At 34.0% G+C, this 72,089-nt stretch overlaps 1 protein-coding gene across 2 annotated transcripts; it reads right to left on the reverse strand.

Annotated features, from left to right (window-relative positions):
- Positions 1-16,066: 16,066 nt before the first annotated feature.
- Positions 16,067-59,783, reverse strand: LOC110102986 (protein XAP5 CIRCADIAN TIMEKEEPER). Of its 2 annotated transcripts, none has more exons than XM_020831524.2 (12): positions 59,336-59,783; positions 38,041-38,106; positions 37,870-37,934; positions 37,673-37,785; positions 32,527-32,596; positions 32,339-32,415; positions 32,183-32,244; positions 31,909-32,040; positions 31,763-31,816; positions 24,457-24,522; positions 22,805-22,879; positions 16,067-16,393 (listed from the first exon to the last, which is right to left on the reverse strand). In XM_020831524.2, the coding sequence occupies exons 1-12, from the start codon at positions 59,504-59,506 to the stop codon at positions 16,343-16,345; spliced, it is 1,002 nt and encodes a 333-aa protein (XP_020687183.1). In that variant the 5' UTR covers positions 59,507-59,783; the 3' UTR covers positions 16,067-16,342. The 2 variants fall into 2 exon arrangements, with proteins under 2 accessions (XP_020687183.1, XP_020687176.1); XM_020831517.2 differs by having other exon boundaries at positions 32,527-32,605.
- Positions 59,784-72,089: the final 12,306 nt, after the last annotated feature.

Below are 72,089 nucleotides of genomic sequence, written 5' to 3' on the forward strand. Positions count from 1 at the left end.
ACTTACTTCCTGCATTCTGTGATTGATTGTGCGTTAGATTTACCCCTAGGTTAGGAACTTTTATTTGGTCCGGTGAACGTACGCAACTCTACGTTCGGCCGCCTGTAGAATCGCGCCACGCATTTTCAATATTTATCGTGCGCCCCGACAAACCGACCCAGAACGGACCCAAGATATCTCGGTATTGCTAGGTATTGGTCAATTTCGCTCGGCAATAACTAATACCGAGCAAATACCTAGCAATACCGAGCAAATACCAAGTTGTACTGATTTTTTTCCAGCAATACCGAGCAAATCCCTAACAATACCGAGCAAATCCCGAGCAAATATCGAGTTGTACCGAGTTGTAGAAAAACTCGGTACAACTCAGTATTTGCATGGTATTGGCCTTCACAGAGCGGTATTTCTCATTTTTGCAAAGCAATACCGAGCAAATACTGAGCAATACCAAGAAAATCGCGAACAAAGCATTCCCGGGTTCTGGTCTGGGTCAAGTCATCGGGCCGCGCGGTAAAGAAAAAGAGCACGTGGCGACATGTTATTGGCGGCCGAACGTAGCTCTACGTCCAGTCAGAGGACGTAATAATTGTTCCTAGGTTAGGGATAAATTATACTTGTTCAATCTTATGCATGTGGTCATGCTCATACAGGGCACTTTTCATTTGGATATCCAGAACCGGCGAATCAAGATGCTTGTGAGAAGACGAAAAGGTGGGTAGCGAGAAAATTCCCAAATCTCAAAGTCACTTGAGTCTTAGGATTAGAAATCCGGGTTGTTGTCAGTTAAACCTGGCCACTTTACTTTTCTGCAAATTCTGGGATGTAATATTAAGGGCACTTGACTATGAACTTTCAACTTGAATAATTAATTTATTTGATTTATTTATTTGGTTGTGCAATAAAAATATCTGCTTTTTTAGTCTTTTTATTTGCATGTCGTACTTGATTTAGCCTGGAATCCGACTATAGGCTCTTAGGGGTTTGTCAAAAATTTTCTATTGAAATTAAATTTAAAATTTTTAAGATATGATAGAAAATCTAAACGGTCTTAAGAAGTAAGCTCTAACTCGCCGAGGGTTTTTCATGCATCATATTAAACCTTCTCTACCTTGTTAGGCACCTCCCCGTCTGCGGGTTCTGGCAGACCACCTGGCCTATGAGGGTGCCGATCTGTCAAGGAGATGTTGTGCAATCTCTAGGGAAAAATCTATTTTCTAAGCCAAAAATTTTTAAACTGCTACATATTGATTCATGCATTTAATCGAGTCGACTAGCATGCATCGCATTAGTAACAAATTTAAAAAGAGTCTAATACTTAATTATATTTTTTTAGACATTAAATACCCAACATACGTTAAAAGGGGCCAATTAAGATCTGCTCTAGATGTCGGCCCTGCTCTCCTCAAACATAATCTAATCAACATCTTTAACCATTATTTCATAAAAGACCGGATACATATTTTTAAAAGAACTTAGGTGGTTTAGCTGGCTTCCCAATCCAGGCTGGGGTAAGTCCAGATTTGCACTGCATTAGCTAGGTTCGGGTCATTTTTAAGTGCCCAATTTAGACTTATGTTCCAAGGCAAGCTTGGGCTATAAGACCTCAACATCCGAGAATATAATCCAAATTTTCTAATAAAATTGACCGTTTAACTTAAAAATCTCTTTCAATCAAATTCAAGCCCGACACTTAGGATAGATTGAGGTGTTTCTAAAGTAATTCAGAATCTCAAACCTCCTCCTACTTCTCCTCATTTGACTCCAGAAATAAATGCTCAACATTGAACTAATCCCATTTGAAAATTCCTACACTTTTTCTCCTTTGATATTGATCTTTGAAAATCTTAAATGAAATTTCTACCGCTATTTTAATCAAGAGTATTCATAGGAAATTCCGATTTCCTACGATGTAATTAACTACGAGGGCTTGCGCTTGTACGAGATTTAGTAACCCAGACCAGATTTTCAAAATCAAATTTTTTAAAACCTTTAATTAATTATCTTTGGGAAATAAAAAAATGACGACCGTTATTGTCATAATTAAATAATTGATAATAGGCAATATTCTCTTTTCTCGGGAAGATATATTACTTTATTATCATTACTTTGATTATGACTTTAGTGATCTCCTATCCTGATCATTATAATCAAATACTCGACTAAATTCCATTTTGATCCTCTAGGGTCAAATGTGATTCCTTCCTGAGTTTGACTACGATAATCAGGATAAATTCAAAATTTTGTAATTTGAACCCATTAGAGAATGATACGTTCACCTCTCGAGGTGATATATTATTTATAATGACGCGTTTAATTTTAAAATTCCAGAAATTAATATTTCCCAAAGATAATTAATCCTTTTTCAAAAAAAAAAATTTAATCAAACAGTAGGGTGTATGGTGGATAGAAAAAAACTTTTGATACTTATTAATTCCTAGGGCAGTCCTTAGTCTCCTGGTCTAGTAGAAAATAAAACTCTGTTGCACTTTCCACTGCTGAAGCTAAGTACATTGCCTTAGGAAGTTATGTGGCTCAAGTCTTTTAGTTGAAGCAACAAATTCTGAATTTAGGATTACCTATAAGCTCAATTTCAATCATATATGACAACACTAGTGTCATCTGCATCTCTAAGAATCCTATCCAACATTCAAGGACCAAACATATTGACATAAGGCATCACTTTATTATGAACCATGTTATAAAAGGAGATATTGAGTTACACCACATGACAACTGAGAATTAACTAGCTGACATCTTTACTAAACCACTAGCCTTTGACACATTCAGCATCTTAAGGACAAGATTTGAAGTGATTGACATAATTACATGAATTTAATGCTTTTCTAAATTCTGAATTTATATTTTCTAAACTATTATTTGTTGTTTTCTTTTCTTTCTTTTGTTTTTGACTTTTCTTTTATGTTTAATTTTAATTATTGTTTTTATTTTTTTTTCATTTCTGTCGTTTTAGTTTTCTTATTTTTCTTTTTTCTTTTTTTCTTTCGGTCACTACTGAAATGATATTTTATGCCTTACTTTATTTTTGAAAATTTGTACTCAATGTTTCACAACCCTAAATCATTTAAAGGGAGAAACAGTGTTGATTATTTTCCTTCCTCTAACTTATTTTAGTGGTGTAATTTTCTTTTCTAAATAAAAGTTTATCTCAAATTAATAAACTAGCTTTTTACAATTCACCCCCCCTCTTGTCGTTTAGTAATTTCAAATAAAAGTTTATCTCAAATTAATAAACTAGAATATGCGATTGAGATCTTTTCTTTCTTGCTACAGTAATCTATCTTATATAAATAATATTTAAAGTCATTAAATTACTTTCAAGCTTTCGTAATCGTGTCATTCCATTTATCATATGAATTTGATTATACTTTATGGTTTACTCTTTCTAATATTAGAGAGTGAGTTTTTCTTCTCTAAAGTCTTAAACATATTCTAACAACTAAGAGTATTTAAAATTTTTGAAAGGGAGCTAGCTTGTAAAAATGATAAGACGCATAAAATGAGCCTAAAAAGAAGTAACACTAAAAAGATGTGCAATGATCCCCAAAAAAAATTGAAAGATACATAAAATGTATAAAAAATCAAAAGATACGCAAAGTGCACCAACCAATTGACAAGATGCACAAAATGAGCCAACAAGAAAGCAAGCTTTCTTCTCTTTCAAATATTTAAATCTTAGAAGAATTCATGTGTCACTTGATATTTTCAAATGCTTGATTTCAAAATTCATGATTTTGACTAATCACTTTGATATATTATTTTATAAGATATTTTTCTGGAACTAAGTTTTGAACAAATCACTTTTTCTTATCCAATTATTTTTTTGAGTTAGATCATTTTTTTCAACGGATGATTTGCATTGTAAGAAGTCTAAGCTAAAGTTAACAAGATCGGTTGTTCTACCATTTTTTTGAATTTCAATGATGTTAATTCATTTTCTTACAATTCTTTTTATTCAATCACATGAACAATTTATTATAGTCGTGCTTTGATAAATAAAAAAATTTGTTTTTCATTCTTTTTGTCATTTTTATAGTCTTTTTGTTGTTTTATTTTTTATTTTTTACTAGTCTTTCGAGTTGTATGGCCTTCTTTGATCATCTCTATCCATCCATAAAATCTTCAATTTTTTATCACATTGTCCTAGATGATATTCATATCGTCCTAGATGATATTCATATCGTCCTGGATGATATCTTCACACCACCCTTCATCTTCCATCTGACGGTTGATATGACTTTTTTTATTTAAGATCGTCCTGGACGATCCATTATCATCTTAGATGATCCATTATCATCTCAAACGATCTGATAGTATTCTGCTTTAGTTATTTGTGATCAGCCTGAACAATTTTTATCGTCCTTGACGATCTTCTAAAATTCTGCTCAATTATTGGTGATTGACCTGGACAATCCACATGTTTGTCCTTAATGATCCACGTGGCCTAAACCCTTACATGTTTTAAATTTGGCCGATTCGATCCATTATTATCGATCATCCTAGACAATTCACCTAATCGTTCTAGACGATCTACTTTTTCAACAGTCTTTCGGCATGACTCATCGGGAAGATCGCATGTGTCTAATCATCCTGAACAATGTCTGATTGGAACTGACGATATAACCGCCTTTCTCACCAATCATCCCAGACACAAAAATTTTGTCTGATCATCCTGGACGATTCTGCAATCATCTTGGACGATCTGGCCATTTCTTTATAAATATTTAGCCTTAAATGGTTTTCTCACCCTAAATTTTTTTATTCCTCTTTGCTCTCACTCATCCTCTAATATTCTTGTCAATGGCGGGTGGAAAGTGCTCCAGAATATTGGCTTGAAGTTCTTTGAGGGCCACTATTGACTATCGATTCATTGAGGCAGCTGACTAAGCCACCTATCTTCACTGCAAGACAACCAAAATCACTATGTCCAGGATTGTCAACCCTCGTACGCTCACTTACCCTATTCTTAATCATTTTTCTCACACCTCCCTCACCTTCATTCTTACACTCATCTTCCCCTTCAATTCTAAACTTCTTTTTAAATTTTGTACGAGCCTTAGGATAAACTCCTCGTACACTGCCCTTTAATCCTATGTCAACAAATGCCCTGTTGAAATTACCTATCAGGACAACCACGAACTCCTCCAATTGTCCATTACTTGAGACAAGTTTCACCTCTTGTCTCAAGATCCTGATTATGACTGGGCTCCTGCCAATGACCTTCTGAGAAACACTCTTGTCTTCTATTATAATGGGGCGTCTAGAACCTTAATAAAGGATGTTAGGAAAAATCTAACATGTACTTCGTACCTCAGTTATTCTCAAAGCTGGTAATCGTGTCCATATCACTCCTCTCTTTTTTATCACCACCTTCTATATCATGGCCCATAGGGAATTCAACGGTGTTGATATTATTTTTCGTTATATTGAGCATCTCACTAGCATTAATGAACTAGGGCACAAAAGGAAGTCTAACCTTGCCTTCGGGCACATCATAGCCTATGTCTTGGAATCCAAGTACAATCTTCAATTTCCTGACCCACCTAATTTTCAGCATGCCTTTAACACCAATAACTCCTTCCATGTTCTTTATAGTACTCATCTTCACCCGGAGCATGAGGAAGCTGAGGGAGCTGAGGAGGAAGCTGCTCCTGCACCTGCTCCGATCCCCCAGCACTCAGAGCTGGATTAGCTGGTGGAGTGATTCAACCAGTGGGAGGCCAGGTTTGACTCTTACATTGCTACACAGGAGCAGCAACATATGGAGGATATCATTAGATTTGATTTGTACGCGACTCACTAGCAACAATAGCAAACTAGGACATGGCCTGGTTTGGGGAGCAGGTCATGGCTATTTCTAGTTTCTTTTAGCCCCCATCATCTCCTTCTAATAATCAGGGCCCATCGCACTTGTAGTTTATTTTTCTTGTATCATTTTTTGTGATGTTGTTTATTTCTTTTTGTATTTTTTATTCTGGTTTCCTTCTCCTTTTTGTGATGTCAAAAGGGGGAGCAGTGATAGTGTTTGTGTTGTTTCGTTGTAAAATTTTTTTTACTTTTATTCAGTGTTTGAATCATCTGTTTAATTTTAGTAAAATTTGTATTGCTTATATTTTCCTTCATGCTATATTTCATTTAACTACTTAAGATGAATTTTCCACCAAATGTTTGCCATCATCAAAAAGGGGGAGATTGTTACGAATATGGATTCAGGGATTATAATTATGATGATAGCAAACATTTCAGACATTTTTATTTTTCTACTATTGTCCTGCCTACTAATATTTCAGGTCCACAAGGTCAATTCCAAATCATTTCTATTTTTTTACTGAGTTAGTCTGTAAGTGTACGTCAAGTGTTTTTACCTTTTCTTGAGTCAAATGTAACAATGTGGGTCATAATGCTAAGTAACCTTGCACACACACACACTCAAGGGAAAAATTAGTTCTATTTTATAGTTTTTATTTTTTGATCATATCGTCCGGGATGATCCCAAATTGTTGATCAATTAAAAATAGAATTCCTAATTAGGGCATCCATGTTAAGGCAGCCAACATTAAACAAATCATCATGGACAATATTATCATCATCCTGGATGATATGCTCAAATTAGAAAGAATCAGCTGCTAACTCTTTTAGGCATGTTATTATTTTTTGACATCGACTAGGAGATCGTCAAGGACGATGCATTATAATTATGTCTAAATTAGTCATATGATTAAGAAAAGAAATTAATGTTTGATTGATCGATCATATCGTCCTTGAGGATCGCAGGATCGTCCAGGATGATCAGTTAAATACATCTTAGTTTCTTGCTAGATGATAAGAATGATGTTCTAGATGATATCTATTGATTTGAACTAATTGTATAAGATGATCCTAAATTTTCATTGTCCAGATAGGTAAAATATGGCCAAACAGAGCGATTGTCTGGATGATATTCGATGTCTTAAACTAATTGTACAGGACGATGCCCCATCATCCTAGAAAATCAGAAAAAACAAACCTTCTAATTGTCCAGCCTCCCCGAGATCATCCTGACTGATTGAGCTGAATTTGTATTAATAGAACAGAACGATCTGTCGATCATCCTGGACGATCTTTATCGATTAATTGCAATTTAGGGCAGATTTGAAGCCCTTCTTTATAAGAATTTGTGAGGGTTTCATAAAGGTTGCTCCAAGCAAGGAATTGAGTCGTCTTCTCCATTCGTCGTCCCTAGTTCCTTAGAGGTTCTAGAGAGATCTACTTCAATAATTGATCAAGGTTATCTGCCTGCTTCAGGAGGAAGTGAAAGGAATTGGGTTCTCTACCTGCTTTAGGAGGAAGTGAAAGGAGTCGGGTTCTTTGCCTACTTCAGGAGGAAGCAAAAGGAGTTGGTTTCTCTGCCTCACCGAAGTCGGTGGAAAGGAGTTTTTGTACGGGCTTTTTTGCCTTACTGTGGGAGTAAAAGGAGAGTCACTGAGCTTAGTGCAATACCCGGAGAAGAGGCTCCAGGGAGTGGACGTAGATCAAGTTGACCGAACCACAATAAAATTTGGTGTGTTCTTTCTTATTGCATTTTTGCATTTAATTTTTGCACTTTATTTTTGTGAGTGATTGTTTGGTTTAAATCATGATTTCTGATTGAGAATTTTTAAAACACAAATCCCTTCCCCCCCCCCCCCCCCCCCCCCTTGTTTAGCTCAGGATTATGTAGATTATGATTGAGTCGGTCTGTAATTGTACATCAAGTGCTTTTACCTTTTTTCTTGAGTCAAATGTATCATAGTGGGTCATAATGTTAAGTAACCATACACACACATGCTTAGTGGAAAAAATTCTATATATTTTATAGATTTATATTTTTGATCATATCGTCCTAGAAGATCAGTTAAAAATAGAAACCCTAATTAGGGCATCCTGATTAAGCCAGCTGAAATTAAGCAAATCATCTTGGACAATATTAGCATCGTCTTAGATGATAGGCTCAAATCAGAAAGAATCAGCTGCCAACTCTTTGACATTATCCAGAACATCATCATGGATGATGCATTACAATTATGCCTAAATTAGTCTGGTGATTAAGGAAAGTATGGCAACTGATTGATCAATTAAACCTTAAAGTCCGATCGAATAGAGCAATGGTTTGGACGATATTTGATGTTTTGAGCTAATCATACATGACGATATAGAAATCATCATGGATGATCAGTTATTCTTTCATCATCTAAACAGGCAAAGTGTGGCCGAACAGAGCGATGGTATGGATGATACATAACATTTTTGAACTAATCGTACCGGATGATGTCCCATCATCCTGAACGATCAGAATAAATAAATCCTTTAATCGTCTAGCCTCCCTCAGATTGTCCAAACTGATTGAGCTAAATTTATATTGAGCGTACAGGATGATCTATCGATCATCCTAGACGATTTTTATCGATCTATTGCAATTTAGGGCAATTTTGAAGCCCTTCTATATAAGACCTCTAGTTTACTGAAGATTGGATCTTTTGTTGTTGTCCTGACTTGAGAGAGCCAAGATGAAAGGGAGAGCTTGGGAGAGAGAGGATCTTGTGAAGGGGAGTTTGTGAGGGTTTCATAAAGGTTGCTCCAAGCAAGGAATTGAGTCGTCTTCTCCATTCGTCGTCCCTAGTTCCTTAGAGGTTCTAGAGAGATCTACTTCAATAATTGATCAAGGTTATCTACCTGCTTCAGGAGGAAGTGAAAGGAATTGGGTTCTCTACCTGCTTTAGGAGGAAGTGAAAGGAGTCGGGTTCTTTGCCTACTTCAGGAGGAAGCAAAAGGAGTTGGTTTCTCTGCCTCACCGAAGTCGGTGGAAAGGAGTTTTTGTACAGGCTTTTTCGCCTTACTGTGGGAGTAAAAGGAGAGTCACTGAGCTTAGTGCAATACCCGGAGAAGAGGCTCCAGGGAGTGGACGTAGATCAAGTTGACCGAACCACAATAAAATTTGGTGTGTTCTTTCTTATTGCATTTTTGCATTTAATTTTTGCACTTTATTTTTGTGAGTGATTGTTTGGTTTAAATCATGATTTCTGATTGAGAATTTTTAAAACACAAATCCCTTCCCCCCCCCCCCCCCCACACTCTTGGTTAGCCTCGGGCTAGTTCATAAGGGCTTAACATCCCTAATAAGCTTTCACATGATTCCTTGAAGAAGATGAAATGGTAGCGAATTGAAGATTGGAATAAATACATTATTTTCCTTAACGGTTTTAATAATGTTATCTTTCATTTGATTTTTAGAAATTGTAATAAAGTAGCAGATTGTTGTGCTACTTTAGCTTTAGATATTAGTTTTATTTTTTATTGCTTTTCTGATAATTGCATTCCTTCTTCTTTATTTTATTTCTTGAAGAAGGAATGTGATTAATATCTTTAGTTGCTTGCATCTCTTTTTTTTTCTAATGCAAATTGCAATTTCCAAAAAAAAAAAGATAAAAGAATCAATATGCTTGCTCCAAATTCAATCCATATTAAGTAATAATCAATACTCTATCAGTATAACTAATAAGAAATCTATAAAACTCATATCAACAATAGTAAAACCAATATAATTAAGAAATCTAAAAGATATATATCAAACGACAAGAAAATAGATAAATAGGATAATCAATCATTGAGCATTTGCTATACTATGTTGTATTAGTATCAATACTTGTTCAATCGGTACAACTTCAATTTTATCTATCAATTAGTTTGATGTATTATCATATAAACACAATCATGAATACAATTATAAAAAGGAAGGTTGGACATTCATCTTTAATGTATTGTTTTCATCCTTCCATCCCAACCATCACCCAGTTAGTCATCTATTTTAATTTTAACTCAAAGTATCGACTAGTTGATCATCGATCATTATCTTATCATTAGTATTCATATTCTTAAGTCAATTCACAGGTGGCTTTGAATAATTATTTAAGAGTCATCACCCTCTACATGTTGGCATAATTCAATCAATTGGTTATAGGCTACATCTAAGATTACACCACAAACCTTTTATTTAATGGAAAGTCTATCGACCCACTCTCTTATGCAAGGTATTAATTTTAAGAGCTAACTCATATTAATTTTAGTGTTAACATACAACCTTCCTTTTTTACATGCAAATGCCACCTTTTTTACATCAATTATATCAGTCTCTCTCCAATGTGTGAAATGCATCATGAAATATAAGAATATATAAAATATAATAAATATATATATACTAGTCACTAGCTTTAGAAAATCATAACTTCTATTTTACCAAGTGAAATTCAAAAATGTTATAGCCAAAATGCTCACACAATCCATCTCTATAATATACAAAAAAGTTACATGGTGAAAGCTCAATAAATCAATAAAAATTATATTTTTTATCAATTTTAGGAATATTAAAACCATAGAGATCAAAACTATTGAGAACAGAAGTATGAATATACTCACTTAGCTCAATTTGAACAAAATTCGTAATAGGAATAACGGAAGAAAATGACCTAGAGTAATTTTCTCTCTTCTCTCTCCTCTCCTCTCTCCTCTCTCCTCTCTCCTCCAACGAAGCAAACTACGTAAGAGTGAGGGAGGGAGCAAATGGTTAGTGTATGATGTTGTAGTGCCCAAACTCTCAGTGTTATTGTGCTTCATGTGATTCCAAAGTTACTATAAAATAAGATGTATTGGTACCACCATGCTAAAAATCAATGCCATAAAGCTTCTCCCTATAGCGCCACTATGCTTAAAAGCATAACACCATAACACTCTAGTTCAGAATTTCTAGAATTATCTAAATTTTTATTTTAAAATTATTTTCAAAAGTTTAGATTGTTACACTCCACAACGTATCCACTTGCATAAAAGATAACAAATATGACAATACTCCTCTAACTCCTTGAAATAAGTAGCTTTCACTACCCAAAAAAAATGTGACCATCTTTTCGCATAATTAATACGAGCTACATATTGGCTCATCTAATCCATACCCAGAATAATATCAAATTCAAAATAGACAATAATATCAAACCATATATTTATTTTCTATTAAATAACTCTATAGCACGTAAATATACTTTATTAATTACCATACCATCCCCAATCAATAAAATAATAGACAAAAAAGAATGTATCAGAATGAAAGGCAAGTGTAGCAACTCAAAAATAAATGAATGATTGGCTTCAGAATTAAAAAAATATAATAGGGCATATAAAAATGTAAGCAATACCTATAAACACATTCAAAGCGTCTCTGGCCTAATGCCAAGTCAAACTTTATAAACAGTCTGAATTGGAGATGAAATAATAAAACTACCAAAAATGCCAATCATATCTATAAATACATTCAGAGCATCTCTGACCTCATGCTGAGTCAAATTGTATGCATAGATTGAATTGGAGATGGAACAATAGAGAACTACTAGCTCTCTCTAACAACTCATAGACGGTTTCCTTGCTATATAACTAGAGCCACTACCTTTGTTAGAAAATCCCTCAACAATCACATGGGGTGGCATAGTTCCTGGCCTCCCTGTCGGTCTAATAGAACTCTCAAACCTGGGCTCAAAATGTCGATTATGTCCTACCTGGGGACACTCAACTATCATGTGCCTAATCTAACCACACTAAAGCATTCATTTGTCATCCTGTAATACTGACCAAAGTGTCTCCTACCACAACTCTGGCACACAGGTGCCCTACTAACAAAACTTCCAGAACTGACAATACTACCGCACCAGGAACTAAAACTAATGGTCCACCTCTCCTAAAATCTCTAAGTCCAATCTCATTCTTCTTCCAATAAAATTCACAATAAGATTCTCACCACTAAACATTTTTCTACTTGCAACCAACTATTGTTAGGGAGCTAAAAGACCATTCTCAATCAAATGGGCCCTCTCCACTAATTCAGAGATATCATTAATGTGAAATGGAACTAATGGTTCCTTGAGACTATCTCAGAACCTTCTTAGATGCATGTAGCACTTCTCCTTGATAGTGTTAACTACGGAGCATATATGGCCAAGGTAGTGAACTTTAACGCTTACTGCATAACTATCATGCTCCTCTGAACTAACCTCAGAAATATCTCCTGCATCTGTTATCGCACAGATGGGGGTACGAATCACAATTTTAAGACATCTATAAACTTATGTCAATTGATCAGGGAATTCAGCCTTCCCTGAAATTTCTCCTTATATTAACCCAATCACTAAAACTCAGCCTCCCTATCAAATAGAAACAGAGACAGAGGTACCTTCATCTCAAGAAGACATTCCATCCCATAAAAAAATATTCTTTAATCGCCTCAACCAGCCCTCTACTACTTTGGCTAAATAAGGCCCTTAAACCCTAGAGGCTTTAACCTTAGAAATATCTATAAATGTCTGCCTGCATCATCAAATTTGTTAGAAGAATTCTGCTCTAGGCCTCGCCCATCAACTATGTTATCAGACTAGAAAACTAAGTCATTGAATCAAAACTAATAATAGGAGAAGTACTTTATATTGGTGTTGTCGGACAAACACTACCTATTTATCATGAGCGGGTCATATAGATCCATCAATTAATCACTTAAGTAACACATTATTGAATAGACATGTACATGCAAATAAACAGAAATGAATGTCCAATACTACTCAGAACTATCTCACACAACTACATATCATTTCCTATAGCTCTTTTACAATTAGTCATCCAAAACCATTCTTTGATACCAAAAAGAGTACCACAAACCAACTCAATATAACCTGCAAACAAAACAAGTCATATCATATTGAATGGTGACAGATCAAGCATTTAGATCTAAGTTTTAAATCTTTTTCAATTTCTTAAATTTAAAAGAGACCACAAAACTAACAGAACATGATTACTGATCAGATCAAAATAAGATAAAAAAAAAAAAGTTAGTCACGACTGTACAAAAATTTAGGAATACCAATGACAACTCATACATATAAGAATCTAGAACTATAACTACTCAACTAACTCTTTCCCATTTTCCTGATCTAAAATAGAATGTATAATAAGTATAAGCCAACATAGCTCATCAAATCACATTCAACGATCTAAATTTTTAATAATTAACCTATTACACATTTAATTGGGTTTTAAAATCAATTAATAACAACTCAATGTACTCAGCAAAATAATGCTTATAGATATAAAAAAATTAAATAACAACAACATCATCATCATCAAGCCTTTATCCCACTATGTGGGGTCGGCCACATGAATCATTTTCTTCATTGTGTCTCGTTAACTGTTAAATTCTCATTTAAATCTAATAAAAAAATTCATTTCTAATATTTTCTAACCAAATTTTTTAGGTCTACCTCTAACTTTTTTAATATAAGTCAAATCTAATGCATCTACTTTCCCAATCGGGCATCGAAATGCTATTATTTTATGTGACCAAACTATCTAAGACAACTCTCTCCAACCTTACCTTCCACTAGAGCTACTCCAACCTTTTCACGTATATGCTAATTTAGTATCTTGTCTCTAAGAGTAAAGTCATACATCCACCTAAGCATCCTCAACTCTACAACAATTAACTTAATATTATGCTTCTCTTTTAATAGCCAACATTCTGCACCTTAAAGCATTGCAGATCTAACCACCATCTTATAGAATTTTTCCTTAAGATTGAGGAGGACTTTCTATCACACAACAAGCCTGGTGCATTCCTCCTCTTCAACCATCCAACTTGAATTCTATTAATAATATCACAATCTATTTCACTATCACTCTAAACAATTGACTTAAGATAAAGAAAACATGTACTCTTATTAATGACTTGATCATCCAAAGTTATAATCCCCCCACTAGATATATTATTACTAAAATTGCACTCCATATATTAAGTTTTAGATCTACTCAACTGAAAGCCTTTAGACTCTAAAGTTGAACACCATAATTCAAGTTTATCTTCAACTCCCTCTCTAGTCTTATCAACAAGAAGAATATCATCAATAAAAAGCATACACCAGGGGAAAACCTCTTGCAAATGTCTAGCGAGAACACTCATGACTAAAGCAAAAAAAGATATGGGCTTAGGGCTAATCATTGATGTAATCCAACTGAAATAGGAAAATACTCGATCAAACCACCTTGTGTTTGAATATAAACATTAACTTCTTTCTTTTTTATAAATCTCCATAACAGTTCTCTTGATAGTTTAGCACATGCTTTCTCTAAATTAATAAATATCATATATAAATCCTCCTTATTCTCTATATACTTCTGCATCAAAACTCTCAATAAATGTATAGCTTCCATAGTAGGCCTACCCACCAAGAATCCAAATTGGTTTTGTAAAACATTAGTATAACATCACAACCACGCTTCATAACTCTTTCACATAGTTTTAAAATATGACACATTAACTTAATTCCTCTATAATTTACACAATTTTGTGCTCTAACTTTATTCTTAAAAATAAGAATCAAAAAATTCATTCTCCACTAATCTGACATTTTTTTGTCTTTAAAATAATATTAAAAATATTAGTAAGTTAAGAAATTTCTTCATCTCCTAAGCATTTTCACAACTCTATTAAAATATCAAGTCAAACAGTTTTTCCACACTTTTTCTTTAAAGTTTCTCTAACTTTAATTTTACTAAGATGCCGATAAAAATAAAAATAAAAATCTTTATTTTCATTTAAGGTGCTAAGGTCACTAAAGTCAATCGCATTGTCATAATCTTCATTAAAAATTTAAAAAAATATCTCATCCACTTGAATTGAATAATGAATATCCTCTTTTAATAAAAGTTTAAATAATAAAGTAGAAAAAAATAAATAATCAATATTCTATATACAAAAGCAAAAAATAAGCCAAAAGAATTTTTTTCTAATACTCTTACTCATAAGTTTTAGGAGAGATATTAGACCATAAATGCTTTACTTTAAGCTAATACTATTTTACTCATGAATCTATTTATCTAGTAGCGTTGCAACATGACCTTGATGTGACAAGCTCAGGTACGCGTCATCAGTATACTATAGGTCGACATTACTTGATAGGATTAGTTTTTTTTTTTTTCCCTTTTGTAAAAGACATTTTTAAAAAATATTAGTTCAGAAAATGGAGTTTTCTAATTGAGAAACATATATAAAAAAGAATTCAAAACTGCAGAAAAATGAAAAAAATGAAGTTGTTGAGAACGTGATTTGACGAACCAAACAGCACAAAAAAAATCCTTCGTTTCCAAACGAAAAAGAAAAAAAAACGCTCAAACAAACAAAGCCTTAATTTGAGATAGCGTTTTAAAGCAGTTTTTTAATCATTTTAAAATAATAATAATAATAATGATCTAAAACTATCTAAAACAATGCCTTAACCAGACGACTCTTGAAACATAAACATATCAGACATTCACATTCATGCAATTCAAGGGTTTAAGTATATTGAACGCTTTCTATATTTTTACCAAAAGAAAAGCAAAGTCGAAGCAACCAGATTACATAATTCACGTACATAATTTTAAAGAAAAAAAAAAACACTGTTACTACTTTTGAATGTGCATTGGATATTTGGTTGAAAATCATGTTTCAGCACATCAGCCAGAAGATGATAAGAACTTCGGATGATAAACAGTATATAATCAGTCGTCCCAACAATAAGGCCGATTTTACAGTTGTTCAGACTCTGACAAATGGCTTGTAAACTCTTTACCTTTAATAGAACAACTGGTATGTATTTTCATTGTATTTCAAAACTCAACTTCATAAATATATAAACACAATTTTTATATAACAAGACAAAAAAGAGAATCCTTGAAAGCATTTGGATGGAAAAGGAAAAAAAAATTATATATCTCAAAAACATTTAAAACTCGCCAAATATTTTTTAAAACAAAATTGAATAAAAAATCCATTTTATTATATTTTCAATTATTAATATATATATATTTATATATAAAGAAACAGTACAGTGGTTCACAAAGTAAAACAAAATAAGAAGCAACCTAAATCAAAACCAAATCTTCTACTATGATACCTAGACTACAATTTAGGACCTTGAATATGAGGGGGCTATTTAATATTAACTTTACAACAAAGAGCATGTGAAAAGTAAATCACCCATCTAGATAAGAATCTCAATCATGTTTCAAGTAATCCAATTCTATTTTGTTTGTATAATGTCAATTTACAAAATCAATACGAACATAGATCTCGTTTTCAAAACCACCTAAAAGTGAGTTCAATAAAACCTATTAAGTTAACAAAAAAGTGCAAAAATAACATAAATTTGGTTTTACATGCTATAATAAGATCACCTTCCTCGTGAGTCGAGTCGACCATTTTGTTAGTCCATAGGCCCAAAGATAACCAATAGAGCGTTCAATCTCCATGAATAGTGTACCTTTCCCATTTTTTAGTTGGATCATATATCTGATTAAAAAAAGTTAAAATATCAGCATAAAAAGTAAAGAAAAATCAACCTTCAAAGAAATTGAAGAGTTAATCTTATGGTGCGTGGAAAACAATTAATCAATAAAGTGGGTCCATTTTGGATCGTAAGACTATTGTGAAAAAAATATATGTTTTTAAAAGCTAATATGGGTATTGATAAGTCTTTTTATTTTTAAAACACTCTCATTGTCAGATCCTAAATCCAAAATGAGAAAAGCGAATGATTGCATTAAAAAGTTGATATATGAATCTTTTAATATATTGTTCTAATGCTAGGATGTTCCCTAGAAACGAAAAGTTATATGACCTGAATACAACAAGAAGTGTGCAATGGCCGCTGCACTAGCGCCCAAGTGCAGTGTTAAATTAGAGTTCCCACATCATGGATAAATGTGGGCATATAAATTGGTCTATGAAACTAGAATTAGAATAGAAACTTAAAATATATATTCTCTTATAGGAAAATTAATGAAATAAATATATATTATAATTCATAGGAAAATAAATATTCTATATATCTAGAAAACTACATGAGTTTGAGAGAAGACTATGGAGATTGATAGAATAAAATTTAAATTATGGTATTCAGGTAAGTGTCATACTAAACATGATGTAGGTGTGATTATAGATAAGAGTTTGAAAAAAAATATTATAAAAATTAATAAAATTGAAGATAAAATTATAGCTTTAAAAATTACTATTGATGCTAAGATTTTAATAATATAAGGAATTCTACTCCTCAAGTAAGTTTGAATATGTATTCAAAATTAAAATTCTGAAATGACTTGGAAGAATGAATACAAAGGGTAATTCTTGAAGAAAGAGTATTCATGAGAAGAAATTTATACGAAAATATTAGTGGAGTGGTAGAGGACTTTAAAAGCATTTATGGAGGCTACGAGTTTAGAGCGACCAATGAAGGTAGTAAAATTATATTAGATTTGTTCTAGTTTATGATTTTGTAATTGCTAATATTTTATTTAAGAAAAGAGAGAAATATCGCATTACTCATATGAATGGATATAATAAAACTCAGATTGATTATTTTCTTATAAGAAAAACATATTGTTTAGATTACAAAGATTGTAAAATTTTTCTAAGAGAAATTTATGTATCAAGCATCGCTTTTTAATTTTGGATTTTAAGATGAATGAGCGAAAAATAAAATGTTATCATAGGATTAGATTGGGATATTCAAACAAGACTACAAAAATTTAAGAATAAGATTCAAGATCTTAAAATTTTACCTGTACATAGGAAAGTTGATATTACATGAAAAAAATAGCTAGTCATATTAAAAAAGTTGCAAAGGATATGATGTAGTATCTACAAAAAAAGCTCCAAATAATAAAAATAGTTGATGGTGGAATCAAAATATGCAACAAAAGATTTAAAAAAATAAGTTTTGTTATAAAAAACTATTTTAATATAAAAGATAAAAAGATTTGGAAAGATATAAAAAGATATGTAAAGAGTTTAAGAAAGTAATATGCGATGCAAGAAATTAAACTTTTAACAATTTGCATAATTGATTAGATACAAAGGAGGGTTAAAGATATGTGGATAAGTTAGTCAAACAAAGAGAAAGGAGAACTAAAAAATTTAGTTCAAGTGAAATGCGTTAAGGATGAAGGTCAAAAAGTACTTTTATTATAAGAGAATATTCAACAAAGATAGAGAAGATATTTCGATAAGCTTTTCTTTCAATGAAAATTGTAAGAAAACAATTGACTTTAGTGACTTAGCAATCTAAATAAAAATAGAGATTTTTATTTGTATCGTCACATTAGTAAAATTGAATTAGAGACCATTTAAAGAAAATGAAGTGTAGAAAAGTTGTTGGACTTGATGATATTCTAAAAGAGGTGAAAATGCTTAGGAGATGAAGGTATTTCTTAGCTTACGAAACTTTTAAATATTATTTTGAAAACTAAAAAGATGTCAAATGATTGGTGGCAGGAATATATTAATTCTGATTTTTAAAAATAAAGGTGATGCACAAGAGTTTGTGAATTATAGAGGAATTATGTTAATGCGGTATATATTAAAACTATGGGATAGAGTTATTAAGCACATGTTACGCTGTGATACTAATGTTTCTCAAAATCAATTTAGATTCTTATAAGGTAGGTCTATTATAAAAGCTATATATTTATTGAGAGGCTTAATGGATAAGTAAAGAGAAAATAAGGATGATCTACATATAATATTTATTGATTTAGAAAAATCATATGATAAAGTTTTAAAAGAAGTGTTATGGAGAGTTCTAGAAAAGAAAGGAGTTAATAATGATTATATTCAAGTCATTAAAGATATGTATGTAGAAGTTGTTACTTGTGTTCAAACACAGAGTGGTTTGACCAAGTATTTTCCTATTTCAGTTGGATTACATCAAGGATTAACTTTAAATCCATATCTTTTTGCTTTAGTCTTAGATGTTTTTATAAGACATTTGCAGGAGTATGTACCTTGGTGTATACTTATTGTTGATGATATTCTCCTTTTTTATTAGACTAGAGAAGGCGTTGAAGGAAAACTTGAATTATGGAGGTCAACCTTAGAGTTTAAAGGTTTTAAATTAAGTAGATCTAAAACCGAATAAATAGAGTATAATTTTAATACTAATAGATCTAGTGAGGGGATTGTGACTTTGGAAAATTAAGTCATTAACAAGAGTATACATTTTAGATATCTCGAGTCTACTGTCCAAAATAATAGTGAAATAGATGTGGATATTATTAGTAGAATTCAAGTTAGGTTGTTGAAGTGGAGGAAAGCACCCGGCTTGTTGTGTGAGAAAAAAGTACCCCTCAATCTTAAGGGGAAATTCTATAAGATGGTGGTGAGACCTGTTACGCCCAATTTTGATCCCTTATATTCAATCTAGAGTGTAATAGAGAAAGAATTTGAACAATCTTATCTCTTACTAATACACATCCTAAAATACTTCTATCAGGACTAAGAGAGTAGAAAATGATCAATCCAAACTTGTTCCAAAACTTCAAATTTATCAAAATTTAAGACTATAATCAATATTTCATAATTCGAAGCATATTTAAACACATCTAGTAAATATATCAAGTAAAATACAGAGCTCTACTAAACTTTTAAATAATATTTACATACCAAAAAATGTTTGTACAACTTTTACTTTGATCTTCATGTTCACCCAAAACGTATATACCCAAAAACACGTCCTATCTAATGTCCTACTGACTCATCATTTCATGCAGTACAACCACTGCTAATGAGCTAGAACTTAATGAAATATATAATCAATGTATAAGAAATAATAAGCATGTTTGCAATCAATTGAAAACTCAAAATTTTTTATAATTAACATAAAATGCACATAACATCATTTTCTGTTATGTTCATTATTCAACCATTTTATACGTGTAATATGATAACTATAGGCTTTTACACATCTAAAGCTTTTTAATTTAAGGTTGGATCCGCATTCTCAATTCTTAAAATTGAAGTACTCCCTCATTCAAGGTTAGATCCGAATTTTCAACTTTGAGAATTTCAAGAGTGTAGCCTCACCAAATCAAGTCTTTTGTCTTTACTTGTGCAAGCATAACTCAAATATATGACATATCCCACATTTTCATAACAATTATATATTTCCCTCATATATATTATTATAATAATTCTTTGATGAATCATTAACTAATTACAGAATAAAACTGCAATTAATGTCATCAAAATCATATACAATGTGAACTTATAATTATATAATTTTTTTCAATTTTTTATATCATAGTTTGAGTATCTCACCTTGTTAGGAATCGATTCTTTTAAACTGTGTCTTCTTTTTCTTTCGTAGAACATCTCTATCAAACCTCTTCTCATTCAACCCAAATTTTCTCTCCTAAATTCAACCACATTAGAATTTAGTCAACAGTCTTTTTTCTCTCTCTCTACTTTTTACTAGCTCTATAAACAATCACCAAAAATTCTTTTCTTGTTCTTAGTTCCCTAGCTGAATTTAATGATCAATAGTTGATTTTAATAACTGAAGTAAATTTCATTAATGAATTCAGCAAACAGCAACTGCAGCAGCCCCTTACCTCTTTTCTTTTTTGAATTCAATAGTTAATTACTAAGATCCACTATTAACAATTAACTACTTAACTTTCATTGTAGCCTTTTCGATTATCTAAAAATGTAGTGGACTGATTACTAGAGAGGGCAATCAATGCTTGTGATCAACTAATAAGTATTAGTGGAATTAAGTTCATGTATTTAATATTTGGCGGAGTGAAAATCCCCTCCCGTTGTTTTATACTTGGAGTTGAGTGGCTAGTCGCAAGCATGAGAGTTGGGAAGGGCTGAAGCGAAGACAACTGTGGGCTGGGGGAATGTTAGCAAGGGATATAGTAAAGAGGTAAGGACTGAAATTAAAATTTCAAAAATTTTGTTATACGTTGAATTCAATTCAGTAATTATGAGAGGGAGAAAAGATAATATTAATTTTATTTGCTTAAATAAGAGTTAGTTGAAATTAGTTTTGATTGAAATCAGTTTGTTGTTCGCTGAATTCAAGAAAAACCAAAAAAGAGGTAAGGGGTTGTTGCAATTGTTGCTTGCTGAATTCATTAGTGAAATTTATTGCAGTTATAAAATTAACTATTGATCATTAAATCAACTAAAAAATTAAGAGTAACAAAATGATTTTTGATGACTATTGTTGGAACTAATAAAAAGTAGAGAAAAAAAAGTATGTTGGCTGAATTCTAAAATGGCTGATTGTTGAATTCAAGAGAGAAATTTATAGTTGAATGATAAGAGGCTTGGTGGAGAAGGTGTATAAAAAGAAAAGAATACAGAATTAAGGAGAACTAATTACTAACATGGTAAGATACTAAAATCATGGAATAGGAAATAGAAAAATTTTATATAATTATAAACTCACATTGTATATAATTTTGATGACATTAATTCCAGTCTCATTCTATAGTTGATTAACGATTCATCAAACAAGTATTACAATAACATATTTTTATCATGATAGTTATGAAAAGGTGAGGTAGGTCATATATGGTGGATATGCCCACACAAGTAAAGGTGAAAGACCTGACGAGGTAATCCTAATAAATGTTTGGAATCGGACCCAACCTTAAATGAGAGAAAAGATTTAATTCTAAAAATTGGGAATGCGGACCCAACCTTGAATTAGAAAGTTGTAAGTATGTAAAAGCTTATAAACATCATATAACTTCCATAAAAATATTGAACAGTGAACATAACAGAAAGTAAGGTTTTGTACATCTTATATTTATTATAGAAATTTTCTTGCGTTTTCAATTTATTACGAACATACTTAATTATTTTTTATATATTGTTTGCATATTTCAGTGAGCTCAAGCTCATTAGTAGTAATTGTACTATAAAAAAGAAGTGGGGCATTAAACAGGATGGATGACTACCCTTTTTGGGTACATACATTTTGGCTATACATAGAGTTTAAAGTAGAAGTTGTATAGAACTTTTGGGTACGTAAACATTATATGAAAGTTTAGTAAATTTCTATATTTTACTTGATGTATTTGCTAGATGTGTTTAAATATACTTTCAGTTATAAAATATTGATTATAGTCTTAACTTTTAAAAAACTATAAATTTTGGAAGAGTTTGGATTGACCATTTCCTACTTGGCCCTGATAGAAATATTTTAGGATGGGTCTTAGTAAGAGATAAGTTTGTTTAGATTCTCCCTCTCTGTTATACTCTAGATTGGCTATAGGGGGTCAAAATAAAGTGTGACAAGACCAATGCTTTAAGGTGCAAAATGTTGGACATTAAAAGAGAAACATACAAAATAAGTTAAGTGTTGCAGAGATAAGAATGCTTAGGTGGATGTATGGCTTCACTCTGAAAGACGAAATCCAAAAGAGTATATACATGAAAAAGTTGGAGTAGTCCCAACGACAGATAAGATCAGAGAGTCCCCTTAGATAGTTTTGACATATAATATGACTCGGTTGAGAGACCCGGTTGAGAGAGTTGATGTATTGGATTTGGTAGAGCAGAGGTAGACCTAAAAAGACTTGATTATAAAATATTTTAAATGGTCTTTTTTTATTAGATTTAAATGAGAATTTTACTCTTAAAAAGACACAATGCAGAATAATGATTTATGTAGCCGACTCCATGTAATGAGATAAAGGCTTGATGTAGTTGTAGCTATCACACTCTAGCATATCAATTATAAAAAATTGTTATATATTACAGAAATTTAAAAAAAAATAATTATAAATTATAACCCAATAGAATTATGGCAGCTATCTACAAAACAATATTATAAAAAAAAAAACTATCACAAAGAGGCTCTTCATGAAAATACCATACATTCTGAAGAAAATGAGACAGCATAGACGAAAATACCTCCCATCTTGAAGCAGGAAATATATGCTTGTTCTTCTCATACCAGTGTCGTTCTACAACCTTTCCAGCATGCGACTGAAAAATAAATTATGATTCAGTGAGCCAGACAGCTGTAAATGATGAGATTTGATTTGACATAACATAGCCAAAAGCTGTACAAAGTTTTAAAAAACTATCTAAGGCTTTAAAAATTCTGTAAGTGTATCAAAGCATCTGTAAAGTAGCCTTATATATCAAGAAAAATATTTTTAAAAAGCCTGTAAAGTACCTTTAATAAGCTTGAATGTTAACTTTAAAAATCCAGTAAAGTTGCTTTAAAACTTATGCAAAGTAGCTTAACAAGAAGTTGCTTTACAAAGAGTGTTAAGTACTTTTAGAAAGGCTGTAAGAGAAAATGCTAATTGCTGTAAATAGCCAGTAACAGATTTGGAATCAATGAAACAAAACAACGAAATAAAAGAAGCTAGAAATTTGGAATAAATTTGGAATATCTATAATCCTTTTATTTGCTATAATTTATTAAAAATCCACACCTGATTTTATTTAAAACCCTGCAAAATTTCTTGAGGGTGCAGATGTGATGAAAATGCCAAATAACTGGACGTTTTCAGTATAAACGCTAATTGATGGATTTTTTTATGAAAACACCCAATATCTGAGTGTTACACCCAATAATGAAAACACCTATGGCGTTTTTTATCATTCTTTATTTTTTTTAACCGTGCTCCTATCAAAAATAGGATTAACACGTGCTCTAGCTCAAATATTTGCCTCTAATTTTTAGTTTCTAAATATGAAATTCAAATTTATGATCATTACGGTTCATCTTCTTTTAACACCATAAAACTTAATGCAAATAGAATTTTTCAGTATTCTTAAGATTGTTTAATCATCCATCAAATGCATCAAAATTCTTCGGCTCAGAATGTTATACTTTAACATGTATATGCACGAAAGCTTCTTTTGGGTTAAGCTAGCTTCACACTCAAACTTCAAATATTTACTTTCAAAAAATAAAAGTTTGCTTTCATGCACATGAATATAAGATTCCTAAGACGTCTAATATAAGATCGTAGATTCATCCATCATTGGAACGAATTGAAGAATAATCACATCCAACAAAATTAATAAGCTTCATGCTAACACAAAAACAAAAAAAATCTCTTGAAAGTGCATCAAACAAAATACACTAAATTGCATAAAACTCATGTGATATACCATTAAACACAAAAGAAGTTAAATACATATTCAAACATCCATACAGCCAATTTAGCCAAACTTGATGCTCGAATGAATAATAAAAAAATATATGCATCAATTTCATTCCATTTATTCTGATTCATTAAACATCCATACAGCCAATTTCACCACACTTGATGCTCGAATGAATAATAAAAGCATATATGCATTAGTTTAATTCCATTTATTCTGATTCATAAAGCTTTACAGAAATAGTTGAGAAAAGACAAATGAAGATGATAATAATGGTTCGGTAAATGAAGGAAATAATTTGAAAAATATGAACCCAAACTTTAATCAACTCAAAATCAAATAGATTTAAAATTATTTTCATTCCATTTATTCTAACAAATAGATAGTTGTTAGTCGAGGCCATTCAAGAAAGAAAAATGGACGCTTCACTGAAATTATACCTCATCTTTCTCTATAGTGGCATCAGCAACAGTTCGCACATCCTCATGAACATCAAAGTGAAAAAGCTGCAACAGAAATCAACCAAGTAATATCATTAACAAGCTAAGTTTCCAAAACAAGGAGCACCTTTTTTTTAAAAAAAAACATGGAGCACCTAGGGAAGTTTCCAAGTGAATGAGATTGTGAAGTGCCACGAACCTGGTGAACACGACAATGGCTTTACAACTATGATTCTAAGGTTCTAGACTTGCACACTCAAGGACTTTAGGCTACACTTCAAAATAAAGCATGGCACTGTGAAAAATGCATTAATATAACGAAATGGGTAATTACATGCATATTTTGCAGTTTTCTGAAGGAAGAAAATAAAGTTCAGATCACCAAAGCGGGGGACAAAGTATAAAAGATAGCAAGCAAAACCTATTAACCCAAACTAGAAATCAATCCGCTGCCTTCTGACATTATATATATATATATATATACACACTCTAACCTTACATAGTAACAGTTCAACTGATACAGCTAGCAGTAACAGTTCAACTGCCCATGTGGGGCCCAACACCTCTTTTATCACCTATAGGAGAAGAGGCTTTGGGAGTAAGCTCTTTGGGAAAGGAGGGGACTCTTTGAGAAAGATGTAAGAGGCATTTGTTAGATGTAAGGGGCATTTATTAGGGAGGATTTGAGCTGTTTAAGGGAGAAGATTTTGATAGGTTGGGGTTTTTTTATGTTATGTTTTGAATTTTTGCAGCAGCTTTTGTGAGGATTTGGATTCCTAGTAGCTTCTAGGAATTGTGGGGAGATGATTCACCTCTCGAACAGTGAATCAACTTGTATCTTGTCTTGCTTTGCTTGGAAATTAGTAAAAACAACTCTTTGTGTTATTACTTGATCTATTTGGAGTAAGTTGCTATTTTTTTTATATTGTTGTGTTATTTTGATCATCAAGTTTTATCAAATTGGTATCAGAGCAAGATTCGGGACCTATGGTGTCAAAGAAAGGGGATGCTTTGGAAGAAAAACTAGAAGGATAAGTTGGTCAATTCAAATCTGAAGTTGAGAAAAGGATTTCATCCATGGAATGAAGGTTTTCTAACCTAGAGGACATGATGAAGAAAATATTGGAGCTTCGCACCCAACTGGCAACATCAGAGGCGAGGGGACTGGCGGGTGGCTAAGGAAGTGGGGGGAACACCAATATCAACACAATAAGGGATGATCGAGAGGTAGAATTCGTGGGCGATAGGGAAAATATATCACCTCTTGACTCGATAACCAGAGGAAAATGGGTGAAGGATATATCATGAGGAGAAATGGGGAGGAAAAATTAAGGAGGGTTGATTTTGATGAAGAGGATATCTATGAAAGGAGGAGAGGTGGGACAGATCACAAAAATCGTTATATGGGAGGAGTAGGAGGTAGAAGAGGAAGTTGGAGCGGAGGGGATTTGAGAGTGAAAAAATTGAAGATGCCCGTTTTTGAATGGCATGATGTTCATGGGTAGATCTATAGGGTGGAGAGATACTTTGCAGTGAATGGGCTGACGAAGGAAGAGAGGCTCACGATGGCAGCTTTATGCTTGGAGGAGAAGGCCTTGTCTTGGTATCTTTGGAGAGACATAAGAGAACCAATTCGATCGTGGAGGGAGTTCAGGGATAGCTTATTAGAATGTTTCCAATCCAGTCGGCAAAGAGACTTTTAGGAGTAGTTCTTATGCAGAGTCAGAGACCCATAGCTTATTTCAGCCAGGTTTTGACCGCCAGGGTCAAGCTGAAATCAATGTATGAAAGAGAGTTGATGGCAATAGTGTTGGCAATACAGAAGTGGCGACCTTATCTATTGGGAAGGCATTTCATAGTCAGGACCGACCAAAGAAGTTTGAAGTTCCTGTTAAAGCAAAGGATGGTGGCAGAGGTGCATCAACGGTGGTTTTCCAAGTTGTTGGGGTATGACTTCGAGATTCAGTATAAGTTCGGGTTAGAAAATAAAGTAGGAGATGCTCTCTCCAGGCGTAGTGAAGACCCTCAAGTTATGGCTCTATCTAATCCCATGGTGATAGATTGGGAGGCTTTGAAGCATGAGTGCGAGCAGGATGAGGAGCTGAGTAAGATCAGAGGGGACTTGTTATAGGACAAGGATAGCCATCTTGGTTATTCTTTGATGGGTCAGAAGCTGCTATGTCAAGGACGGTTTGTGCTTTCGAGAAAATCGCCACACATCCCTCATTTATTGCAGGAGTTTCATGGTACAGCTATTTGGAGGGGGGGCATTCAGGAGTTCATAAGGCATATCATAGACTGGCAGCAGAGCTATACTGGATGGGCATGGAAAGGATGTAGAGGAGTTGGTGGCCAGTTGTGATGTGTGTCAGAGACACAAATATCTAACTATGGCTCCAGGTGGTCTTCTACAACCATTAGCATTACCAGAGAAGGTGTGGTAAGAGGTGACTATGGACTTCATTGAGGGACTACCTAGATCAGACGGGTTTACTGTGATTTTAGTGGTGGTGGAAAGATTGAGCAAATATGCTCATTTCGTTCCCTTATGCCACCCTTACACAGCAGTGTCAGTGGCAGCCGAATTCATTAGAGAGGTGGTTCATTTGCATGGCATACCCAAGTCCATTGTGTCCGATCGGGATAAGATCTTTTTGAGTCACTTCTGGAAGGAGTTGTTCAAGATGCAGGGGACTATCCTGAAGAGGAGTACGGCTTACCACCCCAAGACAGATGGTCAAACGAAGGTGGTGAATCGCAGTGTGGAGACTTATCTTCGTTGCTTTGTATCAGATAGACCAATGATGTGGGCCAAATGGTTAGCCTGGGCGGAATATTGGTATAACACTTCATATCATACAGCAACCAAGACAACGCCATTTAAAATTATATATGGGAGGGGTCCACCTCATCTGATACATTATGGGCAAGGCAACACACCAGTGTCATCAGTGGAGCAATACTTGGGAGAAAGAGATCGGGATTTAGCATAATTGAAGGAACATCTATAGAGAGTACAATAAATTATGAAGAAGCAGACGGATGGACATAGGAGAGGTGCAGTTTAAGGTTGGGGGCATGGTTTATTTGAAGATCTGGTCTTACAGACAGAGGACTTTGGCTCGACGAAGGAATGAGAAGCTTCCCCCCGCTACTTTGGACCCAATGATGTAGTGGAGCGCATTGGCTCAGTAGCATATCGCCTACGTAGCCACCGACCTCAGTCATTTATCCCGTATTTCATATATCGCAACTGAGACGAGCCATTGGAAACCACACACCCTCACCCGCACTACCGGCCAGGATATGGAGGTGAAATTAGAACCATTAGAGGTGAAAGGGGTGCGCCAAGGAGATAAGGGGATCAAGGAGGTGTTGATCAAGTTGAAGGATTTACCAAAATATGAGGCAACATAGGAGCCCTATATACTATTCATAAGCGATTTCCCTTTTTTCACCTTGAGGACAAGGTGACTTTTTGAGAGGTGAGTATTGATATAGCTGGCAGCAACAATTCAGCTTCCACCTCTTCTATCACCTATAGGAGAAGAGGCTTTGGGAGGAAACTCTTTGGGAAAGAAAGTGACTCTTTGGGAAAGATGTAAGGGGCATTTATTAAGGGGGATTTGAGCTCTTTAGGGGAGGAGATTATGGTGAGTTGGGATTTTTAATGTTATGTTTTAAATTTCTGCGGCAGTTTTTGTGAGGTTTTGGGTTCCTAATAGCTGCTAGGAATTGTGGGAGAGACGATTCACCTCTCGAACAATGAATCAATTTGTATCTTATCTTGTTTTACTTTGAAATTAGTAAAAACAGCTCTCTTTGTGTTATTTCTTGATCTATTTGGAGTAAGTTAATGTTTTTTTATATTGTTGTGTGTTGTTTTGATCATCAAGTCTTATCACAAACCTAATAGTTTTGAAACCTCAGAACTCTGATTTTCAATCTGATGCCTGTAATATAGCATGTAAATAACGAAACATTAAAGTTGATGATCATTGATTAAGTCATGTTATTGACCATGCAAATTTAGAATCAGAGTTCAATCCTCTACTCAAGAATTGAAGTAAAAGCAATTCATGCAGAAGCAAAAAAAGATAATTAACCTTGTCTTACTAACATTGTTACCAAAAAAGCATCAAAATAATAGGTTTAAGAAGTTGCGTTGCCGGTTTATAAACTAATATCATGTAATCTACTGATCATGCACACATATCAAAGGAGTGCCACATTGAAATCATATAATTTTGCAGTCCTACACTAATCCACAAAATCCAATTTGGCTGGAAAAAAACTAAGCAGAAAATCCTATCTAAACCTAAATTTCTAATTGACCTAAATATGAAGATCAACCAACCAAATATAATATGGTCAATGAGTCAAATAAAAATATCAAAATGTAACTTTTGAGGAATCATCTCTTGACATTATTTTAATGATGAATGTTTAATCCGATGTTGATTTTATTTTTATGTGTGCTTTAGTGATATATAAGTTCATAGATAGAAATTCATGACGAGAGCTAAGTAGTCCTGATATTCGATGGAATTTTTAACAAGAAGACTAAAAGAAACCCAAAATATAAAACTTCCTGCCTAGTTGATTCTAAAGGTGACTAATTCATCGCAACCAATTTTAAGCCATTTGAGTTGGATTTCACACCCATATAGGTATATCATAATTATGTGGCTTGTCAAAAAAAAATAAAAATAATAATTATGTGGTTTATCTGCTTACAATTATCTTAACATTTACCTTTCTAAGAATTTGAATTAGATTATTAGTAGTATTTTGCAAAACACTTGGCATTTCAACATTTCATCACTTGCTTCATATCATTTGCATAATTTGGGTGATTTACATAAATTGCATGAGACAATTTAAAAAAAAAAATAACAAATATGAGTTAACTATGACAATTACAAACTTTATGCTAATATAAGTAGGATGCAGCAAGTGGAGTTTAACCTAGTGATAAAAGACATTGTGTTTCTAAATCCATAGCTCTCTTTAGAAACCTTTAAAATTTTGAAAGCAAGAAAGGCAATGTTTTGGCAACTAATGGCCACAATTTAGAAATTCCTAGAAATTCTAACATAAATCTTATTTTCAACTTGTTTTGATCTTATTTCATGAAAAAGATAAATATCAAAATGTTCCATCAACACTTAACAACTTAAATGATCCCACAAAATGACTAATTTAGTCTTTATTTAAATAATTATGGGATCAAATTGATACTTGTATATAATCGGGGATAATTTTGGTACTTCAAAAAAAGTTAGGGGACACCAATTTGATCTTTTTTTTTCTTTCATGAACCTATTGTCAATAGCTTATTTCTCTTTAAATATTTTTACAATGCAACACACATCCAAATGACTATATGATTGTTTTATACAACCTATTCTCAAAGCAATTCCACTCTATTAAAAGTGGATTTTAGCGACAACAAGTGCAATGGAAAGACAAATCTGTTTGTGGTAACTCATGAAATTACATTTTAGGAAGCATAATTTATGTTTAGATTTTTTTTAAGAATATCAAATATTCAATTCGTCAGAGTTAAACTTTTAGGAACTGAGCAAATTGATATAGTAGAACCCCATGAACGATGGAATTGTGATTTATTCATTCACTACTATGGTTGGCATTCTCCTTTAAATGAATAAATTTGGACTTTTCCACTCTCCTTTAGTTGAGGAATCTAGATTTATTTCTTGTGGGGTAGGTTGTTAGATTGGTTCTTTCTCCCACTTTATGTTTATACTACATTTTTTTTTTCCTGCAGGAAGATTACGATTGTGGTTTATTATGATCCTTATCTTGCGGTGTGCATGAAAGGTTTAGCAATCCTATGATGTGCATGTAAGCTACAACTCTGAGGGTTTGCATTTGTGGTTCTATGCTAGATTTGAGATGACTAGTATATTATCAGTAGATTGTGGTTGATTGATTGGGATGAAAGTTTAAAATCAAAAATAAGTGCATGATTGCTAATTATCGTTTGGAATAAATTAAGCTTGAATTGAGCTGAACCTGTGCTAACCATACCAAGTAGCAAAGGGATAGAGTCTATATATACGTATTCTAAAGCATATAAAAAAAATCTTGGCTTGAATAAAATCTCTTTTCAATTTTAATCTTGTGAGTGCAAGCTATATGTAATTCATTTGAGTGTGATGCAAGTGTGATTCCTAAATATATGGGAAGACATCTTGTACCAGCATAAAGCCTATTTTTTCTTTATTTTGGTACTTGTGTTCCTCATTCATATTTCAACTACATATTTTGATTTGTTTTATTAGCACTCTTGATTTTGTAAATTTAGCATATCAGAAATTCAATTTATAAAAATTATATTATGATTGCTCAAATTATTTTGATCTATGTGGTTCTAAATTTTTGTTGAATTTCTCAAATTATTTGATCATTTTGTTATCATTTAGGTTCTAATTCTAACATTGCTAGCTCAAGTGGTTGAAATATTTGGTAGCTTGTGATTTATAATCCTCAATTTTCTTCGCATAATATGTATCATATTTGTTGCATTAGAAAATCCTAACTTTAAGTCATCCTGCATCGTAAGAAGTTTAGACTATCTCTTCCATTTCTATGTATTTTTTTCTTCATACATTCTTAGATGTTTGAGGTCTTATGTTTGCATGTTCAGATGCACAAATGCATAATGATTGTGTTTTTCAGTTTGCATGTGCATGCTAGCTAAGATGGATGGTTGGATTGTTTCACCTAACATATATATACATATGACAAATGAATGAGTGGCCAGATAGAGAAAGGAGAATTTTTTTTGCGTAGTAACCCACACTTTTGCTTGTATACTTCTTTGGGTCATGTATTCAATAGAAAGCATATGGCCTACTTTGCTTCACAATAAAGGTCAAATTGAATAAGCATAACTGTGGAAATAAGAAAATGTTAAATCATTTGGAAGACAGCAAGACGTAGAGCAGAGCAAATTAGAAGTCAAATGACTATTAAAACTGTATTTGATGACTACACAAAGAAAGATTATTTAATTGAAAAAAGGTGTAGGACCGATCACATAGCTTAACAGAAGTGATAAGAGAAAGATCAAAACAAATCAAAGGTATGAAGACGAGGTATGAACTATGAAAACGGCAAGATTACTGCAGCAGTAATTATCAATCAAAACAGTCAACGGCAACAGTATTCAGTAAAAGAAAAGAAATGCTTATACACAAAAATAAGAAGTCTCAGTTAATAAAAATAGCAAAAGAAATTAATCAGGGATTATAAGACAGTCCTACAACAAAGAAATTACCGGTCCACTTTTCCCTCTAGCTTTGTTGATGATTAACTCGTAGAAACTGTATTGCTAAAACATCAAAAGAAGAGAGTTACATTTATTTTCCTCTCATTCAAACAAGATGGTCATCAAATACACTCTGGAAAAAGAATAACACATACATGAGGAATGATTAGATCTTCTTTCACATATACCAAGTTCTCCACTGATGTTGTTCTTATCTCCCTAAACTCGGGGGCAAGCTGCTGCTGAACAGCTCTAAGAAATTCTCCGATGGTATCACCTTTCCTAACCTAAATAATGAGATGATTATTAAAATAAATTAACATTGAAAAGCTATAAAAAAAAGTTATATATATGTGTGTGTGTGTGTATATATATATATGACAAGGATCAAAATTGGCGGCTAATGGAGAGGTGGATGCATTATATTGCCTGTATAACTCTCCTGTGCCCTGCACCATCCCAATAGCTGTAAGTGATTTCAAGGGGCTCATCTGGAAAACACAACATTGTAATTTAAGTAGTATTGAAGGCTAATCAGTTACTCGAATTATGTTTAGAACAGTCCCATATTTCTTGAAAACTTACTTCGAATTATCTCCTGTTCACGTAGCCATTGCTTGCACAATCGCTCCCTTTCTGCTTGTTCCTCAGCCTCTCTCTCACTGAAAGATCATCCTTGGTACTACCAAGTCAGGGATCAGCCCAGTCAAGAAGTAACATGCTAATTTACATAATTATGTTTGAGGAAAATATACAAAGGAATGTGAAAATACCTATCTGGTAAAAAGCTTGTCTCGACAGTCGGGTCTTTTCCAAGCTTTCCATTACCAAACTTCTTCTGATCTGAATGTTCTTCCACCAAAAGATAGTAAGCACATGTAAGCATTACGTTATGACTCTTGAAAGATAAATTCCTAAAGCTAAATAAACCACCAATAACTTATAACAAAAAAAAATTTTAAATTAGAACCAAACCAAATAAGAAATGTTCTTGTGCAAGCATATCTTAGTAAATGTTGTCACTATATAAGATGATAGCAGATTAGCAGCTTGAGGTATATTTATTTTCAAATTCTAGAGTTCTGAATTTAAGCGTTTCCGTCACTTGAACAATTATGAAGCACAACATTTTGTAAACTAACAAACCTTACAGCCCATTCATTTAGGCTAGAGGACATCTCACTAGTTCACTATGTTTCCTGAGAGAAAACAGCAATGTAGAAACGGATATCCAAATAATCACTTAACCGTCACTTGAAAACATTAAAATAGAAATAATGTCTGGGGAAAAACATCAAAAGAAAAAATCTAGAGCCCATATAAGCTCCGTTGGGGACAGCTTTCTTACTGTTTTTTAAAGTAGCTTTTTAATACAAAATTTTTTAAATTAAAATTTTATATTAAAAATTTACTTTAGAAAGCAATAAAAAAATTGTCCCAAATTAAGTAGTAGTCTAGCAAGATATGGAAGGTAAGCATGCATGTTAACTAGCTTCGTATGAAAAAATCCTTTAGTCCACTGAATAAAATTTTCAAATGATAAGCCGATAGAACCCTAGGCCTTATAAGAGATCATAAAACAATTTGAAGAGATTGGTGTCTCCAACACATTAAATTAGTATAAACAATCATTTCCATCAGAAAAAATAAAAATTTACTCCTTATTTTGACTAGTAAGGAAATATATTGAACCAGCATTATGACATGAAACCTTCCTAAGAACAGCAAATCATCAAGTTCATTTTCAAACCAGAATCAAGAAACTGAATAAAATTACGATTTACTTTATGCAGGGAACAAAATTTTAATCAAGATTACAAGGATGGGATAATCTACAAGCTTTGTAGGTCCAGGATCCTATAACTTAACAGTAGCAAATGTGCCTAAGTTTTAACCTATTAGCTGTCCAAAATAGTTACAGCAAATTACAAACTGCAATAAACTTGTGTCATAGAACCAATCACTCATGTTTTCAAATTGCATTCTTCTGAACTCTCAAAAGTTGCTTCTTCCTAAAATTAGTGTACTAGATTCAGATCTCGCTATTGCAAATAATTACTGCCAGTACAAAATCAAGGAGAAGAATCTGAATCTAATTACGCTTCATTTGACCAATATGTAGCAAGTTATAACCTATTTATTAGAATCCATAAAAAAAAGTAACAAGTCTCCATTTCTTTCTCTAAACATTTTCTCTTCAAGTTTTGAAATGAAAAAGGATTATGAAGGAAAACAAATTTGACACAAGCAAGATCTAAGAAACATAACTCCCACAAATAATTGAAAATATTATCTCATCATCAGAAATCTCCATGTTAACTCTCCAAAAAATTCGCCCTCCGATACTTCCAAAGTAACTGCTACAGAGTACATTAGTCGTCTCCTATGACTTGTGACTTCTTTGAAAAACTCCATTCCTCAAACTGATCAAACAGATATAAAAGGCAGGTTCTTTTGCAATTTGTTTGATCACTCAGTTGATTTCAAGAGGGTAATCAACTGAGTGATCAAACAAATTGCAAAAAACCACATTCAAACTTGATAGTTGTATAGAAAATCATTGTTTGATTATCATATTGGCAGTTCACAGAAATGCATCTTCTTTTTGTCGTAACAAATCAAGAACTGTAGCTAGAAATAAACATAAAATTCGGATTCATTTACAAGTTTATGTTCTTTCAGGATGAAGTTTCATATAGCTCCTTATTTTATTTCATGAATTAGAGATGAAGAAAAGAAATTACAAACTCTTTTTGTCCAAGTAAAGCACATCATGCATCTTCAACAGCCCCACCCACCACTTTCTTCTGCTACAAATTACCAAACGATCATAAGCGCCAAAAAAAAACATCATATTTGTAGATCAATTAGGTAGTCATATTTATGTTTGTTGGGATGCATTTCTCACTTTGAGGAGAGCAGTTGATTTTATTTTTCCATCAATAAATAGATATGAAGTCCAAGAAAATAGATCCCACTCCAGATCTCAAACCTAGAGCCCTAGACTCTAATTACTATAATCATTTTTCCCTATGCCACCCAGATACATTTATCATTCAACCTAGCAGGAAGATTGCGTGATAATGTTAATACTACATTTTCTCACTGATGTTTTGCAAGTTAAATCCTCAAGATACTTTGCTCAGTTGTAAACTCCAAAACTAATATGGCCTTCTAAATTAGAGCCAATACATATATATATAATACAACGATGATCAAGTGAAAGAGAACATCATTAGCTTTTGGGAGCAGCAGAATTTTGGAATCCTCATTGTGACGGCATTATAGTTGAATGCGATTTGTGTCAACAACACTTTATGCATCCCTTTGCACAAATTCTAAGAATGGTACATGTGATCTACCACTAATCATTCTTGTTCCATTGATATTAATTATCTATTGATATGATATTGGTGTGCTTACTACACTTACATTGAAGATGACCCTCGTTTCTTTGATATTTTAACTATGTATTGCTATGATATTAGTGTGCCATCTATTCTTAGATAGAATATGCGCTCAAAGTTATTTCTACAATCTTCTCAGTAATCGACACAACTTTCATTGCCTTTAATAAAATAATCTATTATTCTTACATTCCTATATTTTCTATACACTCTTGTGAGTCTTGTCTTAACATTCTCATTCACGATATATTTAGTAGTAAATATTTAAGTCTCAAGACTAGAATTCATAGAACCAAGCTCGTTTATGTTCATGAACAATATCAATCAAAGCTCGTGAACAACCTTGATAAGAAACTCGTTAAAAAGCTTGATTAAATAGTTATTTTGTATGTTTTCACAAAATTTTTTGTTTTATTATAATAAGTTATTCTTATTATATAAAAAAATAATTATATTTTTTATGCTATACTATTTCATTATAATGAATTTGTTCATAAACAAGAGGTATTTATTCATGCTTGTAATATTTTTTGTTAAAAGTGTTCATGAACAAGCTTGTTTATAAGAAGAATTATTTTATAAGCTTGTTTGTTCGTGAACAAGCTCGTTTGGTAAATCGAAATTACTCCCTATATATATTCATGAATGGCTCTAGGTGATTGTTCGTTAGTAGGCTCAATAAGGCTCGTTTGTTTAAATCTTGATAAGCATAACGAACCGAATATGAATCAAACACGAACATCTATTCTTTTAAACGAACCAATCTTGAACACAAATCGGCTTGGCTCGGTTCACTTGCCGCCCTATAAACAATGTCATCACCTCCAGAAAATATGTAGAAATTAATATAAATAACTTGGAAGATACAAATCAATATGTAATTATCAACAATAAAGAAATTGAGAAATCTATATCTCAATATGTTTTTCTATGTTCATTAAAACAGCATGCTGTGACTGCTATAATGACGAAATATAAAAATCAATGGAGATGAATAGTAAGGAAACAATTTAACTAGTAACAAAAAATCCTATCTAATAGCAAACCAAATAAATCACAAAAGAATTAATAGAACAGAAATCCTATTTTAAGAGAAACCTGTATGACTGAAACATATGGTTGGAGAACTTTGCAATTTAGAAATGAAGTTCGCAATTTATTTCTACCAAGCACTTTTGGGGGATAAAGCAAGTGCTTCTTATGGGCTTCGCATTACTTGGTTTCAAAAGTGCAAACTCATTTTGGATTAACAAAACTAAAAACAAGATGGTCAGTTTAATTGTAACTTAATAAAAAATTTTAGTAAATCACCCACTCTCATGATACTCCTGAAGCACTTATTTCAACCAATCTACTTTAAGTGTAGAGCTATCCCCTCATCATATACACATTCCATTATATGATAGATTCAAGATATGTGAACCTTTCGGGACATAGCGTTACTTGACCCTTCAACATTATTAACTTGTAATTATTACTTTCACAGCTACTAATATGCAAATTATGTACTCAGTCCTCATTCTACTTATCCCCAAATTATATTCTTAACTCCCTCACCATTGCCCTAATTTTTACCTAATTATAAATTTTATCATTTGTAAGAATTAGACCATCTACAAAAGCATGTAATACAAGATTAGCCTCATATTGGGCAATGAAGTAATAAGGATCAAATATAACAATGATGACAATATTCTTTTAGTCATGCAGGAACTTAACTAATCAAAACATAAGCAATCTTATATTAAATAAATTTCATTTACTTGTGCCCTATTGCTTGAATCTAAAGCAGCTGCATTCAAGCATCTAGTCTTGGCTATTGCTTTCCCAAAGCACAGGCTACGTTATAAATCTTAAGTAGAGATTAATGGATGCAACATGACATTTTCTCTCGTTGAGCAAAAGAAACTTTTCTCAAGATTCGAATCAATAACCTCCACAAACTAATGAGGAAACATAACTGTAGTGCAAAGTAAGTCCCATCCCACCCCACCCCACCCCACCCGCATCAACACTTGACCACTTAATTTTCCAAAATTCAAAGAATATAAATCTGGATATCAAAAGCAACATCACTTTTCTACTGAAGTTATAATTTTGGTTTCTTCATATTGTAAGACAAAGATTTGTTTTTCCATAAACATTAATCACTTTCTAATAGCACGATTTATATGACAACAGTGTTTTGGAAAGTCACATGGCAATCATCTCCTTATTACAACGAAGACTACTACCTAACTAGAACTTGAACATCAAAGTGCATCACTGCTTCACTCTTTAAAGTCACATGACAATCATCTCCTTATTACAATGATAACTACTAGCTAACCAAAACCAGAACATCATTCATCACGGCTTCCCTCTTTTACACTCTCATCACTAACTCTTGTGTTGAAATACAAAACTAAGAAGAGACAAATTAATCAAGACAATTCACCAAAAAAATTTAGGTGTGCACATAGTTCAGCATGCAACCCATCACAAGCAAAAGATCTGGTTGGGGTGCTCTTACTATTTTCTAAATCCTCCTCATCGCTTCCGTTATCAATATCATCATTGAATGACAGACGCGCATCACCTTTTACTCTCCTCTTCTTCCTTTTTTGCATTTGAAGTTCTTCTTCCCTACAATAGAAATGGAAGCAGAAGTCAACACCAAGTAAGACTTGTACATCCTAAAAATTGGTCAGGCTAAAAGAAATGACGCACTCTTGTTGCAGTTTCTGAAGTTTCTCTTTCTCCTCTTCCTCAATCTTGTTCCGGATGTTAACACGCTTCAATAGATAATATTTTCATAAGCCAATAGCAGATAGATGAATAGTCTTAATTCAAAATTAATAATAAAAAATAAGAAATATAACTAGATAAAGTTCTTCATACCTTTTCAACATACTGTTCCCTGGTGACCAGACCAACTGTTTCCTTCTTAAAAGCAGTCTCAAGAATCTGGAATGCAATCAAAACAATTTCCAATCAAACACTAAATCAAATGGCTATAATGTTATATCATTTATGAAATTTATACATATCAACAAGTATATGTGATGTAGGCAAAAGGGGGGGTCAAAATATTTTGGACTTCAAGATCTTCTGGTTGATTTTCATTCACCACTGGATCACTGTTTTTATCTTTTTTCCATTTTTCTAAGCACTTAAAAAAAACACAAAAAAAAATCTAGAAAGACACAAACCTAGGCTTTGATACAAAATTGATGCAACCAAAAGTTCCCCAAAACAAGTGGGAGACCCTTGGTCACAAAAAAGAAACAAAATAAAAACTAAACTAAGCCTCCACAACATATACTAAACACTTCTTTTATCTCAATATAACATACAAGTTTAAATAGAAAGACACAACATCACATTTGTAAAGCAAAACATTACTTTAATAGCTTGAAATGAAATGACTCTTACAAACTTATATAATAAGAACACCTAAACTTGCATTCCATCGCTTGAGCAGAAAGATACAATTGGCGTCGAACTTGCGGAGAGAAAAAAGGAGATAAGAAGCCGAGACAAAAGGGAGGACAAGCTCGCAAGCTTTCCTAAGAGGAAGACGAAGAGACGAGGCATAGCTCGCAAGCTATCCTAAAAATCCCTCAGGTTTTGATCCAAAAATTTTCATCAAAAGTCTCTTTCTTTTATTAACAAAACACCACATATATATAGGAGAAAAGGGGCAGCCAAACAGCCCATAATCACTTCCAATTTAACTAATCAAAAAGGGGAAATGGAAGGTCAAAAATCAGTCCATAACAGCTCCCAAACAGCCACAAAAAATAGGAAAAAAAGCAACCAGGGGAACCGAAACAGCAGCCAGGGGAACAGGAAAAGGCAACCAAGGTAACCGGGACAGCAGTCCAAGGAACTGGGGCAGCAGCCAGGGAAGGGAACCAGAACAGGCAGCCCAAGGAACCAGAATAGGAAGCCAAGGGGAACCGGAATAGACAACCGAATGGGGGAAGGAACTAGCCATGGGAAGAAGAACCAAGTGGGGGAACCAAATGGCCATTAGAGAGGAGGGAATGAACCAAATTAAATCCTCACAATGAGCTAAAAAGGAAGTAAATTACCCATAGTAATGAGCTAAAAAACAGTAGCTCAAGCATTAATGAGCTGATTTTTGTAGAGGTCAAAGAAGCTCACCAAAATTACAACCCAAAATATTTTGACCCCCCTTTTGCCTACATTAATATGTCCATGCAAACCAAGCTTTCTAATCATGGGATATGTGGTAGAAGTTGGGCCATGGAGCATGCAAAGATGAAGACAAGAAAAAGCTTAGAACAAAAAAAAAACTAAAGCATGAAAATTTTATTAAATTTAAAAAACATTTGGGATTACAAGAGATGTTTCATATTTAAAATTAAACAACAACATCAAGCCTTTATCCCAATATGTGGGATTGGCTACATGAATCCTTTTTCTCCATTCTGCCCTGTTAAAAGTTAAATTCACATTTAAATCTAATAAAGAAAGGTCATTTCTAATATTTTCTAACCAAATTCTTGTAGGTCTACCTCTACCTTTCTTAACACAAGACAAATCTAATACATCTTCTTTCCTAACCGGGTCATCAGAAGGCTGTCATTTTATTGAAAGTTCGTGAGGGTTGTGAAACCGTAAAGAACTAATCTCGAGGCTAACCAATAGGGGGGTGAATTGAATATTTAAAAAATATTCTTTCAACAAAAAGAAAAATCCCCTTTTTAAAGCTTTTTTAACGTCTGAAAATAGATAATTAATACAACATAATATCAATCACAGATTTTCAATCAAGCAGTTAAGTCCAAAAATAAATGCGAAAAATAAAGTGCGGAAAAAATAAAATCAGAAAGAACACACTAGATTTATAGTGGTTCGATCCAACCTGACCTACGTCCACTCCTTGGAGGCATCTTGATGCGGAACATCTTAAGATAAGGGAATACTTAACCTTATATTATGCTACAGCACTAGTACCATTTCATTTCTACTTCAATAATTTATTTTCCACTACTCTAAATTTCATTTTCTATTATGCTGTCGCACGACCCTTGCTTTAGTTAGTTATTTCCACTTCTAGCTTTTATGCAGTAATGCTTATATAGCTGTATTGGAGAACTATAGAAGACAGAAGATATACAAACTAATATTACATAACCATTTTCGGTTGTCTTGTTCACTGTTCTATTCGTTTTGCTAACTCTTGATTTCCTCCATCGATACCCTACATTAGTTTTGGTATTAGAGCTCGGTGCTTGGGGGTAATGGCAGAAAGTAGCAGGCGAGGGACTGGCGACAAAGTTCGCAGTCTTGATACCCTTTGGGAACTCCATAGCAACCTTAATCAGAGGTTAGTTGATCTATCCATTGATCTTTTTTTGGTTGTCTATGGATATGTGTAGGGAGTTTCAAGCCATCCGGACTGAGATGGAGGGGAATCGCCACAATTGGGCACCTGTGCAAGCCACATTGGCTTAGGGAAGACGTGGTCGGGAACGCGTCCATCGGCGTAGGCACGCGCCACTAGTTTCACAGATGACGAAATCAGAGGAAGAGGATTCTGAGCAGGTTAATGCAGATGTACCTTCTGAATCGGAGGAAGAACAATTGCCTATTCAGTGTGCTCGACGGTGCCGTGGAATGTATCATGGCCGCTCACAAGGTGAATTTCGAGTGAAGCTCGATATTCTATTGTTTGATGGTCGGTTACACATTGAGGACTATCTAGATTGGGAAAGGTCGGTAGAAACCTTTTTCGAGTATATGGACATTACGCCGGACAAGCAGGTGAATTATGTGGCATGTCGCTTAAAAGGGGGAGCAAGTGCTTGGTGGATGCAGCTCCTTCAGACGCGAAGGCGGGAAGGTCGTGATTCAGTTCGCAACTGGCAACGAATGAAGCAGCTCCTTCATTCTAAATACCTACCCACAGACTATGAGCAAATTCTCTACCATAAGTATCAGCATTGCAATCAAGGCAATAGATCTGTTAGCGAATATATAGAAGAATTTCACCGCATTAGTGCTCGCAATAATCTCAATGAATGCGCCAATCATTTGGTTGCCCGGTACATAGGGGGACTTAAGGAAACCATACAAGATAAGCTAGAGATGAATTCCGTTTGGTCGCTTTCACAGGCGGTCAATTTTGCTTTGAAGGTTGAAATCCAACTGTCCAGAGGGAGTAAACAGCATGTTGGACGGCGGCAGTTTTTTGATCATCAACAGGACATGGTGAAAACTAATATCACACAAAGCAAGACATTGGTTGGGCCTCACAATCCTACTATTGCCACTCCGTCCCTTGTACAGAATGCAACGCAAGGAGTGACTTGTGATCCGAAGCTACAACCAAAATGGAGGCCACATGTTCGAGAGAATCCGTATGCTAGACCAAGTACTATCAAATGCTTTTGATGTTTTCAGGTAGGACACAAATCCAATGAGTGCCCAAGCCGACCGCAACTACAGCTAACTACTGTTGAAAATGAAGAAGTGCAAGGGGAAGTTGAACAAGAGCCTGAACTGGAAGAAGAAATCGCACCTAACACAGCGAACCATTGGTGTGTGTCATGGAGAAAATTTTATTGGCACCGAGGCAACAGCAGTAGAATTCCCAACGGAATTCAGTTTTTAAAACCCGATGCACTATCAATGGTAAGGTGTGTGACTTAATAATTGATAGCGGTTGTACCGAAAATGTTATTGCACGATCGGTTGTCCAAGCACTTCAGCTCAAGACCACTAAAAGTTTCCACCCTTATAAAATCAGTTGGATAAAGAAGAGAATGGATATCATGGTATCAAAATGTGTCGGGTCACTTTTTCAATAGGGAAGCATTATGTTTGTGATGTGCTGTGTGATGTTCTAGATATGGACGTATGCCATATTATCCTGGGTCGGCCGTGGCAGTTTGATGTTGGGGTTCTTTATGACGGCAGGTTCAATTCTTACTCTTTTGATTGGAAGGGTAGGCGGCTCAAACTTATTCCATATCCTACTGATTGTAAGGACCACAAAAGAACAAGATGGTTGTTATGCACATGGTTACGGGCTCAGCTCTCTTACATGCCAGCAAAGAGAATTCAATAATCTTTGCTCTAGTTATTAAGGAGAATTGCCCTCAAAGTATTATTGGTAGCATACATTCTAGGGTGCAACAACTGTTGAAACAGTTTCCTGGAATTGGACCTAAGTAGTTACCTGCTTCACTTCCACCACTTCGTGCCTTGCAGCACCAGGTCGATTTCATTCCGGGGTCCAACCTACCTAACTTGCCGCACTACAGATTGAGCCCAAAGGACCACTTGACTTTGCAACAACTCGTGGATGACTTATTGGAGAAACAATTGATTCAACCTAGTCTGAGCCCGTGTGTCGTTCCCTCACTTTTAGTACCGAAAAAGGATGGAACATGGCGGATGTGTATGGATAGCAGAGCTATCAATAAGATTACAGTTAAATTTCGATTTCCCATTCCTCGATTTGAATAACTACTAGAAAAGCTTGCGGGATCAATTGTTTTCTCTAAGCTGGACTTACACAGTGGTTACCACCAAATTCGTATCCGGCCCGGAGACGAATAGAAGATGGCTTTCAAGACCCGTTAAGGCCTGTATGAATGGAAAGTCATGCCCTTCGGGCTTTGCAATGCTCCAGCCACATTCATGAGGCTCATGAATGAAATTTTAAAACCTTACTTGAATAAGTTTTGCGTTGTCTATTTCGATGATATTCTAATTTTTAGCAAGACTTTAACCGAGCATTTGCAACATCTGCATCACATCTTTGAAGTGCTGAAAGAGAACAAGCTGTATTTGAACTTAACCAAGTGTGAATTTGCCACGGACACTGCCTATTTCCTAGGTTTTATTATTATAGCTAAAGGGGTGCGGGTGGATCCTCAGAAGGTCAGAGCTATAACCGATTGGCCTACTCCAACTTCATTTTTTGATGTGCGCAGCTTCCATGGTCTAGCAAACTTTTATCGACATTTCATACGAGGATTCAGTACATTAGCTGCACCCTTGACTGATTGCTTAAAATCCAAACAATTCATGTGGACGGAATCCCAACAAGCCAGTTTTGAAACAGTAAAAACTGCTCTTGCAACAGCTCCTGTACTTGCTTTGCCTGACTTTGAAAAACCGTTCATTGTTGAAACGGATGCTTCCTCAACTGGAGTGGGTGCTGGCCTCATGCAACATGACAAACCTGTTGAATATTTCTGTAAAAAGCTATGTCCGTGTCGACAAAAGTGGAGTGTGTATGAGCAAGAACTTTATGTCGTAGTCCGTGCTCTCAAACAGTGGGAGCATTACCTATTACACCAAGATTTCGTACTCCACAGTGATCACAAAGCTTTACAATATATTAACAATCAAAAGACACTCAACCGTATGCATGCTCGCTGGATCTTGTTTTTACAAAGATTCACTTTTGTTCTTAAGCATAAATCGGGTTCACAAAACAGGGTAGCAGATGCCTTGAGCCGGCAATCTACTTTATTATTACAATTAAACACGGAAATTACAGGGCTACAATGCCTGAAGGAGCTATATTCATCTGACAAAGACTTCATGAAGATATGGGCTGATTGTCTGGAAAAGCCTTCAGTGGGACACTACTTAGTGCGACGTTATTACTTATTTAAACAACATGCCCTTTGTGTACTAGATTCCTCATGGAGGCAGCAATTGATATGTGAATTACATTGTGGGGGACTGGCTGCCCATGTTGCCCGCGACAAAACCATAGAACAACTGCAGCTCTGCTTGTTCTGGCCGCACTTACGAAGGGATGTCACCAAATTCATTGAGAGGTGCTCGGTTTGCCAATCGTATAAAGGCAGTGGACAAAACACTGGATTATATATGCCGTTACCGGTGCCAGACACAATATGGGAAGATCTCAACTTGGATTTTGTTCTTGGCTTGCCACGAACTAAGCGAGGTAATGACTCTATCATGGTCGTGGTAGACAGGTTTTGATGCATTCAATAATTTTTGTTTATTTATGTTTTATTGTATTTTGAACAATATTAGTTGTGTTGTATTTTTGTTTATGCTATCCTATGACGGTTAGGCTTCCAATGATCATGGTAGGAATGTGCTAGGCATGGCAAGCTTTGGATTTGCTTGCTTTTGGGTCCACTTCGTCCTTGGGCTGCTTGCTAATTTCAGTTTGGTGTGGTGGTTGCTCTCGGGTGGGCCTTGGTTGCTTGGTCTTGAGCTAAAAAAAAATGTTGGATTCTACTTGGTGCTAGCTCATAAATGTTTGAGCTGAAGTTTAGCTCAATGATTGGGGATTAAATGCACTTCCTAGCTCATTAATTCAAAAATATAAGCTATTATTTCAAGGATTCATTATGGTGTGGACTTATGCCTCTTCTCCTCCCTTTGTCTTCTCGGTTTCCCCTTGCTGATTGGTTTCCCGTACCTTGCCCCTTTGTCTCCTGTGCTGGCTCTTCGGGTCCCTTGCTGGTTGGTTTCCCGTGCCCTGGTGCTTTGCCTCCTGTGCTGGCTTTTCGGGTCCCTTACTGGCTGGTTTCCCGTGGCTATTTGGGGGGATTTCGGTGGCTTCCTCTCTGTTTTCTGTGCAGAATTCCTGCTGCTGTTTGGTCTTCTATTTGGTGACTTTTGGCCTTTCATTTTCCATAATTCTAATTGGATTTGGTTGGAAGTGTTATGGCTATTTGTCTACCTTCTTTTGCCTATAAAAATAAGTTGTTTTGAGTTGGAAAAGGTTGTTTAATATTGTGAGCAAAGTCTCTACAAAAACCTAAGGGTTTCTTCTCTTGGAAAAGTTTGAGAGCTTGTTCCATCCCCTTCCTCCTCTCTATTTCGTCTTGGCTTCTAATCTCTTCTTCTCTACGCAAGTTCCACTCCACATATATCCTTCTTCTTGAGCTTTGGAAGTGTATGTTGGCTGAAATTTAGAGACATTTGCCGGAGGAGTTTGGTAGGACGTTGGACTCTTTTGCAGTGGTGGACCCTCAGTTTGCAATCCTAAGCACAGTTTTATTATTTATTTCTACTCTCGTTGCATGTGAGGAGACCGCTAGACGGTTTTACTGAGGATAGCGTTTTATGTTTTTTTTTTTTATTTTGTTCTGTTTGATTTGGCTTTTGTTTCTTCGAAGTTTATTGGATGTTTGCAAGCTACATTTGAATTGAGTTTGGTTTAAGTCTTGTCCTGGTGTTCTCCAATTTGTCTCTTTACTCTAGTTTTGCTTGCATCAGGTTTTCCAAAATGGCGCATTTTATCGCGTGGAAAAAAACCTTGATGCTCTTAACATTGCTCGTTTATTTTTCAACGAAATTATTCGTTTATATGGCATCCCCCGTAGCTTGACCTTGAATCGCGATGTTAAATTTGTTAGTCATTTCTGACACGAATTATGGAAATGCCTTAAAACTGACATCAATTTAAGCTCAGCATATCACCTGCAAATGGATGGCCAAACTGAGGTGGTAAACCATACTCTAGGAAATATGTTGAGGTGTCTTGTTCAAGAGCATCCGAGACTTTGGGATTAAATACTAAGTCAAGCCGAATTTGCTTACAATAGTATGCCCAACAGGTCAACGGGTTCGTCACCATTCCGTGTTGTGTACACCAAAGTTCCTAATCACACTTTTGACGTGGATGTTCTGCCTAAGTGCAGTAGTCGCAGTGCTGCTCAAATAGTTGATCAATTTACAACTATGCTTCATGATGTCCGCCTCAAGCTCATTGCATCTAATGAGCAATACAAAGCTGCTGCTGATTATCATCGGTGGAAGAGGATTTTTAAACCGGGTGAATTGGTTATGGTTCATATCCACCGAGAACGACTGCCCCCTGGCGCATATTCCAAATTGGGTCGACGAAAAGTGGATCTCTACCTGTATTTTCCAGCTGATGATGCTCCTGTATCCACTTCTGCTGAGACAGCAGAACTCTCTTCGGCAGGGGACAACTGATGCGGAACATCTTAAGATAAGGGAATACTTTACCTTATATTATGCTACAGCACTAGTACCATTTCATTTCTACTTCAGTAGTTTATTTTCCACTACTCTAAATTTCCTTTTATGTCCTTTTCCGTTATGCTGTCGTACGACCCTTGCTTTAGTTAGTTATTTCCACTTCTAGCTTTTATGTAGTAACGCTTATATAGCTGTATTGGAGAACTATAGAAGACAGAGATATACAAATTAATATTACAGAACCATTTTCGGTTGTCTTGTTCATTGTTCTATTCATTTTGCTAACTCTTGATTTCATCCACCGATACCCTACATCACATCCTCTAGGTATTGCACTAAAACCTTTTAGTATCTCTCATTTTGCACACCACAAGGCGGAAAAGCCCTTACAAAATCTTTTCACTAACCCGATGCGGCATAGGACCGAAACTCCTTTCACAGGCAGAGAACCTTGACTCTTATTTCTCCCTCCAGAAGATGGCAAAGAAACACGAATCCCTTTCACCTTCCCCAATGCGGCAGAGTAGCAAAGTCCTTTGACACCAAAGATCTTCTACTTTCCAAAACTTCCCTCAAGATGAACCTTGAATCCGATGGAACTAAGGTGAAAGCTTACTAGAGCAACCGTGTGAAATCCCCTCCACACTCCCTTCAAATACCCTCCAAGGATCTTCTCTCTCTCAAACTCCACCATTTCCTCTCCCTTTCAAGTTCTCTCTTCAAGTTTTCTCCAGAAGAACGAAGACATAATGGCTGTCAAAAGACACTTACCAAGTGCCTTGAGAAAGCTTAAATAGAGGGATCCAAAAATTGTAGAAACTCAATTCTGGCAGCAAAGATAGTCCAGTACAATGTGCTTAAATAAAGGGCTTCAGGAAACACTAAAAACTAAATTTTGACGCCAAATATCGTCTTAGACGATCGCAGTATCATCCAATACGATGTACAGAATTTGACCTGATAGCCATGAACGATCTCCGGATAGTCCAGTACAATCAGTTCAAATTTGTACAGATCGTCCAATACGATATTGGGGATCGTCTTGAACGATTAGAAGAAAATTTATGGTATTTCGCCTGGGACGATCAAGTATCGTCCCATGTATCTCTCGGGTCGTCCAGTACGATCTTCTTGATCTTCCTGGACAATCGGATTGAACAAATTAATCATAATTAGTCCCCTAATCATAAGATCAATTTAGGCAAGATTGTCATAGATCGTCCAATACGATGTACATCGTCCTGGACGATTAGAACAAAATATGAAATTTAAAACCTTGCCCAAATTATAATTGGCGGCTATTTTTCATGATCATAACTGATCGTCCTAGATGATCTAATTCATCACGAGTGTGTGTGTGCATGATCACCAAGCAAGCATACATCCTTACAGAACTTGACTCAAAAAATCAAAAAATACATCAATAAATGGTACAAAAATTGTTACAGCATAATCTATTCTAACTAATCTTGTGCTTTAAATCTTCATTGGATGGTACATGGTATTCCTGAAAAGTTAGTATACACAAACAAAAATATATTGCAAATACAAGTAGATAAAATGATATGAGCACAATGTTTGTTATCATCAAAACATAAACTCATGAACTCGAGTTGCAACATTTATGTGACCAAACCATCTTAAGATGACTCTCTCTAATCATATCTTCCACTTGAGCTACTCTAACCTTTCACAAATATGCTTATTTCGTATCATATCTATAAAAGTAAAGCCACTCATCCACCTGAGCATCCTCATCTCTGCAACACTTAACTTAATTTTATGCTTCTCTTTTAATGGCCAACATTCTACACCATAAAGCATTGTAGGTCTAGCCACCATCTTATAGAATTTTCCCTTAAGTTTGAGGGGGGCTTTTCTATCACACAAAAAGCCTAATGCATTCCTCCACTTCAATCATTCAACTTGAATTCTAATAATAATATCCCCATCTATTTCACCATCACTCTGAACAATAAACCCAAGATATCTAAAAAGTGTACTCTTATTAATGACTTGATCACCCAAAGTTACAATCCCCCAAAACGAACTATTATTTCTAAAATTACACTTCCTATATTCAGTTTTAGATCTACTCAAACAAAATCCTTTAGGCTCTAAGGTTAACCTCCATAATCCAAGTTTACCTTCAACTCCCTCTCTAGTCTTATCAACAAGAAAAATATCATAAGCAAAAAGCATACACTAGGATACAACTTCTTGCAAATGTTCAGCAAGAACATCTATGACTAAAGAAAAAAGATATGGGCTTAAGGTTGATTCTTGATGTAATCCAACTTAATATAAAATACTTGGTCAAACCAACTTGTGTCTGAAAAACAAGTAATAGCTCATGCATACATATTTTTAATGACTAGAATATAAGCATTCTTAACCCCTTTTCTTTTCTAGAACTCTTCATAGCATTTCTCTTGGAAATTTATTATATGCTTTCTCTAAATCAATAAATATCATATGTAGATCCTCCTTATTCCCTCTATACTTCTCCATCAAACCTCTCAATAAATGTATAGCTTCCATAGTTGCCCTACTCGGCATAAATCCAAATTAATTTTGAGAAACATTAATATCACATCGCAACCTATGCTCCCTAACTCTCTCCCATAGTTTTAAAGTATGACACATTAACTTAATTCTTTTATAATTCGCACAATTTTGTGCTTCACCTTTATTCTTAAAAATAAGAATCAACACACTCATCCTATGTGGCATATTTTTAGTCTTCGAAATAACATTAAAAAGTTTAGTAAACTAATGTTTTACTTTATTTTTTATTTTTTGTCACTTTATTTTAAAGTTCAAAACTAATAAGTGATGTTGGGTACATAAACTTTCCCTTGGAATAATTTTATAATCTTTGCAACCTAAACGATCTATTTTTCTTATAAAAAAATAATCAATCTGAGTTTTACTATATTCAATCTTATAAGTAATGAGATGCTCATCTCTTTTGGTAAATAAGGTATTAGCAATTACAAAATCATAAGTTAAAGAAAAGTCTAATTTGGTCTTACCATCTTCATTAGTCACTCCAAACCTATAGCCACCATGAATACTTTTAAAACCATCTACCTCTCTACCAACATGTCCATTTAAATCTCCTCCAATAAATTTTTTTCTTTAAAAGGTATCTTTTATATTAATTCATCTAAGTAATTTCAAAATTTTAATTTTGAAATCATATCCAAACCTACTTGATGAGCATAAGCACTTATAATATTAATAATCTTAGCATCAACAACAATCTTTAAATCTATAACTCTATCTCTAATTCTATTAATTTTTACAATATTATCCTTTAAACTCTTATCTATAATCATGCCTACACCATTTCTAGTGCAACTCTTACTAGAATAATATAAATTTAAATCCTAAACTATCAATCTTCTTAACCTTATCTCTAACCCATTTAGTTTCCTTAATGTATAGAATATTTATTTTCCTATGAATCTAATATCTATTATTCCATTAATTTGTCTGTAAGGATACCTATATTCCAAGTTACTATCCTAATTTTAGTTTCATGGACTAGCTTATTTGCTCACATCCATCCATGATGTGGGAACCTTGTCTATTTTACACTGCACCTGAGCGCCGGTATAATGGCCAAAATTCTAAATTAAACAAAGCAATCAATTTCCTTCCAATAGCCAATTATGTAAATGCTTAAAAAGGAGTGCAAATAAACCATGAAAAGTATGCATGGAGAGTATCGGTGTAACTAAGATCTCTAGGGAAAATGCAATGCATAGAAGAACAAATAGGAGGTGAAAGTTAAGAATGACTATTATGGTGGCCTAAGATTTTTTCAAGTATAATTGTAAGATCTTACAATACATATCATATAAAACAACAGGTGTTCCATAAGATATATAAGAAAAATGCTTCATTAAAATAATCTTATACAAATTATTACAATTATTTAGCTTCATGGCTCATTAAGGGGCTGTTTGGTATCGAATTTATCGTCGGATTTACACTAAATCTAGCCAAACGGTTTTACAGCGCGCGTTAAATCCCAGATTTACGACTTAAATCTCGGATTTACTAGATCCCTCAGTTCGGTGGATTTAATGGGATTTAAAGAGTGACGGAAGACTTACCCGCGGCACCCGTATCGCCGAAGCTCAACAATCGCCGAAGAAGCGCGCGAAAGGGAGAACCTTCACAGCCAGCAAGCTCCCCTTGTTGCTTCCGATCAAAATGTCGTAACTTCCGACCCGAAAGGAAGGGAAAGTCATCGAAGGAGTGAAGTCGAACAGCCACGAAGGAGCCGAAGTAGCGACGCGCGCAAACTCTACACCTCCTACGAAGCAACGTAGCCGAACAGTTTTTCAGGATTTAACAGGATTTAATATTTGACATACCAAACAGTTTTCAGGATTTAACACATTTCGGATTTACTAAATCCGGATTTACAAGATTTATTAAATCCCACTAAAGTTAAAAATCTCACTTGTTGCCAAACAACCCCTAAGATGTGGGATGGTAAAACAAATGGTTATTTTTAAGGATTCCATCATAGAGGGTTCTTAATGATTAGCTCCAGTTTAAATTATATGAAAAGTTTGTTTTGGCGGTGCAATCATCAAATAATTAAAAATCAAATATGAAATTATTTTTTATATATAAGAAGAGGTAAAACTTGAGATAATTTATCAATTTCAGCATATGCTTACGTTTTCATTTTTTCACTAGGGTTAAAATTCATAATAACATTTAATTTTAGATTCTTATACTAAACTATGTTTAGTTTTGAGTTAATTTTTCCCTTTTTGTTCATTTATAGATTTAGACTCAAATAGATATCCAAGTTTAGATAAAATTTAACCGGCAACTTTTTTTTTCTTATAGAAATGTAACTTCACATCATACTCCATATATTTAATAATCGATGCTAAAATCATATTATTGATGGAAAATTCCACAGGCCGCTCACAAGGAACTTTCACCAGAGATATAAACCAAAAAATCATTTTTTAACCAAAAAAAAAAAATTGCTGAAATAAATACTTGTTGGTACATTAACTTATGTATAGCAGATCATTTCAACTACTAAAACCTCTTAAAACTTCCCCTTATCTGAGCTCCAGTCCATTCCCTTCTTTCTTCGCCTCTCCCAGTCCCCCTCAGATTACTACCGCTACTTGAGTCATCCTTTTTTTAGTGTATTACAAATGTTATCATGAGGGATCAAAGTTGAAGATAAAAAAATTGCCATCCGTACTGATGAGAAAATGATATTATTGTTAATATTGACAACAATGTTTAAAATTGTGTATTCGGATATTGAGGCGTTTTTCAACTAAAAATTCTATATTTCCCAAATCCCAATAATCTTTTCATTAACATATAATTTCAATTTCCAAAAATAAATAGCAATGACATATCACATAAGAACTCATAAGTCATCAGCACTGTCATCACTAAGGGGTTCTTCATTTGAATCATCATTATGATGAACGACTCTCTCCCCTTCCTCCTCTCCTATAGAGTTTCGGGCATTTACTTCAAGATTTATGTAAGTTTTAATATATATAGCGTGAGGCGTAAGCCTCATGCCAGTGAGACGAGGCGGGTCTCAAGGCGGGCCTCAACTAAGTTGAGGCGCAAGCCTCATAAAAAAGACTTGAGGCGTAAGCATCGAGGCGTTTTTTACTGGAATTGCGCAAAGGCGGGCCTCATATTGCGCAATTTTAAACCATAATTGACAAAACTATTAAATTGAACGCAACCTTTGCTTAATCACAAAAATAAGATGCATAGAGAAGTTGAAGCATCAAGAAAGTTGAAAGGTGATTTAATTACAGTGGATTATCTAGTTGTGTTATTAATTTGTTATTTTATTTTAAATTACATTGAATGCAACATTAATCGCTATAGGAAGTAAGGAAAAAATGATAGTAATTGAAGGAAACTTTGAAGATTCTGACTTCGAGGATGATAGACTTATTATATATTATGGTTTTTTTTTTTCTGAAGATGTTAGAAGTGGGGAAGAAGATGATCTGTATCTTGATCCTAATGATGTGTTTAAGTTTTAATTAAAGGATTAATTTAAATCTTGTTTCATTTGAGAAAATAAAAGTATTAGATTACAATTTAAAATTGAGATTTTCTTCATTTTCTTATGGTGTGTTCTATGGTTTATAATGACAAACTAATTCAATCTCTTAATGGTCTTTCACTTATTCATGAATTATCTTTAATTTTATGAATTTTTTAGTTTTATTTCAAGACAGCTACCTCAATTTGTCTTGAGACTTATGCCTCGCCTTGATAAGATTAAATGCCTTTATTTCAATTTCTCCTTTTTAAACCTTATTTTCAATAAAAATATTTGTATTGATATAGATACAATTATTTAAATCAACTAATGTATGACATCAATTCAACCCCTAAATCCTCTGAAAGTTTCACCTTTCTTTGACCCTCTTAGTTTTCTACTCCTCCATAACTCATCCTTATTTCCTAGCTCATTACAGATGATGTCATAACATTTAGGAAGTCCTTTGTACCATCATTGCCTCCCTCAAGATAAAACCCTAAATGCTACTATTTCAGTATAACTAAAAATTAGTTCAATTTTTTAACAATAACGTTTACATTGCTAATGGTTAGAAAATACAATTTTTTATGTTTATTAAAATATTTATGGTATATAATTCAATTCTAAAAATTAATTGAATTATGATTTAAGAATGTCATTTTGTATAAATTTATGGATAAGTATTTATCTAGTGAAAGAAAAGTAGGAATACCTTTTATCCAACTTATTATTTTATGCATTTGTTTTTGTGTTTAATAACAAAATATAAATATTAGCCTTTGCTGAATTTAGAGAATTGGAGAAGAAAAATGCTTAATTTTATTATTATATAAAACTATCCCTGTTTATAGATCTATACATGATATCTTAATAAAGAAATAAATAACTACAAAATCATGCATAATTGCCTTAATATAATCCTTCCTAAATCAGCCACCCAAATATGGAAGAAGATCGGTGTGATTCAGGTGAGCCTCCCACGGCTTCCGATTTTGGCCGTGGGATCAAGTGTCAAGTGACGGTTGGGATTTAACAAAGATCGGCGTGATCCAAGTGAGCCTCCCACAAATTCTCATCCTGACTGTGTGATCAAATGTCAAGGGACGGCTGGGATTTAACACTCCTGAAACTAGGAAATACATATATGTCATTCTTAGCTTGGTAATTAGTACCAGAAAAATAGAGTTATCAAGTCCCTTGGTCAAAATGTCTCCAAGCTGATCTATTGATGAGACATGATAGATACATATAAGATGATTATCTTATTTCTCCATTACGAAATATTTGTCCACTTCTATGTGCTTGGTCCTGTCATGCTAAATCAGATTGTAAGCTATGTTGATTGTTGATTTGTTGTCACAGTGTAGCTTCATGGGTCCTTCCCACTTGATTTTTAGGTCTTCTAGAATTATCTTGATCCATAATAGCTCAAATATTCCCAAGGTCATAGCTCTGGACTTTGTTTCTGCACTAAACCTTACCACACTGTTTATTGCTCCTCCAAGTAACAAGATTTCCTCTAAAGAATGTACAGTATCTTGATGTAGATCGTCTATCTACTAGTGATCCTGTGTAATATGCATCAATATATGCTTCTGGGGTTATTCCACGATCTCTTTTGAAGAGAATCCCTTTACATGGATTCCCTTTAAGATAGTGCAGAATTTTGTCTACATATTGCATATGAGTTTGCTTTGAATTTTACATGAACTGGTTGATCAAGCTTATAACAAAGGCTATATCTAGTCTGGTATGGGAAATATAGATCAATTTCCCCACAACTCTCAGGTAAGCTCCATTATCTACGTCTGGATCTTCATTAATTTCCCCCAATTTGAGATTCGGTTCTACTAGTGTTTGTGCCAGTTTACAAGCTAGTTTATATATTTATTTAAGAAGATCATTAAATGAAACAGATCATGTCGCTTGACCCTTTTCAACGTGCGGTGCTCTAGCAATTTTAAGGCGATCTAGGATTTCCTCTCATCGTTTTCGTTCGTGGTTAATCGTGGATTTTTTTTTGTTAATTTATCTGCTCTCTTTTTATTTTCTCTGTGGATTTTGTTTTCGTGGTTTTTCTTAGTTGCTTTCTCGTTTCCTATGGGGTCTGGGCGCATCGAACACTTAGATTTCGTCGAATGCTGATGGCAAATCTCGTTCTTTTAAAGAGGTTCTTTCGGGTGGCCTTGCTTCATCTTCTGCTAAGTTGGATTTGATTCATACCTCTTTTAAAAGGCTTCCTGTTTTGATGTTTGATGATAAAGTTGTTTCTTATCTAGCTGCTCCTGCTTTAACTTTAGTTGGTAAGTTCATGTTTCTCCACCCAAATATGGATGTGATTCAGAAGTTTTTCATGAATCTATAACTTTCTAGAAGTTTTTTCGTTGGATTGATGGATCAACGACACATTGTGATTCAATTATCGAACGATCTTGACTACAGTCATATTTTCTCTAGAAGAGCATATTATATTCTTGGTTGTCAAATGTGTTTGCTTAAGTGGACTCCTGACTTTGATATGAAAAAGGAATCCCCTATAGCTCCTGTTTGGGTTTCATTCCCTAATCTAGGGCTCCATTCTTTAATTCCCAAATATTATTTGTTTTAGCTTCCATTTTTGGTAGACCCTTGCAGACAAATCAATCTACCGCTTTTGTATCTCGTCTGTCAATTGCCCATGTTTTAGTTGAAATTGATATCTTTAAGAAACGTCCTGAAGATATTTGGATTGGATCGCACGTTAACGAGTATCAAAAAAAAGTTGAATTTGAGAATATCCCTATATTTTGCAGTCATTGTAAAATGCATGGTCATTGCAATTCTGAATATTTTATTTTACATCCCCAATTAAGTAACCAAAAGGAAAAATCTAAAGAATCTAAGGAGAAAAATGTTGTTCATTCTAATGAGATTACTAAACCAGTGCAGGATATGCTTGTGGAGGGAAATTCATCCCAGGAGAACCTTGCCAATCTTCCTTACTCTATAGTGAATGATGAACAGGATGTTACTAAGGAGATCAGTTATAATGGAGGGAATATTGCCGAACCGGATAATCCCCTCTTGGTTCAGGGAGGGGAAATTGCTCCATCTTCTGTTATGCTAGAACCTCTTAATCATGTCACTAATGACTTTGATAATGTGGATGAACAAATGGTGGCTATCACTGTTAGACAAAATACCATATCAACTGACTCTTATTTGCCATTTGATATTAACAAAAATTCTTCTGATTTAGATTTATTTGTGAATAAAGATGAATGTACTAATATCATTTCTTCTCAAAATTTTGTGAATGATCAGGATAATGTCTTAGAAGGCAGCACGGAAGAAGGTGAATTTGAGCAGGAAAGGATATCCGAGAGAGCTACTAGCCTTGGAATTGACAACGTAATACAGAGTAAGGAAATTGGTATGGCCGTGGGTGTTCTTAGCATGGAAAATGCTAATAATCAGCAACATAAGGGTAAAGGTAAAGGTATAAATTTGTGAAACCTTTTCTTCTTGCAATGTTGATACTTGTGCTAATGATAGTACTATTAAAGATTCTGCTAATGAAGAACATGGTTTCAATATTGTTAAAAGCAAGAAAAGTAAAAAATTGAAAAACTTGAATGTTCACTCTCCTAGGAGTACCCGGTTTCAAATTTTTAAAAAATTGCTAATTAATGATTAAGTCGATTATTTAGAACGTTAGGGGTATTGGATGTCCTTCTTCTAGAATTACGGTTAGAAACTTATGTCATATTCATAATGCCTATTTTCATGCTTAACTTGAACCTCTTATTTTTGTTGCCAACTTGATGAAACAAGAAGATCCCTTGGTTTTAAACATTGTGTGACGAATGTTTCCAACAAAATCTAGATTTTTTGGAAAGATCAGGTTATAATTGATATTATTGGTGATTTCACGCAAGTTTTACATTATAGAATTGAATTTATGTTGTTTCAGTTTTATGCATCATTTGTTTATGCTTCTTCTCATTTTTCTAAAAGAGTTCTTTGTGATCAACTTATTGATTTCAGTGGTTTAATTAACTCTTCTTTGTTAGTTGGTGATGATTTTAATAATATTTCTAATCCTTCTGAGAGGATTGGTGGCTCAAGCCCTGTTTATCAATCTATGGAAGATTTTAACAACATGATAATAAACTGTAACCTAGTTTATTTTGGTTTCACTAGTAATTTCTTTACTTGGAATCATGTTAATATGTGATAAAGATTGAATCGTGCGCTTTTTAATGAGTTATGGATTAACTCTTGTAATAACACTTTTATTGAGCACTTAAGTAAAACTTTTTATGATCATTCTCCTCTTCATTTTGGTATTAATTATAGGCAGTGCGGCCCTTCTTCTAATTTCAAATTCCAAAATATGTGGTTGCTTGATAATTTTTTTATGATTTAGTTAAAGAAAATTGTGAGGCTCCTCTATATCCTAACATCTTTTTTTTTTTTTTTTTTTTTTCCAATGATGGTATAAACTCAAATGACTTAAGTATAAAATTAGTTGGTGGAATAGAAATGTCTTCCAAAATCTATTGCGAACATTTTAGTTGTTGAGAAGAAAGTTAATGTTTGTGACCTTAATTGCCAGAATAGCCCTTCTGATGATAATTATAATAATCTGAAAGAGGCTAAGAATTACTTGTTTAAACTTCAAGAGCAGGAGGTTTACTGGAAACAAGTCTTCTTCTAAACATCTTATTGAAGGGGATAGTAATATTAAGTATTTTCATTCTTTGGTGAAGAAGAATAGGGCTAAAAGTTTTATCCACTATTGAGAAAAAGAAGGAGATTGCTAAGTCTGTTGTTGATCATTTTAATCATATTTTAATAAAAATTTTGAACCTCTCCTTATTTATCTCCCTGATCTTATTCCTTGCATCATTAATGAGGAAGATAGCAACACTCTTAATTTAGTCCCTTCCTTGGAAAAGATTAAGAAGATTATTTTTTTCTCTTAATGTTCATTTATGGCTGGCTCTGATGGTTTTACTACTAATTTTTTTCAAAAAATGTGGAATATAATTTATAATGATTTATATGCTGCTATTGTGGATTTTTTTAATGGTAATCCACTAATCTTATTCCTAAGTTTTTTTACTAGTACTTATATTGTGCTTATTCCTAAGAAGGTTGCTGCTAATAAGTGTGATGATTTTCGGCCTATTAGTTCATGTCCTTCTTTAGTAAACTTATTTCCATGGTTTTCAAAACTGGACCGGACCGGCCAATTTGACTGGTTCAACGGTGAACCGGTCCGGTGGGCGGTCCGATTTGATGCTAGAATCGGATGTCTTTAAAACCAGCTAAAAATTGGTACAAAACTCGGTTGAACAGGAGAATTGCCGAACTAGGCGGTTTTTAAAGAACCGGATGGTTCTAATCTCAGTCGTCATAAAAAGTTGGAGATTATTTCAAATATAGACCCAAGTTTTATGATTTTGATGATAATAAACATTATTGCAAATCACAATCGTCCATCCACGATCGAACGCGTATAGGGAAGTTTTGATGTATTGTATCGCTATTCGTTGCCCTATTCATATTTCACTATTTTGATGCCTCCAAACAAGTCGTGATCGACTCCTCCATCCACAAGCAGAAGCCGAAGGACTCCTCCGACCATCTCCGTTCATCCTAGCTGTCGGCGCACTCCTCCAACCCTAACTTGAAAACAAATATTTGATGTCACTTTGAGAACCAAATTCCTTTGAAAAATGGGTTCTACTTGTAGAGTTGGGGTTCGTTCACTTCCAATGGCATACAACAAAACAAAGATGCCCTATCAAATTGGGTTCATGTGAGTTGATGATCAATCTCTTATTGATAAAGTGTACTAGGAAGAAACACGCAATAAGAGCTTTGTAGATAGAAATACAACTTAAATATGCAATGAACTATTTTCAACTCAGTTCAAATGCAATGAGCTTCTTTTCTGAACAACACTATAACCAATTCATGAAACTCCATGATGTGAGGTATGACCTAAGCTTGATGCATGAAATTGAACCTTACATTTAGAGTGAACATGAAAAAAAAGAAAATAACAACAAAAGGAATCCATAATTTCATAGAACTTGTATAGGATTAATAACAACAAATAATGGCAAACCCCTCAAAATTAAAAATTATGTTGAGCATATACAACTAAATAGTGTCCTTTTTAGTGTTGTACAAGTTGTAATTTTGATAGAAAGGAATAACAAGATGATAGGAAGGTATTTGAAATGTAAATTTTAATTAGAAAACTTACAAGAACGGTGCTAGTACATGATGAACCAAAAGGATAATTATGGACAACCAAAAGCAAGAAAACAAAAGATAAAGTTGATATCAAATATCTATTGAGCGCCATAGATCTAATTGGAACATTAAGAAGACGATGCCTGATTTCACACATATCCAATCAAGCCTTATCTTTCTCCCTCTTACTCGCTCTGTGTCTCTCACTCACACTTCAACCTCCATCTTTCATAGCACAACTATTATTTACCATTTATACATATATGTTATTTCAACTTTGAATTTAAAGAAATTTTAAATATTTGTGCCAAAAAATGCAAAAGGATATCCTACAATCAATTTGGTTCATTGATATCTAATATATAATCTTATTATTTAAACAGATATTAGGCTAGCTGGCCTCTTTTAAAATAAAAAAGTAAATAATCTTTGAGTTATCTTATGATGGAATTTATTTTAATGATACTTCTACTCTATTTTATAATAAGTCAGGCGATTTCTGAATGCCAAGATATTCATGACCAAAGAAATGAAAATAATTAACCATAATCACCATTGACAATAGAGACTTTACAAGATGGAACAAAATCAATTGCATTTCGTAGAAAACAATGCTCTATCTGAATACCAACGTTATCTCAAAAGCGCCATAATTACAATCCGTTTATCATATTTCTAAAAAAATAGTACACGAACAAATAAAAAGCAATTATAGATTAAAGAATTAAAGAGTTGTATGCCTTTGTAGATACGTCCATAAAAAAGTTACATAAATGTAGTCAGTGAACTCAACTCAGCATTAAACAGCCTACGGAAAGCCATTATCAACATCTAAGGAAACTGAGACAGAGAACTTCACCAGCAACGAGAGAAAATATAGCAGGCCAGAAAGGCTACCTCGGAGGTACCGGAGCCGAACTGTAGGAGACCGGTCTGGCCGCCAGTGGAGGCGGATTTGTTCTTGAGTTCCTGAATCTTCCTCCTTTCTGCCTCCCGCTGCTTTTCCAGCCTCCTTATCCGCACAGCGTCCTGGGCGGTGCCCACATAACCGTCCCCCATTCCCGACATGTTTGCGGCTCAATCCAATCCCTACCGCGGTAACTTCTTTCCAAAACAATGATGATAAAAAAATCCAATCCCTGCCGCTGTCTACTCTTCTTAGCTCCGTTCTCTAAAGAAATATTTGCTCCTCTTCACTGCTCTCCTTTACAACTCGAAATCAGCAGGGCAGGGCAATAGCACCACGGGGAACGGCCCTCCGCCGCGACGAAATCAAACTTCCCTAAAAAATGTAGGCTAGGGCTTGGAACCTAGACACAATATGTTGAACTGCAACAAGTAGCATTACATAAACAAGTATTTCTTCCTAATTATGTTGGCTCAAGAAAAAAGCATGAAAGTATGAATTTCACTTTGTAACCGTAGAATTCCATTTTTCTTAAGCTAGATTGCAATTAATCAAATTTCCCTAGAAGTACTATTAGGATTTAATTAGATATGTGGTCCTTAATTCCCATTTAGCGCAAGCACTTATAGTTAATTACATCTCTTAATGTCTAAGAGAGAACTCTAAATTAAAGATGAATAATTTTTAGGTGTTTAGTCTCAATTGTGAGAAAATGACGGTAAGCCCAATCAAGATATCATGATTCCATCGTCCTGAGTATACCATAGATTTCAGTCTACTAACACTACAATCATTGGTCATAGTGTCAAGAGAATCTGATTAGCAACCATTGATTGCCTCCGCTCATGAACCCCGAATAGACTGAAGTTGGTAGATGTGAATTTTAGATTTAATTTTATTTGGGTTTTGGGGTTTACATCTATTATAATACCCATAAATTAATTTATTTTTGGGATTTATAACTTCGTTTAGAAGTTATCCATAAGTTTGAATTTAAGCGGGTCTTACGGCTTCGCTTAGAAGTAGCACAGGATTTGTAGTTGTTTGCTAGTTTGACATTAGATTGTGATTTTGACACTTGTTAGCGGTTGTTTCCTACCTTAGCTTTTTCACTTGTGTATTATTGTTTAGTTCTTCTAGCTTTTCATTTATGCAGTAGTTCGTTACTTTACTTTAGCGCTGTTTTGTTACTTTTTATATACTTCCAGTATTTTGTTCTGCCTGTAGTGGCTATATTTATTATTTTCCAACAATTATTTAATGCATTCATGTGCATTGATTCTTGTTCGCTTGCTTGCAAATATGTAGTGCTTGTAGCAGTTCAAGGAGCTCACATATAGTTATAGAGAGCCACTATAGAGTGTTAAGAGTTTCAGTTTGTGTTGTGGGAGTTTTGTATAGGACTTTGTAGAGTTTTGTTTGAGTTGAGAGTTGTGGTTGTAATTGAGAGTTTCAATGTTAATTGTTTGGAGAGTTTTAGAATTTGTGAGGGATTGTGTTTAGTGTTGAGTTATTGTTAGAAATTTTGAGAGCTTGTAATGTAGTATTGTATATGTCAATTAGTGGAATTTTTCCCCATCTTTTTATTATATTTTATTTTATAATTGATCAATTAATTAATTAGGCAATTAGTCAATTTTAAATTTCATTGCTATCAACATTTTCTACTTCTCTCGAATTTTAAATTATTCTCATTTTTTTAACTCTTGGATTTTGATGTTTTCAAAATTTTAAAACTCTCGGATTTAAAACATGTTCTTGGATTTTTAAATTAACCAGTTGATAAATTAATTTTGAAATGATTTGTTGCAATCACTGTTACTTTATTAGCTAGAGGAAGAGAGGTGATGTTTTGACAATCAAAGACCTCTAATGTTTAAAAGAGGAATATCATTTGAAATGTGAAGAAGAGAGGTAATGTTTTGACAACCATAGACCTTTAATATTTCAAAGCTGTATAACATTTGAAATAACACAACAATTCAAAGTCTTCTACTCAATCTTCTTTATATGGAATTTATTAATGAGAGATCTCATTTAGAGGCATTTGAAGCACATCAAGATAGTCTTTGGACTAAAAATGATGTCAAAAAAGTTTTCATTTATGTTGGATGATATTTGGGAGAATGATGAGAAGCATGATAAAAGTAAATGAGAGAAAACATGTTTGTTCCTCTAGCTTATGTCAATTTTGGTAGTAAGATTTCAGTAACAACTCAACTAAACTCAATTGCAATGATGATTTGCAAAGGTCATTAGAAGATCTACAGGATAATTGTTCGCAACTTCTCAAGTCTCATACATTAGATGTAGAGAACTCTATAATCTCAATTAATCAATTATTTTGATTAATTTTAATCAATTAATTTTACATTTGAATATATCTTTTTTATGATCAGCTCCCTTGTAGCTATAACCATAACAAATTCTTTTAGTAGAAATTATCTTATATGCTTGAATTTTACGATCCCTAAGATGCTTCCTTCTAGAATTTATCCATACTAGTAGATGTGGCTAATTCATTCAGTTTGCCAATGTAAGATATAAGGCTAATCAAACATCATAAAAATGCATCATTCTATGGTACTCCCCATTTGATTCACCTTTTCATTCTTGTTCCTCACAAATACATGTAAAAAGGATTGAGAGAATTCATCGTTAAGATGATGATGATGATATATTGAGTTATTCACTTGTTTTGAATCTATTCAAAACTTTCATTCATGATGTTAGTCATTCCCAAATTAATCAATTATTTTGATTAATTTTAATTATTTAATATTTATTAAATATTAATTAACTAAATAAGTTATTTAATATTTAAAAATTAATTTTAATATTTTAATTGAATCAATATTCAAATCAAATTGCCCTCTAGATTTCTAAGGCAATTTCAACAGCCTCCCGACATCATCTCCCCACCGGGGGAAATTGGGATGGCATTTGCCATAATTTCTTCCTACCCAAATGTAAGATCGACGTCATAGGGTCTTCTAATTAAAGTTCTTCCTAGACGAATATAATATACAATGGCCAAGGGTTTTCAAATTTAAAATCATCCGCCCAAATTAAAAAAAATCATAAAGCGGGACTTCGATTTAAACATTCATAGTTGGACCTATGGTCGACAACACAGGTCTTCAACACCTATTTAAAAATCTTATCCTCACTCTTTTTATTTTATTATCTCTCTCTACTTTCTCTTTCTTTCTTTTTTAATATATATATATATATATAAGTGAGAGTGGAGACAACACACGGGGAGTTCAGTTTGGTCGACTTCGGGCTTGGGAGTCATAGCTAGGGTCAGTCGGGCGGAGGTGCGTCAGGGTGTGGGAGGCGAAGACGGGCAGAGGGCTCGAGCGGCTAGATCGTTAGATGGAGGCGTACGAAGGTCGGGCAGTTCAGTCGGCAAGATTCGACAAAGGTGAGGGCAGAAGGGGCTTCAGCTTCCTTTATCTACATGTAATATAAAGAGATGAGCGAGGGGAGGAGTCGAAATGCTTACCCCAACTATTCTTGCTTGTCCTTTTGAAGGCATCAGTGTGCAATTATTTTGTTTTGAACGAACAGTCGCTTCATTTGGGAGCGAACCGTATGAGGTGGGGTTGGACTCGAAGGCAAGTATCTTCCTTTGCATATATTCAAAAACTTCTCTTCTCTTTTTTTTTTTTAATCAACAAATTGTTTCTCAAGGAATTTATTATGTGACTTTCACATAATAGAATTGTTGCAGTGTTTCTAAAACATTTTTAGCATTAATATTCATCATAATCTTTTTGCTCTGTCTTTCAATCCCTTAGATTAATTAAAGTAGCTCGACCCTTAGGTTTGTGAATATAAAAGATTTGTAAAGTTTGGCCCTTAGGCTTTTTGAGTCAATAGATTTTAACTCGACCCTTAGGTTTATGACCATAAAAGATTTTAAAGATTAGACCCTTAGGCTAGTTGAACCAATGGATTTTAGCTTGATCTTTAGGTTTATGAGTATAGAAGATTTTAAAGGTTCGGCTCTTATGCTTATTAAACCTGTAGATTTTAGCTCGACCCTTAGGCTTATGAGCATAAATTTTTTTAAAAAAAAAAGTTTGACCCTTAAACTTATTAAACTAATGGATTTTAGCTCAACCTTAGGTTTGTGAGCAAAATTTTTAAAGGTTCTATCCTTAGACTTATTCAACCTATAGATTTTAACTCAACGCTTAGGTTTATGTGCATAAAATATTTATAAAGGTTTAACCCTCAGTTTTGTTGAACCTATTTGAAACTAGCTCGACTCTTAGGTTTGTGAGCGATTCAATTTTAGCAATTGACTATGGATCCTTTAGTCAATATGCAATTTTGTAATTCCCTTTCTTTATTTGGCAAAGAGGTATTTTATAAAAATTGCTTTATGTCTTTATAGGAGGAGATTAAAAAGTTGTTTTCCTGCCTTACGGGTGTATATAGTGAACATCTCCTACTTTACACGAGATATAAAATTGCCTCTTGTCTTTAAGAAGGGAATAAAATTTATTCCCTGCCTTATAGAAGGATATAAAAATTACCTCATGTCTTTCAGGAAGGGATTGAAATTTGTTCCTGCCTTACAGGCAGATATAAAAATTACCTCTTGTCATTTAGGAGGGGATTGAAATTTGTTTCCTATAAAGAATGCAAATTTTCATACATAAAGTTTTTTAATTATGTTGATATCTTTTTTAGATATTGACCATTTATTGGTGGCATGGGCATTTGACCCTTTATATCTATGTGTTGATATTGTCATAACCCAACCCAATATGACTCGATATCACACAGGTCATACCGTATCCGATTGTGGCAAGACTGACCCCAAGATCTAGTTGGAGAAGTACTAAAACAAAACTTCCAATTTATATACTACACAGAGTCACTATTGAATGTAATGTAAAGCAAAAGACTACTGAATCTCAACATGATTTTTTTCTATATATCATCCAATATATATATATAATCTGAAATCTATATACTACAGTGCTTGGCAACAAAGAGCACAACAAAAAATAAAAGCTAAGCGTGCAAAAATCAAAACTAACCAAAATATACCTACAACACATATTATAGCTTGTTATCCAACTACTCAACTTACTCCTTACCCTTCCCTAGGCCTAAAAATAAAAACAAAAGCAGGAATGAGCTAACACAGCTCGGTAGACTATCGCAGCCTAAAATAGAAATCAATAACCAAAACTAAAACCAAAAGAATTGAGAACACTATGTTGAGATAGTTGTTATTTAGTTTTGCATGTTTGATATTCTTACAACTTGTATACTTTTGATGATTCCAAATATTATTGATTTGATTATTATTTCTCCTAACATATTTTGAAAAAAAATATTTTGCTCTTGTGTGTACTAACATTTCAGAGAAATCATACTTCTGATTATTGAAGACTTCAAATCAATATCAGTTTAGAATTTATTATATTTGAAGTATGTATTTTCCATTTTATTGAGTCTGAGAGAGTATGATTGTAATTAAGTAATAGAGCACACATACACACTGAGGGAGAGTTTAAAATTCATATTTTTAAACTGATCGTACTGTACAATATCACTTCGTACGGAATGATCTGGTCAGTTATTTTCCTCAACGAGCAGTCGAACGAACATATATTAATTTTTTTAAGTATGGATTGTACGGGATGATTCCAATTCATACATGTTTTCATGAGTACGAACGTATAGGGTCCGTGCTCGCTCGAAATTTTTTTTCTAAGTATGGATCGTACGGGACGATCCTAGTTTGTACAGGCTTTCATAAGTATGAATGTCTCGAGTTCCATGTCACATAAATTTTTTTTTTAAGTATGGATCGTACTGTACAAACACAATTCATACATGCTTTCACGAGTATGATCTTCTCGGGTTCCATGTCGTTTAAAAATAATTTTTCTAAGTATGGATCGTACTATATGAACCCAATTTGTACATGCTTTCATAAGTATGATCTTCTAGGGTTCCAGGTCATGTAAAAATAATTTTTCTAAGTATAGATCATACTGTACGAACCCAGTTCTTACATGCCTTCAAGAGTACGAAAATATGAGGTCCCATTTCATCCTGATGTTTCATACAGATGAATTTTAAAATTTTTTAACTGTTCATCTCGGACGAACTTCGTTCGTGCCTGACGATGAGCAAGTACGAAATGATTTCATGATGATGCACAACAAGTTTGAATGTAATATTATTTGAACTATTCATACATATGAAACATGATCGTACATGTAATTCAAAATTGAAAATTTCAGTTTTCTGGATGGTTTTTTTGTCTTTTGTATAAAAGGTTCATTAAGAACTAATGTAAAAAATATTTGCTTCATGATTTTTCAAAGGAAATTGAAGGAGAGAGTGTGAGAGAGTGTTTGAAAAAGATTTTTTACTAGTGGAGTGTGAAGGGTTCACAAGGTTACTCAAAGGTAATGATCTGTATGTGATTTGTGTTTTTCACTCTTCCTTTTGTCTTTCTAGATTTCTCGTGAAAAGATCTTTAAAGAAGATCCGGTTCTCTACCGACACTTGGAGAGTGTGAACAGCCGATGATTTTCTACCGATGCTTAGAGAGTGTGAACAGCCAAATGTACACTGCCTACACTTGGAGGGTGTGAAAGGACGAAGGTTCTCTACCTATACTTGGAGGGTGTAAAAGGATGACGGTTCTCTATCGTATCGGGGATTGGTGGAAGAGAGTTTTGTAAAGGCTTCTCCACCCTGCTGTGAGGGCAAAAGGAGAGTTACTTTGGTAATAGTGTAATACCTGAAGAGGGAGTCTTCAGGGAGTGGATGTAGGTCGTGTTTGACCGAACCACTATAATTCTTTGTGTCATTTAAATTTATGCTGCTTACTTACTGCAAGTTTTTTAATTTTGTGATTGAAAATTTTTATTTTGAAACTTTAATTAAATTGTTTTGTGAATCAATCAGTTTCAAATTTTAAAATCCAAGAGAATTTTAAAATTACCAGTTTACCCCCCTCTTGGTTAACCTTGGGACATAAGTTTAGGTTTAATAACCTATTCAAGATTCAACAAGAATCAACACACTATACTGAATCATTAATTAAAATTAAATACAATTAAATAAATACTAAAATAAACTGAATTATAAGAAAACATTTCATAATAGAATCCCACCTTGGTATCTTATTGGCTCTAGCATAACAATATATAGGTAACATAATCTCACAAGCATAACATAATCCCACCTCGGTCGCCCACTGGTGTTGGCATAATAGAGTCCCACCTCAATCGCCCATTGGTGTTGGTGTAACAGAATCTCACCTCAGTCGCCCACTGGCGTCGGCATAATAGAATCCCACCTCGGTCGCCCACTAACACCGGTGTAATAGAATCCCACCTCAGTCGCCCACTGGCATTGGCATAATAGAATCCCACCTCGATCTTCCACTAGCTTCGGCGTAATAGAATTCCACCTCGGTCGCCCACTAGCGCCGGCGTAATAGAATCCTACCTCGGTCGCTCACTAGCGTCAGCATAACATCACAACACTTTACTACATATTTTAAAATTCATTGCATTAATGAAAGCATAATTAGACTGAATTCAAAAATTGCCAAATTGCCCTAACGGTAGACAACAAAAATACTACTGAGTAAAAATTCACAATTTTCAAACATAATCAAATTAGCACAAATAGTGTAAAATATAATTATGAAGCTTTAATTGAACTGAAATATAAATTTGTGTGAAAAAATACAAAGAATCACAAAATTACTAAATTCTGAAATATGCAAAATGTAACCTACCTTTAGATGAGTAAATTTCTCAACTGAGCCGACAGATGAAAATCGCTCTATGGCTACCAAAACCTAGTTTCCCTCTTTCTCTATCCTCTCTTCCTTCTTATTTTCCAAAAATATCCTCTATTAAACTTAAACGTTGGCTTAAATAAAGGGAGGATTAGATTTAAGTGCTTTTAGATATTTTATATTTTTATTAAAATAATAATATACAAATAATATTTTAATAAATTTTTAGTATAAATTCATAGAAATTCTTTTATGGCTTAAAAAATTATAGAAAATACCTATAAAATAACTTATTTTATATAAATAAATTCAAAAAAAGTTAGTTTGTAAAATGGATACTTGATGATCCCAAAACCCCCACTTGTTCCGTTGGGTGCTAATTTCTTAAGGAATTTTGTGAGAGCACAAAAATTATGAAAAAATTAGGAGAACTAAAACACAACAATAGAAATATTATGGAGAAGACGATTTATGATTTGAGCTTATAATGACTCATGAATAAATTATTGACTATTGCAGGTCAAAATATTAGAGTTATCACAATCCACCCACCTTAAGAAAAATGTCGTCCTCGACATTCTCAAATCAAATATGTCAAAATAGACCTAGATAGAGCTGTCTCATCTTAGATTCCTTCTCCCAAGTAGCTTCTCTAGCGATCCTATGCTTCCATTACAACTTGACCATCGGAATCTATTTGTTCTTTAATTTTCTAACATCATATGCCAAAATTTTATATAACTCTTCCCTATAGTATAGACTCAGATGAACCTCCACATCATTAGTGGATAATCTTTTTCCAGAATTAGATACTCACTTTCTTAGAGAAGATACATGAAATACATTGTGTATATCAGACATATTATCACGTAATAATAAAATGTAAGTAGAACTATCAATCCTCTCAATAATCTCAAAAGGTCCAATGTTCCTTGGACTCAACTTACTGATTCTTCCAAATATACGATCACCTTTCATCGGACTGACTTTGACATAAATAAAATCACCAACTTGAAATTCCACCAGCCCGTGTTTCTAATCATAATACTTCTTGTGCTTATCCTGTGCAGTTCTCAATCTTTCTCTGATCAATTTAATTTTTATTATAGTGTCATCCACAACTGTTGATCCTATCACATGTCTGTCACCCACCTCTGTCAAAGATAAAGGTGTCTTGCACTTTCTACCGTATAAGGCTTCATATGGGGCCATGCCAATACTGGACCGATAACTGTTCATCTATATATGGATAAAAAGTTATACTGAAATGAAATTTTATACCCAGGCCTTGCTGAATGCCTCTCCAAAATTTGGAGGTAAACCTGCCATCATGATCGAATACAATCACATTTGGCACACCATACAATCTAATAATATATATGACATATTTATGCGCTAATCTGTCTACTGAATTATTCTATCAGATCGAAATAAACTATGTTGACTTCATCAAACGATCAACAACAACCCAAATGGCATCATATCCCTACCTCGATCTGGGAAACCCTATAGCAAAATCCATCATCACCTCCTCCCATTTTCACTCAGGGATAGGTAATGACTGTAGAAGACCACCTGGTCGTGATACTCTGCCTTCACTAACTGACATGCCTCACACTTTGAAACAAACTCAGCTATATCCTTCTTCAATCCAGGCCATCGTAGCATAGCTTTCAAATCTATGTATATCTTGTTACTTCTTGGATGAATAGTGTAACCCGAGTAATATGCCCAATATAGGATCTCAGCTCTCAAATCACCAGTAAAGGAACCCTTGGCCAATCAGAAACAGCTTGAATCTTCTAGGGATCTACTAAAATGCCTACACTACTCACTACATGCCCCATAAATGAAATGCTCCTCAGCTAGAACTCACATTTTGAGAACTTAGCATATAATTAATATTGCCTCAAAATCTATAGAGAAGTCCTCAAGTATGTTGTATGCTCCTCAGATCTATAATACATCATAATATCGTCTATAATGACGATCACAAAATGGTCCAAATACTTTCTGAAAATTCTATTCAAGACTATTGGGGTGTTCGTAACTCCAAAATACATGACTAAAAACTCATAAAGTCTGTACCTCATACTAAATGTAGTACCACATTATCTACCCTTACTTTCAACTGGTGATAACTAGATCACAGATATATCTTAGAAAATATTGAGCATCTAGCCAGTTGATTAAACAAATCATCAATACTAGAAAAATGATACTTATTTTAATAGATACTTTGTTCAACTCCCTATATTCAATGCACATCTACATCGTGCCGTCCTTTTTCTTTACAAATAGAACATGTGCTCCCTACAGAGACACACTAGGGAAGATGAATCCCCTGTTAACTAACTCTTGAAGATGAACCTTCAACTATTGAAGCTCCTTAGGTGCCATTATATATAGAGCTTTAGAGATCATAGCAGTACCCGAAAAAAGATCAATACAAAACTCTATCTCCCTATCTAGCGGTAAAGTCACTAAATCATCTGGAAAGATATATGGAAACTCCCGAACTACAGAGACACTACTCACAGAATCATAAGAGAGTTTCACATATCTGATAGATGCTAAAAATACTATGCTACCTTTACTCCAAAGTCAATCCACATCTAGAGCAGAAATCAAATAAGAGAGAATACCTCGAATTCCCTGAAATATGAAGCTCTCACCATTTTGATGCAAAGTCACTTTGTTCCTCAAGTAATCAATCTAAACCCCATATCGACTCATCCAGTCCATACCCAAAATGACATCAAATGCAAAAATAGGTAGCAAAATCAAACTAGATCTCCAAACTCTATCAAAAATCCCGAATCACATACTAGCTAAAATTTCATCTCCCATAGGCAAAACCCCAGATAAAAAACAAGTAATAATATGGAAGATTAATCGAGAGAATCAAAATACTGATCAGACATAAAAGAATGGTTAGTACCAAAATCAAATAAAATATGGCAAGGAGATGTAAAAATATAAGTTGTACCAGTCATAACATTTAGGGACTTGCTGGCCTCTTGCTGTGTTAGACTATAAACTCATGGATATACTAGAGTCAAAGCAACAAAACTACCCGCACCTCATAAAACTCCAGAAGGCTGACCTCGGGATACTTGATAAATATCCCAACTAGGTGGCACTGCCCTCAGCCTACCTACTGTCGACTGTGTAGAGCCTCTGAATTAGGATGTCTATCAAAACCAAATTGTGGACACTCAGCAATCTTATGTCCAAACTGACCACAATGAAAATACTTGCATGATGCTCTGTAACACTGACCACTGTGTTTTCTACCACATTGCTAACATAATTGGGCCTCACTCACTAAACCTCAAAAGCTAACAACACTGCCTCTATCTTATCTAGAAGAAATTGTTACTGGCTGTCCCTCCTTCTGAACTCAATAGATTTAAACCTGCTCTTCTTCCTAGAATGGCTACTGCTAGCTATCTAACCACAAAATCTCTTCTTGCTTGAAGCCCATCACTGTTATATTGCTACTAAATTAGTCTCTATCCTCTTGGCCCTCTCAACCAACTAAGCAAACTTTATAATATCACATGCCAATAATGACTGCCTTAAAGCATCTCAAAGTCCCTCTAGAAATCAATAACACTTCTCCTCAGACGTACTAACTAATTATAGTGAAAATCTAGAGAGAGCAGTAAAATTTGCCTCATACTACATCACTAACATGCTTCCCTGAATCAACTTCAAAAAAGAGCTCTGTAATTGTCTCATAGTAGCTGGAGGTACAAACCATGTCCTGATTGCCTAATAATCTCATCCCACATAATCAGAGCATTAGCATGACCTTGAAACTTCTCTCTTTGTTGGCCCAACCACCAGCTCTCTGCCTCGCCATCAAATAAAAATACAGTTAATGCAACTCTCCTCACAGAAGGACAATGCATCCCATCCAGGGTCTTCTTTATCCTCATCATGAAGTTTTGCAAATATCTATCTATGTCATCAGATCGGGTACCAACAACCCATGTGTGAGTGTCACTAACTAGATGTGTTACTATGCCTACAATCTGAGAAATTTCTTTAGAACTGATCATAGGAGCTGTACCCTAAACCTGAGCTGTTTGATAATAACTCTAAACATTGGTCATATCTAGATCTGGCTGAGGTGGATTTGCCATCTTAAAACACAAATGAATGCAAAACATGCATATATAAATAAATAAAATTGGCACCCAAAACTATCTAGAATCATCTCACACGCTTCTACAGATTAAATCCTATGGCTCTGTTACAATTCACTTCTCTAACCTTGCTCTGATTTCAAAAATCTTATCATAACCTGACCTGATATGACCCGATATCAATAGGCCATACCATATCCAATTATGGTAAGACAGACCCCAAGATCTGCTTGGAGAAGTACTGAAATAAAACTTCCATTTTATATACTATATAGAACAAATATTGAAAGTAATATAAAGAAAGATACTATTGAATCTAAACATAATTTTTTTTTTTATATATATCATCCAAAACATATATAATTTGAAATCTATATACAATAATGCTTGGCAACTAAGGGCATAAAAAAATAAAATAAAAGCCAAGCCTACAAAAATTAAAACTAACAGAATCATACATATAACACATATCAGAGCCTGCTATCCCAACTACTTAGGTTGCTCTTTACCCTTCCCTAGGCCTTAAAACAAAAACAAAAGTAGAAATGAGCAAACATGGCTCAATAGGCTATTGTATCCTAAAAAAAATTAATAATTAAAACCAAAAGAACTAAGAACACTATGCTGAATCATTTATTGAAATTAATAATTAAGTAAATACTGAAATGAATTGAATTATAAGCAAACACTTCATAATAGAATCCCACCTCAATAGCCTATTAGCTTTGGCATAATAATGCATAGGTAACAAAATCTCACAAGCATAACATAATCCCTCCTCAGTCTCCCACTGATGTC

Source organism: Dendrobium catenatum, unplaced genomic scaffold, assembly GCF_001605985.2.
Source record: "Dendrobium catenatum unplaced genomic scaffold, ASM160598v2 fragScaff_scaffold_188, whole genome shotgun sequence".
Classification (NCBI taxonomy): Eukaryota; Viridiplantae; Streptophyta; class Magnoliopsida; order Asparagales; family Orchidaceae; genus Dendrobium; species Dendrobium catenatum.

Coding starts and splice junctions, on each gene's coding strand:
- LOC110102986 (XM_020831517.2), bottom strand. CDS start 59,506: ATGTCGGGAATGGGGGACGGTTATGTGGGCACCGCCCAGGACGCTGTG. Junction 38,107..59,335: donor TCGGCTCCGGTACCTCCGAG/GTAGCCTTTCTG, acceptor ATTGCATTCCAG/ATTCTTGAGACTGCTTTTAA. Junction 32,416..32,526: donor ACAAGCTTTTTACCAGATAG/GTATTTTCACAT, acceptor ATGATCTTTCAG/TGAGAGAGAGGCTGAGGAAC.